The following is a 64,266-nucleotide window of genomic DNA, read 5'->3' as shown; positions in this document are numbered from 1 at the left end:
GTAAGATCCCATGCTCCAATCCTGCTGGATGCAGATACCTCACCCGTCTTCCTCAGGCTGAAATTCTGTTAAGAGTTTTGCTGTAGGTGGGGCTGTCTGAGTTATAAGATTTATAATCTCCTGCTTCAGGTAATTTCATCACTACTTGAACATAAAGCTTGTACACTGATACTTGGATAGCAGGCTTGTTTTTCCTCCTAATTTAAAACAGAAAATCCTGGTCCTTTTATATCTGAATGCATCTAGCATTTCCCCTCAGGCAACCCAAGTCCTTTGACTGGACCACTTACAGGCAAGTGTGCCCCTAAGATTTGCAGGGTCTGGGAAATAGTACAAATGGAAGTCCATATGTCTAAATATTTTAAAGCTACAAATCAAGCTAAACAATTGTTAACTTATGTTCGATCCTCCTACATTGAAAAATACACGTAGAGCTATAGTTTTCTTTTTGTTGTTGATCTTAGTTCCCCGACCAGGGATTGAACCTGTGCCCTTGGCAGTGAAAGCCCCAAGTTCTAACCACTGGACCGCCAGGGAATTCTCTATAGTTTTCATATGACTGAAAACTGGCAAAATATCAAAGATGACTGAATCCAATTATTATTACAAAATTGGAATATATTATCATGACAACATAAATTCAATTTTCAAATAAAATTGTCACTTTTTATGTTTTCAAGAATTATTTTTCTAAAATATTCAAAATCAAAAGTTAAAGGGAAGAAATATAATTTATAATTAACAAATGTTAAAAATTAAACCAAGTATTTAAATAAAGTTGAAACTTTTTACTTGACTTTTTGTTTCTTCTTTTTTTTTTTTTTTTTGGTACGCGGGCCTCTCACTGTTGTGGCCTCTTCCGTTGTGGAGCACAGGCTCCAGACGCGCAAGCTCAGCGGCATATGGGATCTTCCCGGACCGGGGCACAAACTCGTGTCTCCTGCATTGGCAGGCGGACTCTCAACCACTGCACCACCAGGAAAGCCCTTTACTTGACTTTTTGAAAATGCAATAAAATCTTATTAAATATTTTTATCAAAGGCTACTGATGATTCTAGTGTTCAGTGTCAAGTCAGTGTCACGTTTCACGTACGTTATGCCTAAACCTACATGTATACATTTAAGAGTAATATGAAGTGTTTAATTCTGCAAAATACTCATCAGCCTCCATGTGAACTGTTGCAAATACTGCATTAATTTGTGAGTACCTCTGGGATCTTAAATTAGAGCATGTAGAGAAACAAGAAAATGTATACTTGGTGCTACTGGGAGGTGGTGTATTCTTATACAAGAATCTATTGCATCCAAGGCATCTTAGTGGGGGGTTCTGACAAGTGCACTTGCCTTTTTTCTGTTACCTAAGCTCTTGTATTGTTTTGTATCCTACTGGCTCTGAAGCAGTCTCTGTGTGCACAGGCAGTGGCACAACCCACGAGTTTCACAGCATTCAGATGTTGTCACCTTTTGTGTCAAGGACATTGGGCAGGAAACATGAAGAAGCAGTTCCCTGGGGCCTGAGCAGTGTTATCCATGAGAGGGGGTGTCGCAGTGCTGAGCATCAGATCCCAAGTAACCAAAGAGTTGTGTATTCTTTAACGCATTTGTGTGTGTTTGTGATTTGCAGGCTCCCCTGCAAGCATGGGCCAAGAGCAGAGTCTATCCCTACCCAGCCCTAAGAGAAATACTGATTTTAGGCATGGGGTGAGATTACAGGTATGTGATCTTTCTGATCAAAATCTCATTTTCTGTGAGGAATGCAGAGTGGAGGTGGAGGTGGAGGGCGGCCCAGTGTTCTCACTTTGCTGACAAAAATAGGCTTTCCCAGCTGACTTGGGTAGCATAGTCATTTAAGTGTTGCCCTATCTGCCAATCTGGCTGTTACAATTCACTGAATTGCAAAAGACAGACAGTTTCTCATTCATTCATTCACTCACTCAATGTGGATTTTCTGAGCACCTGTTTTGTGGGTGTTTTTCTGGGTTCAGGGAGTAAAGAACTGAATGACACTGTGAGGGTCTCACAATGTAGAGGAGACAGACTTGACCATGAATAAAGGTAACACTGTGAGGTGAGTACTTACAGGTGTGTTTAAGGTGCTTTGGGAACACAGAGGAAAGAGCAACTGCAACGTCAGTGTGGGTTGGCTTAGAGAAGGCTTCAGAGGATATGGCAGAGTAATACTAGTTTCCATTAGTTGCTAACTGAATGCCTGCCATGTTCCAGGCTCTCTACATATACTGTCATGTTTACTTCCCACAATAACTTTCAGAGGTAGTCATTTATGTCCATTTTACAGATGAGAAAATTGAGGACCAGAAAGGTTAAGTAACTCAATACCACACATCTAGTATGTGGTGGTGTTAGAGTTGTAACTCCCAGATCTTCCTAACTCCACTATGGATGGACTTTCCACTCAGTGCTGATATTTCAAGAGTCTTGAAAGATGTGTAGGAATTTACTTGAGTGAGACAAGAGGGTAAAGAGCATCCAGGCAAGAGCACAGGCATTTGTTATTCAAGATTTCAGGTGTGAACTAAAATTATAAAGCATAGCATATTTGCCTTCCATAAAGATGAAATCACATAGGGGTGTAATTACAGCCATCTGACTGACTTGTATAGGGTCCTTTGCAAATCCCTTTGCTTGGTCGATTTCTAATACTATCAAGTTCTTGGTAACATCTAAATTCTCTCCATTCAGACACAGCATTCCTACTACTCTTTCATAAATATTCTCCTGTGCGCGCGCGCATGTGTGTATGTGTGTGTGTGTGTGTGTGTGTGTGTGTGTGTATGGGGTGCAGGAGGGTGCAGGAAGATTCTCTAGTGGTTGCTCCTGGTAACCTCTCTTGGATTTGTTTTTCCTAAACCTATTTAATCTCCAAGTTAGTTTTCCAGACATTCTCCAGCAAGCAGTTTGAGATGTGAGCCCACGTCCTGTCTCTGGCACCATCCTGGGGGTTACATGGATTCTCCAACATAGAATCATTAGCGCTGGAGTCCAGTTTGAGGTCAGTAAAACAAACCATCCAAGAAACACAAAACGATCTGGTATACCTTTCCCCACTCCCTCATCCAAGTTCTACCCGTTTCTCAAGTTTTTGCCCAAATCATTCCTCTCAATGCATTTTCAGTTGGAACTACAATAGTGTTTTTCTTGTTAACGTTTCCACAAAGCTTGTTATAGATTGAATTTGCTCCAGTTGGCCTCAAGTGATTTTTAAACAGTTGTTTCCAGTATAACTACAATCAGAACGCGGATTCCCCAAAGCATTTGTTTACAAGTCTGCAACCACACCAGAGGGAGTGTAGGGTACGGGGAGAGGAGGGTCCAGGCTTCACCGTCTTTGTTTCTGCAGTGCCTCGCATGTGCTAGGGACTCCGCGTTTGTCGACTGAACCTACGAGGGCCCCGGGAGGGAGGGGAGCCTGCTTGGGTGTGGAACGCGGCGCCCGACGCAGAATTGAGGTTTAGCCACGCTCGGTCGACCTTAAACCCACCTCTTCCTGCCCGCCCCTCCTTCCCGGACCAAAACCAGCCCTTAAACGCGGGCTGGGCGCAGGCTAGAGGCGGGCGCGGGGATCGCCAGGCGCCTGCGCAGGCAGCCGCCAGGTGGGCAGGTACCTGGGCGGGGCGCGCCGTGGTTGGCGGCGGCGGGGGCCGAGCACTCGGAAGAGCCAGCGACTCAGCCAGAGCAACAGGCGGCCGGCCGGGGGCTGGAGCCGGGGTGGACCGGGCCCGCCATGGACAAGCTGAAGAAGGTGCTGAGCGGGCAGGACACCGAGGACCGGGGCGGCCTGTCCGAGGTGAGTGCGCCGCGGCGCCCAGCCGCCTGGCTGCGCCCTCTCCGCCCCGAGGCTGCTGCGCCCCCGCCTCGGTGGAGGGTCTGCGGGGGGCCTGGGAGCGCGCCGGGTGACACCGGAGCCCCGCCCCCAGCTCCGCCGGCGCCTGTTGCTGGCTGGTAGGAAAGGCAAGCAGGACTTCCAGGATTTCATGGAAAGCAGTTCTGCCCCTGCTCCTTCCCCCTCCTCTCCAGAGCTCCGGACCCCCGCGCTCCCCCCACTCCCCCCACCCCAGGTACCAGGGCCCAGACACTGCACAGGGCAGTCGGCACCTGTTTACTTTTTTGTCCTGCACCCTTTAGCCTTCCGCGTCCCATCCCCCCACAAAGGGAGGGCCGAGCTGGAGCAAAACCTAGAAACATCTGCGAAGGGGAGGGCGGATATTCCCGCTCGGCCGCCCCATCCCTGCAGGCCAGGGAAAGGGCTTTAGGGCCGAGCTAGGCTGGGGCCTCTGAGAACTTGGCGGAGGGAGTCCTCGTAGGGTAGATCGTCTGCCGGGGGGCCTGGGTGACCGCACCTCCTCGCTGCCCACCGCGAGGCGGGGCTGGTGGCCGCGCCCGGGTGCTCCCCGCTGCGTTCCTGCCCAGTTTAGGTTGTCGGGTGTGACACTCGCACCCGACCTTGGGCGCACTGTTGCTGTAAACTACCCCCAGGAAAACCGTGGACTCCTGGACGTCTGGGACCACATCTTGTTTCTCTGTGCACACACTTCACGTAGACTCCGTAGACGCCCAGGACCTCATGAGGCCGCCTGCACTCTTGTTTGTTTTTTTAGAAAGGTTGGTCGAGCTGAAACTTGGGCATTAATGCCCTATGTTCTAGAGCCACACAGGATGTTTATTTCCTATTTCTAGTGCTTAGAGCTTTGTTATTTTTTTTCCCTCCGTGAATGATAAAATATTTCTCTTTATGTTTTGGCGTATTCCGTGGGCCTCAGTTTCCTCATCTGTAAAATGAAGCTCTTGCACAAGATAATATGGCTTCTTTCAAGTTGGATCCTAAGTTTTTCCTCTGATCAGTGTCTCAAGTGGCTATCTCAGCATGCTGCTTTCACTCGCTTTTGTGGTTGCTGATTTTATTCTGACTTTTTTTTTTTTTTTTTGCGGTACGCGGGCCTCTCACTGCTGTGGCCTCTCCCGTTGCGGAGCACAGGCTCCGGACGCGCAGGCTCAGCGGCCATGGCTCACAGGCCCAGCCGCTCCGCGGCATGTGGGATCTTCCCGGACCGGGGCACGAACCCGTGTCCCCTGCATCGGCAGGCGGACTCTCAACCACTGTGCCACCAGGGAAGCCCTATTCTGACTTTTGTGTGACCCTGATACCTCCACGCCCACCATGAAATCTCGGAACCCTAAAAGTTGCTCTCTGAATCTTCACCTTGAAGAAGCAACACTACAGACATTGAGTGTTATAGGAATTGGAGTTTTAACTTTTTTTGACATTTCAAAACAGCCTGTGGCTTCTTTTAAATCTCTTGCCTTTATTAATTGGTCAAGCCTCGGTAATAATTTCATGAGTTCCTCGTTTTTGATATCTGGCTTCTTCTATGAACTCACAAGCCAAACCTCACACTGGGCCTAAGAAAACTTATGTGGTTGACAGTCATGCTTATCTAAAGCTTTATGTTGCATGGACTGTCAATAAGGTTTTAGAGCAGCTGGGGTTCAAGAGGGCGATGTTTTCTCTTCCTGTGGACTCTTGTGGGGACAGCGGGGATGATGCAGATATTTTGATTTAGAAAATCATCATGAAGTGGTGGACAGACACTCAAGAGTGAATGATGTAGTACAGATTGAAAACATAAAATGCTGAGTTAGTTTTTACCTAAAATAGTGAATGCCTGTGTTGGACACAATGCAGGGCTTTAAATAGTTGTAAGCTCAGGCATGTAGAATCTATTTTAGAAAGACTAGGTGCTTCTGTCTTGTTCTAAAACACTGCTGTCAGTTTCCTCTCTCTGAGTATGAGATTCCTGTTTGTGTACATCATTGTGTGGCACTTCATGAGTCCCCAACTACCAGGAAGCATTTTGTGTCCAGCTGAATTCACTCTCAGGGTTGTTTTTGGCTCAGTTTTTACTTATTAGCTCAGGGCCTCCTTGAAAATGTTGGTACTGACTTGATTGTCTCGCATTTCCCATGGTTTTGAGGCTGGCAAGGCTGGAGGATGCTGGTGAAATTTCTGTTTTGTGTGGGATATTGGACTTGGTGGCCTTAAAGTCTCTTCACATTCAATTATAAAAACAGTCAGACGTCACCAGAAGTGAGTGCTTTAAAAAATTGTTATCCTTTTAGCTAGTGGGAAGCAGCTGCATAGCACAGGGAGATCAGCTCGGTGCTTTGCAACCACCTAGAGGGGTGGGATAGGGAGGGTGGGAGGGAGACGCAAGAGGGAGGGGATATGGGGATACACGTATGCATGTAGCTGATTCACTTTGTTATACAGCAGAAACTAACACAACACTGTAAAGATGTTTAAAAAATTGTTATCCTTGGGGCTTCCCTGGTGGCGCAGTGGTTGAGAGTCCGCCTGCCGGTGCAGGGGACACGGGTTCGTGCCCCAGTCCGGGAGCATCCCACATGCCGTGGAACGGCTGGGCCCATGAGCCATGGCCGCTGAGCCTGCACGTCCGTCCGCGATGGGAGAGGCCACAACAGTGAGAGGCCCGCGTACTGCAAAAACAAACAAACAAACAAACAAACAAAAATTGTTATCCTTTTAATGAAAAAAATAAAAATATGATTAGTTCTGTTTCTCCTACATATGAAACTGGGGAATTTTAAAACTTGCCTGGTGATGTCTAGTCACAGATGGCCTCTTGATGAGTTTTGTGATTGATACCTGGTCTTCATAAATCCACCTTCAATCTTCAATCAGTTTCTATGGGCTTCTTTCTGAAAGTACAGGATTTATGTTTTCTCTACAAGATTGCAGGGACAAGGAGGGTCTGAATTGTACCTGGTTTGAAAGCACAGGAATGAGGCAATGTTCCTTTCTCACTTTCTTCCTGTTACCAACCCTGTTTCCCCGAACAGTTCTCTGCTTTTCTTCTTTTGGCAAGAGCCCCTCTTCTCTCCACATCCCAGAGTCAAAGGGACCCTTGTGCATAACTGCCAGTCAGACAGCCTGTGAGCTCTTTGCCTACAGGTTCTATCCAGGTGCTATTCCAGCTACTCTAATTTCCAAAAAGTACGCTAGCACAGTTTCCAGAAACCATGAATTTAAGGAGTTATTTTACATCAGTGGAGTTGATTTTCACTAATTGGCACAAGAAGTGTTTAGCTTTCACTGGATCCAGTTGGAAGTGGAGCAACAGCTTCCTTTGGCCTGTGACTAAGCACGCTTGTGAAAGAACTTGCAACCACGTAGATGAAAAGTTATCGCCCCCTCCCTCATTTTGGCAAATAGGGTGACATTTGGATGGGAGTCAGCTTGAGAGACATGTAGAACCAACGTGTTACTTTCCTTTTTGAAGCAGAAACCACAACTGCTTCCTATCACGAGTGATTTTAATGTTTACAAGAGCTGGCATCTCACCTTCCTGTTGAGACTATTTTGTGCTCTAAATACCAAGGCCGTGTCAAATTGATACCTAACCTTGTGGCTTATCCTGTAAAAAAAAAAAAAAAAAAAAGGGGTGAGGGCTTCCCTGGTGGCGCAGTGGTTGAGGGTCTGCCTGCCGATGCAGGGGACACGGGTTCGTGCCCCGGTCCGGGAAGAGCCCACATGCCGCGGAGCGGCTGGGCCCGTGAGCCATGGCCGCTGAGCCTGCGCGTCCGGAGCCTGTGCTCCGCAATGGGAGAGGCCACAACAGTGAGAGGCCCGCGTACCGCAAACAAACAAACAAACAAACAAAACGGGTGAATCTTTTAAAATGTCTCTGTTGATGCCAAGTAATGCTCAGGCAAGCACTGGATTGAATCCAGTCCAATCCCACTACCACAATTTTCTTCTTCCACGTAGCTCTGTTCATTTTTCCACCTTGGCAGGGTAAGTTCTTTGGTGCTTGCATGAGTAGGAAGAGCGGTGGCTTTCGGTTTTCTCCTGTCCTTGTGGGAGGTTGAACAGGTGAGTCAGAAGTGGTCTAACCCGAGTGTCTGGGGTGCCAGTGAAGACTGGTAACAGAGCATCACAAGGCTCATTTTGGGGGAGAGGTGTTGCTAACGTGGGACCAGGTGGCCCCTCTGTCAGCTCCTAACACCCCACTCCCCCGGAGTGTCACCATTCCTGAGCGTGTCATTCTGTGTAGGGTCATATGTTGCCATATGTTTCTGCAAGTGCCGTGTGTGTGTGTGTGTGTGTGATGAGCCCCACTTTCAATATGTGTGAACATATGGGGCAGATAACCTGCCCTAAATACCTGTCTCCTGAGTGGGGAGGTAGCCATGCTGTAGTGAAGCCTGCCACGCCTGAGGAAGCCTCTGGTCTTCCAGCTTCTGATTTGACAGGAAGTTTAGAGACAGGGTTGAGAATAGGCCCCTGAGCTGGGAGCAGTCAAGGCTGAGGGAGTTGCCGGTTTAGTGACCCTGGGGACCTCTGCCACCACTGCCTTCCTCCATCAGCTGGGGGGATGTGTGGTCAGTAGCATGTGGAATATATATATATTAATATACATATTAATTATATATAATGGAATATTACCTAGCCATAAAAATGAATGAAATAATGCCATTTGCAGCAATATGGATGGATGTAGAGATTATCATATGAAGTGAAATAATCAAAGACAAATATATGATATCACTTATATGTGGAATCTAAAAAAGTGATACAAATGAACTTATTTACAAAACAGAAACAGACTCAGACATAGAAAACAAACTTATGGTTACCAAAGGGGAAAGGGGGAGAAGGGAGGGATAAAATTAGGAGTTTGGGATTAACAGATACACACTACTATATATAAAATAGATAAACAACAAGGACTTACTGTATAGGATAGGGAACTATAGTGAATATCTTATAACAACCTATAATGGAAAAGAATTTGAAAAAGAATACATACATGTATAACTGAATCACTTTGCTGTACAACTGAAACTAACACAACATTGTAAATCATCTACAGTTTTTAAAAAACTGAATCGTATGCTATGCTCAAAGATTGAGTAATTGTATCTACCTAAAATTTGAGGAAACAAGCTCATTTACAATGTAAGACTAATTAAATTAATTAAAGGGGAGTGGTGGTTATAATAAAGTACATCTTATTCTAAGGACAGTAAATGAAATAACATGGATGGGATCCACATAGCTGTACCTTAAGGAAGCACCAACCTACACTTCTAAATAGCTATGAAACCAGCAGAAAATTGGACGTAACAGTCTTTGACATATGCGTAGCCAAAAATTTCTTAAATATGGGTCCTGTTTATATTTCAGCGTTTCCAGGTTTCTGTATTTTCTTTCACATGTATGATTTCTGTCAGCTCTTTATGTTGGCCTGGATCCTTTAATTCTGCTTCTGTATTTGAATATCTACTTCATATATGGCAACAAATAGTACACATAATTTAATAAATGACCAAGAGAAAATGGCCATATTTGTACTCACACACCTAATATCTTTCCACATCAAAGAGAGTGGAAATGTTATCAAAAGATATTTTCCTTTTATTATTATTAAAACAGTAATAAGTGACCATTCTTCTCATGGAATTTGAATCATCTAAATTGAAATATAAGTGTCTCATGCTACATAATATCCCATACTAATATGTTTGTCCTTAATGTCAAAGATATTTGAAGATGATTTTACTTATAATAAACAGAACATGGTGGAGCATTTATGCATAGGATAATATTCTGGAACAATCTCTGAGGTCAGCCTTGGCATAATTTGACTTGTGGTTGTAACGGTATCTTATTCTAAGTACAGTGATTTCCTCATAAACATGGTCAAATCATTTTGTGGTAAAAACAGAGAAAGTACATATAGCATACATGACACAGTACAGTACTAGATAGATTTTTTATGATAAACACTCTTTAGGAAAAATGGAATGCATGTGTTTTTCAAATATAATTTTTCTAAGATCTAAATCTATTACAAAGGCATATGTCTTTAAAGCAATAAAACTTTAAAAATTTTGTAATATAAAGAACAGTGCACTCAAAAAAAAGAACCCAGTGATCATTCCATTCACTATTTTTCCACAGTTTTCTTGAACTCCTCTTTTGAACTCAATAGCATCTGTTGGATAATTTTATAATTCCCTATGGAGTAAGAAACCAGAAGTTATCTATAAATTTCCATGGACGATTTTACAGTTCATTATGGAGTAGGAAAGTAGATAATACCTATACATTGTCAAGGTAAAGTTAAGGGACTTCCGTGGTGGCACAGTTTGTGCCACAGGTTTTACCAAGGACCAAAAACGCTAAATTTCTCTATATGATTTCCAGTGATGGAAACAAGGCAGAGACAGTAAGCACCCAAAGTGGTGAGTTAGCGCTTTCCGGATGCCTGTCGTCCTCATGGAAGAGACCCTGGAACTATTTGTTGGCCCGTTTGTGTCTGTACATCTGCATCGTCCTCTGACGGAACACGTCAAATGTGTCTTTGTGCTCCTGCCTGTGGGCACCCAACCCCTCCCCTTCCGAGGCAGTTCCCACGCTGACGGGCTCCCTGATGCGCTTCCCAGAGGAGCCCAGGCCGTGGCCCTCCTTCCAGCCCATCTTCTGTAGCATCTGGAACCCCAGGCTCTTGTCGGTCAGTTTCTGCTGGGCGAAATCAAAGTCCTGGGGTTTCTTCTTCTTGGACATGGGATGACCCCGAGGCCTGTCATAGGCAATTCGAACCGGTTCGTGAACTTTGGCCTCCTGGATGAGACACAGCACAGCTGTGGGACACAGCTCGGGTCCCACCAGCCCATCTCTTCAATCCACTTCACTGTTTGTGAAGTGCATCGTGCTTGAGGCAGAGTTTCCACCTCTGGAGATGTCCAACCAGAGGCTCGGTAGCCTCTAATCAGCTGCTGGAGAAGAGATTCATGGCTGGATTCAGTGATCATGAGGGCTCCTGTAGCTGTGCACAACTGGGATTCTGTGTTGCTGCCTTCCTCTGTACAAATTCTAAATTTAAGTATGTGTCCTTTGTTTTTGGTGATTAAATATGCATATACATGTATGTAATTAGTTTTTTAAATATTTCAGGTTGTGGAGGCAACTTCATTAAGCTCGGGCACCAGAATAAAAGGCTTCATTGCCTGTTTTGCTGCAGGACTTCTCTGCTCGCTGCTGGTAAGACTGCCTTCCCCTCCTCCATCTTTTCCCCCTGCGTTCCTTCCCTCTACCTTTCCACTTTCATCTACCTCCTTTTCTCTTCTGCTCTTCACTGAAATGCGTGGATAAGAGGAGGGGAGGAAAGGGAGGTGGGGAGGGAGGTAAGGGGCGCGGGGAGGGGAAAAGGTTCCTCTGTGCGCTCCTGGTTCGGTGGCTGTGGTGGGGTGTTCCTCACGTGCGGATACTCTGTGCCTTATCTTCCAGGGAACTCTTCTGCTCTGGGTGCCCAGGAAGGGACTATACCTCTTCGCAGTGTTTTACACCTTTGGTAACATCGCATCTCTTGGGAGGTAACAGTGTTTTAAATCTAACCGTAGCCAATTATTAGATGGGAAAATGGATGTGCGTTGTGTTTGGAGGGAGGTGAAGGAGGATGCTTCCATAGTTTTAAGGATTTGGAGAGAAAAGAGGGAGTTAAAATACAGCACTTTCATATCCTGTCACTTCAACATATATATATATATACATATATATATATATATGTATATATATATATATATATATATATTTTTTAACTTCAGCATTTTGTTTGTTTGCGGTACGCGGGCCTCTCACTGCTGTGGCCTCTCCCGTTGCGGAGCGCAGGCTCCGGACGCGCAGGCTCAGCGGCCATGGCTCACGGGCCCAGCCGCTCCGCGGCATGTGGGATCTTCCCAGACCGGGGCACGAACCCGTGTCCCCTGCATTGGCAGGCGGACTCTCAACCACTGCGCCACCAGGGAAGCCCCTCAACATATTTTTATATCTTAGTTCATCCTTGAAGTTCCACTGGAGCAGGCAGGAACTGCACTACCATTGTGATGTTACATGGCGCGGAGCAGTTGAATGATTTCTTCCACGCTTACGACACTGCCCTCTCCATTGCTCTAGCCTTACTGCTGCTGCCCCTTGCTGATTGCCTCACATGCTCACACCCTGTGCTGGGCTCTGAGGATTCAAGGACGAGCAGGGTTTGGTTCCTGCTGTGATGGAGCTCACTGGGTGGCCAGGCAGACAGACATATAAACTGATACTATAATAGGGTATGGAGAGAGCAATGCTCAGGGGAGGGCAGGTGAGCTGATCTGACGTGACCTGGGGAGGCAGGAGGGCTTCCCGTAGAAGGGGATATGTGAGCTGCTTTTAGCTCTGGCCTCTATCCCTGCTCATCTGAAGACTACAGGAGTTCCTTGTTGGGCTTCTCTGCCTCTTTTATGGACCCTCGCCAGGCCATTTTCCACAGAGCTGTGGAGCCATTCATGTATAGCCTTGCTTAGCCCCTTAGTGGCTTCCCATTCCCTCTCAACGGGTGAAGTCCCAAACCCTCAGCACGCATACAGGACAGGCCCTTCGAGTCGTCCTCCTCAGCCAGGCTGAACTTGCATTTCTCCAAACGTCTTTGTGCTTTGCTTGGGCTGTTTTCTGTGCCTGGGGTGCTGCCCCGTCTGCACCCACCCTTTGATGGGTACTTGCTCATTTGTCAAGACCTGACTCAGAAGTCACCTCTTCCATGAAACTTCTCTTAATTCCCTTTTCCCCTCCAGAATCAATGACCTCCTCCTTTATATGGGCTCTGTCTATCCCTTATATGTTTATGTGACAACGCAGATAGCATTTTATTACACTGACTTGTTACAAGTCTACCACTTGACAAGGGCTGCACTTCTGCCTTACTTGTCCCTAATTGTCCCCAAACCTAGGTCTTTTTCTGCCTGGAAATGTTAACCAAATGATGAAGTGCAATGCACTGGCCACCTGCTTAAACTTAATGTATTAATTCTGTTTTTTTTCAAGTTGTTTTTTTTTAATTTAATTTTTATTTTATATTGGAGTATAGTTGGTTTACAGTGTTATGTTACTTTTAGGTGTACAGCTAAGTGATTCAGTTATACATATACGTATATCTGTTCTTTTTCAGACACTTTTCCCATATAGGTTATTACAGAATATTGAGTAGAGTTCCCTGTGCTATACAGTAGGTCCTTGTTGATTATCTATTTTACATATAGTGGTATGTATATGTTAATTCCGAACTCCTGATTTATCCCTCCCCACCATGTTTCCCCTTTGTTAACCATAAGTTTGTTTTCAAAGTCTGTGAGTCTGTTTCTGTTTTGTATGTTCATTTGTATCATTTTTTTCTTTAGATTCCACATATAAGTGATATCACATGATATTTGTCTTTCTTTGTCTGACTTACTTCACTTAGTATGATAATCTCTAAATTTATTAATTCTTATGATAGTATAATGCTGGCCCTTGGAGATGTCTAATCTTGCCTCCAAAGCTCTCTCAAATACTAACTTTTGGGGGGTTTTGCTTTGGGCAGACAACATAGGTTATAATGTAGAGTCTAGACTGAGCATAAATATCTGGGTGTGTTGGTTAGTCCAAAAGAACTATTTAGCAAATCCTAATGGGACCAACTTTTCGAAGCATTGCCCAGGGAGATAATAAAGGGAGCAAATTGTTATTCCAGGGTGTGTCTAGGAGTTTGTGGCTCTACCTGTAATCTTCTATATTTTTGTATATATGCTGCATTTAATTTTTAAGGCCACCCTTGGCTATTGCTTTTTGTTCAACGTAGGCTCAAGAGTGCACTCAGCACAAACACTTGACCTGGGAGTGCAGCTTTGAATTCAAATGGAAACTTAATGGCACTTGCAAGAGAGGTAGACATATTTAACAAATTTTTGTTTTTAGAACACTCAGTAGCTAATGTCATCTGCTGGTTGGCTTGTACTAAATGCTGGCTGTAAACCAGCTACGCCTGGGGTGATGCGACACGGGGCGTTTCTGTCAGGAGTCGGGAAGCATGACCTATACCTGGCCCTGGCACTTGCCGTGTTAGGCGTGAGTGTCTGCTTCATTTGTGTTTACTCTTTCTCACTAGCCACCTATCAAGTTCCATCCCTACAGAAGGCGTGCTGGGGCTGTCTTTTGGAGCTTGGGAATCCAATAGATGTGGGTTGGAATGCCAGCTCTTTTATGGGCTTAGCTGTGTGATCTTGGATAAGTAAATTAACCTTTCTGAGCTTTATTTTCTCAGCTCTAAAATAAGTGTCATAATACCTAATTCACAGAGTTGTTGAGGGGATGAAATGAGATCATGTACATGATATCTAGCAATTAGCAAGTGTTCCACACAGCACAGATGATATTCCTATCAGCATTAGAATTATCCTCTGGAGATTACAAAAGAAAATGAAATGCTCTACCTTTTAACATAAACTACCTAAGCCTGTAAGATGTGGTTTTTCTTTTTTACATTACCTGAGTCTCTTTGGTTTGTTTGTTTCCATGGGTAGGTTGTTAAGGAGGCAAGGTAGCACCTGGAAGGGAGGGGGTCCTCTAACCTAGTGGTTATGGACGTGGTTCCGGAGTCAGACCTACGTGCATCTACAACCTCACCGTATTCTAGTTGGGTGGCCTTAGATAAGTAACAAGGCCTTTCTGGACTTAAGCTTCTTTGTCTGCAAAATAAGGATGATGACTGTTCCTATAATCAACTTCATAAATTATTAATGGACTAAATAAGAATAAGGCACAAAAGGCCCTGAAGCACAGTGCCTAGCTCAGTCAGAGCTTTTCAAGTGTCAGCTACTATTACGGCTATTATTGCCACAGGTGAGCTGGGGGAGGTGATGGGGAGGCACCTTGGTTTACCTCGTGTGGTTCTGTTCTGGTCTGAACGGCTTGTGTGTGTTTGCCTCTTAGCACTGTCTTCCTCATGGGACCAGTGAAGCAGTTGAAGCGAATGACAGAGCCTACACGTTTGATTGCAACCATCATGGTGCTGGTAAGGTCTGTCTGTTACCTGGATGTCTAAAATAGGAGTGTTTGTTTCTGCTGTTTGCAATTTTTTTCCTCTTAAACCTAAAGACTTCTATCCTTTTCCCTTTCATCTTGACTTACTATCTGATGCCTGTAACCACTGTGGCAGAAGGGAGCATTCTTCATCTAATAATTTTTCCTCTCTTCTGCCGACTTGTGTTTCATTTGATGTTAAGGTACTGCCAGTTCTATAAAGCCCCTCCAGAAGGTGTTGCTTCTTAAATTTGGCAAACTCATGTGGTACTAAGAGAGCTCTGACACCCTCCTGGTGGTGGGTGATGCCACATACAAGGAGAGCTTAGAGGGAATGACTGGGGAACACAGGGTTCATTCTCTCAAGTGGGTGTCCAGTCTCCTAGCATGGGCTTTTTCCCCTTGTCATTCTCTGACTTTGGGATCCTGTTTGCTTTTGTCCGTTTTCCTGAAGCAGGTCTGGTTTCCTCATGGCCCAGCACCCCCGTTCCCTGCTCTCACCACAGTGTCTTCAGTCTTGTCCTATCTTCCTGTCCCATTAACCCAGAATGTCTCTCCCTTCCTTGGGCCCTTTCCTTCCATGGAACCATCCCATCATTCCAGACCACGTCCTCTGGACTGCTGTTACAGTTATCAGTATTGCAATGTCCAGATCTTGAGCAACATACTTTGTAGTTTCATTTGTGTACATCTCATTTGTTCAGATAGGTAAGTTCTCTAAGGCCGTGGCCACACTTGCTACTGTTTTGTGTCCTTTCAGAGCATCGGGCACCATGCTACACACCAAGAAATTATTTCGGTCGTGTTTATTGAGTAGTTACTGATACAGCAGGATGGAGAGGACAGGCATGACTGCCAGCTGGACTACTAATTGTTTTTGGCCACCCCTGGATGTAGATGGCCTGGATAAGTCTCTTGCAAAAAGAACTTACTACGAAAGGACTCAGGGACAGTGTTAGGTGACATGTAAACAAATAATTGACTCTCTGGCTGTGAGATTGACATCTAGTGTTAACCTTTGTCCTCACATGCCCTTTCTACTCCAGACACTAGTGGACCAGAAATGTGCTTCTGTTTGCTGGGCAGAGATTTTGGGAAAATTTGAAAGTAGAAGAGGATCCTTCTCTTTTTTTTTTTTTTTTGGTGGTATGCGGGCCTCTCACTGTTGTGGCCTCTCCCGTTGTGGAGCACAGGCTCCGGACACGCAGGCTCAGCGGCCACGGCTCACGGGCCCAGCTGCTCCGCGGCACGTGGGATCTTCCCGGACTGGGGCACGAACCCGTGTCCCCTGCATCAGCAGGCGGACTCTCAACCACTGTGCCACCAGGGAAGCCCGATCCTTATCTTTTTAATCTACATGAATCCTTATTGGCCAGTTTCATTTCACTGGGATTTGAACTCCTCTGCCAAAGATGGGTGCTCAGGTAGGTTCAGTGCTTTGAAATGAAGGATGCATTTGGTTGCTGTGATAACCACAGAATCGGATTGCTGCAGTTTGATGTGTTGTTGTAAGTTTGTCAAGAATGGTGTCTTTACAGTTTCTTCCCCTCCCTGTTATCATTGTCATTGTATTAATTAAATAATGTTTCCTTTCTGTCTCTAGTTGTGCATTGTGCTTACCCTGTGTTCTGCCTTTTGGGTAAGTGTGTATTTTAATTTTCGTTAACCTTTTTGGTGTGTGCCTCTTGTCACACACGTACCTATAACCATATCATTTGTCTTCCAGTGGCACAACAGAGGGCTTGCTCTCATCTTCTGCATTTTGCAGTCTCTGGCCCTGACGTGGTAAGTAACCTTTTCAACAGTCCCTTCCCACATCGATCTCTGACTCATGCAGCTGAAGGAGATAAAATCCCACATGGTGTGGGTAGGAGGATTAGGAAAACAGAAGCTTTTCAACTGAAGAATCCTTAATGGTGCAAATCAAATCACACCACAGAGCACCAAAGCCTGTCGACTCAGCCCACCGCCAGTAGGTGGCATCAGTGGCCTGGAGTGGTAGTGGGAGGCTCTTTGCCCACTGTGGCATTTTTGCTGGGCTCAGGGTTGATTTTGAGATGTTACAAACGTTATGCAACCACTCACGTCTGGTAAGGACAAGGACAATGAAGTTGTGTACGGGCTGGTAAAAAGAGGCTTGTGAGTCAAACAGGCATTAAAGAAAAAGGAAACTGGTAAGGAAAATCGCGAGTGTTACATTTGTGGTGGGATGAATCATTTAACAGAAGGACAAAGAGTGAATTGTCAGCAGTAGATGAGGAGCGGTGACTGATGAAATGGAAAACCGTGTGGCTGTGCGCCGTAGCAAAACCAGGGAGTTGTGCCCTAGGGGCCATGCATAGTGAAAGGACCACTGGAGACATCATCATTCAAAGCCATGGATGGGGCTGTAGCTTCATGGCCATTTCAAACTGTCCAACGTCAAAGTAAGGGGGTGCTGGCATGTATGGAATCAATAGCTTCTGAGACGTTTCTATAATATGTTCACAGTTTATCAAGGGGTGATATCTGCCAGAACAGTTTCATAAAAATGTGACTTGATCTACTTTGGGAAAAAATGTTGGCTCTAATGCGAAGAAAGAAAGACTGTGAAAGTTTTAAAGCATCCAAGGATCAAATGTTGTCTTATTTGATAGAAATGGATCTTGAGACTGCAAGCTTAACACCCATCCTTCCTTTTAGTAATTTTGGACTTTTGAATAAATGTACTTTCAAAATGCCCTTTGGAATTTATTCCAGGTAAGTCAGCTTTTATTGATTCCAAGTGGTGAGTGTCAGCTACGGAGGGGAATGATGGCCTGATTTTAATGTGACACATACAGTGAGGTAGTGGGTACTGAAAGGACCTGGTGTGATGGTTTATGTTTATATTTTGGTTTTCTTCTCGGGGCAGAAATTAGTCCCTACATACACATGCCTTTCTTCGCATGTAGACTGATTCTGAAGCCATTTTTTAAAGGTTCAGCGTTCATATGTGCACAGGCAGATGGCCCTATTCCAACCCTGATGTGTTCCAACTTTATGTGCCTTCTTAGAGTTGATTGGCTTCCAGCCCGCCTGACACCCAGGCCTGGTCTTTGGGGGCGTGGCCAGCTTCCTCCCCACTGTGGTTCCGATCTGGGCGAGGAGGCTGAGCTAACTGGGACCGCCAAGATATCTGTGGGCTTGGGTTCTTAAAGAATCATAGCTTGCTTATACTTTCATCCATAGGGCAGTTGGTAGTGCGTTTTTTTTTTTCTTCTCCTATTCTCTTTTCTCTTCTTTTAAAATTAATAGGCATAGAGCGGAAAATGTATCCCAATGGGGTAGAAGTTGTGTTCTGTTGCGAACTTGTAACGTATTAGAGGACAGCGGATCTGGATTTTCTCTGAGGTTCCTTTAGAATAGGGCTTCTAGGTCATCTGGATATCCGGAACCTGCCTGTCGTAGGTCATGCTGCTGGCTCATGTGGTTAAAGCAGTAACCCCGTGAGGCTGAGGTGACAGAGTTGTCCCCATACGGGCCTTCTGCCCTCCTACTTTGGCTACACATGACACCCCCTTCCCTGTTATACACATGGCACAGCACACGCGCGCGTGTGTGTGTGCGTGTGCGCACGCACCCTCCACACTGAGGAGGGAGGGGGTCTGGACACATCACCGCAGGTGGTCTTGCAGCTCAGACACCCAATCCACTGTGTAATCTTCCACTCCCTTCATTTGACTTGATCTTTTGTTTGTTTTTCATTGTAGGTATAGCCTTTCCTACATACCATTCGCAAGGTAAGACTGTCTTTAGGATTATAATGTCTGTCATTTGGGGGTGATGATAGTTTGCATGGGGCCTTTTAGTTTAGGGTGCTTTCAGAGAGTTCATGCTGTTTTATCTTTATGAAAATCCTTTGAGACGAAGAGGCAGATGTTATACACCTATTTTATAGATTAGTGAGCTAATGCCCCCCCCACCCCCCACCCATAATACAACCAGTGATGGGCATTGACCCAGGTCTGCCGATTCCTGGCGCTGGGAACATTCTGCTGTGATAGACAGTATGTATATGTACATTATCACTCTTTTCACCTGTAGGTTTGAGGAGATTTTCCTAAAGGTGAACATCCCCTTAATATCACTGAGCAAGGGATGGAGGGGGTCTACGTTCATGCTTGTTTTCTTATACTATCCCACTGATGGGAACATTTCAGAAAAGAATTCATAAAGGGAAAGTAAGCAGGGCCAGGACTCTGGAGGGCCAGGGTTTCCTAATTAGCAGTGTGACCTTGAGCAACTCACTTGACCCCCGCCCCCCCGCCCCTCCCCCCGCCCCCCCGCCCCTCCCCCCGCCCCGGCCTGAACGGACTCGTGATAACGGACTTGGGTTGGCCCCTTCTCACTCCGAGCTTCTGACCTCCAAACCTCCTTTAATGAGCACTTTCAGGGATCTTTGCCTCTGACTCTGTTCTCATGTCACCATTTAATTTCCATTCTTCTCTTTCCTGACCTGTTAACTAAAAAGAGGCTTTTCCTTAACAGTGTTGAGGCAATGAGAAATGTGCGAGAGCTGGGAAGGAGGTAGAACAGGCTTAGGCCTTCCAAGGCTGTTGCTGACAGCGATCAGGAGATGGTGGCGAGTGACTAATTAGATGAGAAGTTAACCAGCCCGTCACGTTAAAGGCGGCTGGGTGGCTTTGTGAGTAGGCTTTCCGGGTCCTTTACTATGTGTATTGTGAGCTGCCACAAGGGATCTTATTTGTCCCTAAAACCCTTTCTCGTGCAGAGCATCTGCTGGGACTTCAGTGCAGAGCGTATCTTAAGACATGCTGTCCTAGAATTACCTTGATAGTAAAATGCAGTGCCCACTCATGCAAATGCATTCTCTCATGCTCCCTCCCTCCTTCCCTCCCTCGTGTGACTCCAGTGTCCTTGGCCCAAATGCAGCTGAGAACACAGGAGTAGAACTGGGGGGAGAAGCCCTAGAACATGGCCGATATGGCGGTGGGATGGATGCGCCTGCTTGAATAGAAGAGTGATTTGCTGAGCCCTCACACTTTCCTTGCACGCTCTACACTGAATTCCAAGGAGCAGGTGCCTGGGATAGGGCTCATACATCAGGGTAGCAAGCGCTGGGTACCTATAGAGGGCTCCCTGTGCTAGGGAACTCCTGCAAGATGTCCCTTAACAAGTTTCTGCTGCTTGCTTAGAAAGGAGAAAGGCCCTAGCGCCTATTTGACTTAATGCTTTCGGTGCATTCTGTGATTCTGGTTGATACTGAAGTATACAGTCCTGACTAATTTCTTGGTTTTAGATAGTTTCCACTTTCTTTCTATCTAGCTATTCTTTATTAAATACCTACTCTGTTCCATGCACTAATTCCCAGACTGGTCTACAGGGTAAGTGGGGACGTGCCCTTTTACAGATGAGGAATTGGATACTCAAATAAGGCAAATCCCTAGTAGATGTTGAAGCTGAGGTTTGATGCCATGTAGACCTGACCCCATGGTCTGGGTGCTTTCTGCTCTGCAGCGTGCTACTCTGGGTGCCCAGAAAATCTCAGGGAAGGTCTTTACCACTTCCAGGAGCCTTTGGAGTGATGATCTCCCATTTATCTTTGTGTTTTTTCTTCCTAGGGATGCTGTGAAGAAGTGTTTTGCTGTATGTCTTGCATAACATACGGCCGGTTTTGCAAAGCTTTGGAAGGCATGGTGGATGGAAGCTCGTGGACCGTGTTGTAAATATCTTCTAAATCTCTGTCTCACAGACATGTGCCTTTGATCTTGCAGCGACATGCTGCTTGCATTCTGAACACCTGAGGGTTGCTTTTGGAGGCAACGGCGTGTTCCCAAACCCAAATGTCTGTAGCACAATATGAGAGGTGGGTTCTGTATCTGATGGAGTGGAATCTTCCTCAGGCGCCTTTGCATGGGGTTCCACTGAGTTCTCGTAAATAAAAACCTTGTTCAGCAGCAGCAGATAAGCTTTGGGAGCCAGTGATTCCCAGCTGGCAACAGGCCGCCCTGTTGGAGTCTCAGAGGTGCAACAGGAAGGGATAGAGTTTGGGGGTCTACAGGGACTTCGTAGATTCATTCCTCAGCGTGGCATCCGTCACCCCTGCCCCACACAGTGTGGACACGCTTCTACTCTGGTGTCTGGGAACAAGTGCTTCTGTCCACCTGACAGCAGCACACGAGCCCGTGGAGAGTCTGGCCGTGGACTGAAGTAGAAAAGGAGCACCTTTTGGTGATGTGTGTTGTTTTTAGACCTGAGCCGTGGCTCTTTTGCTGTCCTGATTCCACACCTGCCCATAGAATGCATTTTCTAACCTTCAGTGCACCCTTTTTTTCTCTTGGGTTTTTCTTTCTCCCCGCCACGTATCTTTACTCTTGACCTCTTGGAACGAGATTGAGAGAGAACAAAGCAGCAGCAGCAAACACTACTGCTTCCTTTTGGACGAGACCTGGTAGGAGGTGAAAAATCTTGCTGCTCTCTGCTGTATTTTTTCCCCCATTATTTATAAATGTTTGCTTTTAAACTGATGTTGTTTTCCATTCTCCCCTAGAACGGGGCCAGGGGAGAGTAGGTGGGAAGACAGACCCCCACTGTGGAGCCAGCAGGAAGTAGGCACGCCTGCCCAGTGACCTTTAAACAGTCCAGCGTTTGCAGTGGAGCCTGTGCTGGAAACAGGGGGAGAAGACACCAGGGGCTGTGGGGTGGCCGTATTGCAGCTTGATGTCTGGCCACAGACAAAGTGCTTTCATGTCCCTGATCTTGTCTAGTCCTCGTAAGGGCCTTGTGATGAAGCAGGGATTGTTATCCCACTAGGCAAGTCAAGGAAATCAAGGCTCAGAGAAGTTACGAGATCCGCCCAAAACCACAGTCGATGGCAGAACTGAGCCCCAAGCCTGGGTGCCCCAGCTTCGGTCCCCTTCATGACACCATGTTTTCCCGGTGTGGCTCTGGTGTTACCTCCTGTAACTGTTTTCCCTGTTTTCATCAGCCAAGCCTCTGCCTTTTCTGGTTGCAATCTCTCTACGTCATTGTATCTTCTCCTGCTCAGTCTCCCTTTGGGAAGCTTCCTCTTGGATCTGTAGGATCTCCATCAGGCCTTTTGTGCCCTTTAGCTCTTCCTTGCGGCCTGACCATCAGAATGCTCTATCTTGATCGTTGGAGTTCTTGGCATTACAGGACCTCCAAAGTTACCTCCAGAGGAGAAGTCTGTTTGGGTTTGCCTTTCTGTTCTTCTCCTAGGTTGGCCGGTCCGCTCAGGCTCTTGCTCTGGGAATCTCCAAACCAAAGGCAGTGGTCCACTGCTTGTCTCCTTGCTTGTGGCTGACTGCTGAATTCATTTTCCTGCTGCAGCCAAGACCTCAGACCGGTGAGGCTTTTCCTCTGAACTGGGGAGGTATGAACAGGCCTGATGGGGCCAGAGTGTGGAGCCAATGTTACTGGGTCCTTTTCTAGGCTGTTGAGGGCATCCTGTCTTCTGCTGAGGCCCCTAACCTACCTTCAGCCAGGAGTGGAAAATATACGCTACCGTCTGGCTTGTGTGGGGTTTCTTCACAGGCCAGGTGCTTCCAGGAGACAGCTCAGATCTCAGAAGGGCTCTGTGAAGGCTGTCAGAAGTCGTCTTCTCTTTAGAGCTGATGTGAGGCTAGCCTGGTCACTATGAGCTTCAAATAGCCTGGAGTAATACACCTAAAAGGCTGACCCCTTTGGGCCCTTTTCAGAGGCTGGACTTGACTTTGTGAGACATGAGGTTAAGATGTCACCAGGCCTGTATAATGTAGTGGTGGTGAATGTGGGCTATGAAACGGGTCTGGGTGTGAGTTGTGGTTCAATCCCCTGCTAGTGTCATGTTGAACAAGTTCCTTAACCTCTGGTCCTCACATCGCTCATCTGTTTAAAAATAATGGGGATAATGATTCCTGCCGGATCATCACAGGATGTCAATGAGAAACGTGTCAAGTGCTTAGCATGGGGCCCAGCATAGGTAAATGATACCTCCATAAAAGGTGGGTATTATTATTTCATCCCAGAAATAATGGATGACCATTGAAGGTGATAGGGTGACTATCTCTGGCCATTAATTTATCTAAAAAAGCTTATTTGGTAGTACGTGTCTGGAACTGTAGACATTGCCATGCACTATCTTGTTGAATATTCACAATCACTTTGCCAGGCTAGCAGTCTTGTGTCCATTATTAGAGAAGGAACAGCCTCAGAGCGGGTAAGCGGTCTGTACCCGATCTCACCAGCCGAGGGTGCTAGCTCTTGCATGAAAGCTCCTGCTTTGCCTTAACTCTGGAAGCCTGTGGCCAGTTTGTTCAGACAGCTCCAGTCCGGACACCTCGGCAGCTTGTGGGTGATCCCGCCTTCCAGGATCTTCCAGACTCCGAAATGTTTCCTTCTGCCGCCTTACCCGTTGGTTGCTTTTCCCTACTTGTTTTTGTCTGCCGGCCTGTAGGAGTCAGAAATGCATTTCAGATATGCTGAAGGCTGTTACCAAGCAACTGTGCTGGTTAAAAGCAGCCTCGTGGGTGAGATGAGGAGTGGAGAGTTAGGGTTTTAGGTCCTGTGGTTGGTCGTGGTCTCTGTTTCCCTGCTCCCCTGCCTCGTCTGCTACCCCGTTCACTGCTGGGTGAAGGAGAGATCCTTGCGTTTCGGAATGAAGGGAACCGCTGAGGCAGCTCTTTCGTAGACAAGGAACGTGTTCGTGCAAGGCTGTGCTTCCAACAGCTGGGTGGGAGCGCTGGCCTGAACGCTCTTCCCTGGCCGTGTTTGCCTGTGACCGCTGTGTTGGGAGCAGCACTGCTCTCCAGACTTGGAGAGCCGGCTTCCAGTGCTCTTGGCCCTCTCTGCCTTCTCCTCACCCCTTAGAGACTGGACGGGTCTGTTTACTAACTCGCTGCGTCCCATCTCCTCCTGTCTCACTGTCTAAGAGGTCTCCCCTTTTGCCCGATGTGCTCAAGGGAACCTCTGGCTCTCCAGCCCCTCTGCGTGGCTGTGCCTGTGGCCACTGCTGCTGAGACCCGGCCAAGGTTCCTGCTCTCCCTCCCTCCCACAGACGGGCTGTCTTGTCCTTGGGAAGGACCGACCACTCTCCGCAGCTGGGCATTCTCACCAGCTTCACTGTCTCAATGCTTGGAGCTCCTGTGCATCACACCTGTATGGTGACTGTGGGTTATCCACCTGAGTGCTACCTTCCACCCTAATCAGTACATGCTCAGGGAGCAGGAAATACAGTCATGAAATGCCTCTAAATAAAATTACCTTTGGATACTTCTGTTAGAAAAGATAATTAAGAAGTGGGTCATACCTTAAAAAAAAACCAAAAGGGGTGTGGGCATACCGGTTTGGCTGCTTCTGCTTTTGATAGCTCCCCGAGAGTGACGTGTTAGGACACGTGTGATGAGACTTGGTGGAATGAATTAGGGAATGGAGCTGCAGCCCTGTGGCTGTGGAGTCCGTTTTCTATGGGGCCGCCTACACCAGTCTTGCCTTCTTGTCTCTTTCCTTAGCTAACTTCTGACTAGAGTCTGCTGTAGGATTACAGATACTTCAAAATCCACAACCCATCCTTCAACTTCATGTTCAGCAAATCAACAACAACGACAGAAATCAGTGTTTAAGGTTTATAGAGCCATGTTGCTAGATTACAGGCATTGTTCTTTTGGTTTTAAAAATCTAAGGCTTTTTAAGATAAGTTTGAAGATGTGCAGTAGCTTCCTTGCAGATAGCATTTTAAAAGAAGCGAACAGACCTTCACCTGAAGTTAAATACTGATTGATACTGTGTAGCTCTAGGTAAGATTAACAAAAGAATTTATATTGAGAAGTCTAAATTTTTTAGCAATTTCTATTTAAAAAGCTGGGGGATTAAATCATGTGACTTTCAAGCACCTTCTAATTCATAATTTTATGCAATTCTGAGATCTGGAGGATTTTTTGTCAAGTGAAGAGGAGAGTGCCGTGCAGTGTTTTTGCCTCCAGTTTACTTGAGATAGGGCGTTTAGTCCCCCTTTTCGGTTATTTCTAGTTCTACCTTGAATGCATAGGTGACACTCCTAAGCCCCTGGTACACTTAAGCTTTGCTGTTGATGGCTCAGATTTCTGTCCCTTGACCTCACAAAGGGCCTCGCAAAGCACCGACAGAGGTCTCACCACAGAGCCTGTGAGCAGAGCCCATGGTCCGTCAGAGCCTTTGTTAATGTAAATTGACTGAATAAAATTATGTCCTTCTTAGCAGGAGCTGATAAACTGACGATGGGCTTGGAAATGTACAAAACATTTTCTATAGACGGGATGAGCTGAAAGCAGGCAAGAGTGTGTTCACTAGACAGGAGGAACACAGCTATTTGGAGTGAAAGGTCAGTCCACAGCATCATAATAAACAATTACTACTGATGTGGATATTCACAACAAAGTGATGACACTACACTTAATAAACAGCACCAAAAAATAGACATAGCATGGACAAAAGTTCCCCTATATAAATGGCTGCCTAGACTTAATATCCTTGTGGCTCCTTGGGAGGTATCCTTTGAGACCAAACTGAGACTTGTCAGAGAATGTTGCCCTCTGCCTGTTGAACTACCATACTGCAAGAAGAAATAATGAGCCTTAAGTACAGATGAACCTTGTGTAATGTCTTAAAGGAGAACCATAGTTTACATGCAATCTTGTGGTCTTTTTGCTATGAGAAGTGCTTATTTTGCCTTTTTCAGTATTTGTGCTTGACTTTGCCATTTGGAACAAGGAAAACAAAAAAATTAAAACCTCTGAACTCTGATCTTTCACTGCTTTTGTACATTCTGATTGTGCAGTTGAGGGTAAGGATGCTCAAAAGCCCATGGGGAATTTATATGCTTTCAGAACACTGTGCCTGTTTTAGTATGATGACCTTTTAAAACACTTTGTTAAAACGTCAGTTTTTGTAATTGTATAGATACTCAGCTAATTCTGAATGCTGCTGGTGGCATACCTAAATTTTCATATCGCAAAATATATTCTTGTGTGCAGCCTTTCCTACCTTGAGATGCTGTTTCATACAGTGAAGATTGTTTTCTTTTTACTAACTCATTTCAGAGAAAGAATTTTACTGTTAAGTAAGCTGTTTTTTTCCCCCACATGTCACAAAACAATTCTTTTTTTTTTTGCTTTTTTCCTCCAATAAATGATAACATTGTGATCTTTAATAAATCTAGTGTTGTCTTTTATTCATGTTTGTTTTTCCAGGAGTCACTGAGCCAAATGAAGATTGCAGGACTATGAGAAAAGACCATGTCTTTAATATGAATCCTTAATGGTAGTGTACGTCGTAGGCACTTAAAGATTTTTTTTTTTTTTCGGTACGCGGGCCTCTCACTGTTGTGGCCTCTCCCGTTGCGGAGCACAGGCTCCGGACGCGCAGGCTCAGCGGCCATGGCTCACGGGCCCAGCCGCTCCGCGGCATGTGGGATCTTCCCGAACCGGGGCATGAACCCACGTCCCCTGCATCGGCAAGCGGACTCTCAACCACTGTGCCACCAGGGAAACCCAAAGATGTTTTTTGAGATAAATTGATACGTTTAGCCTCTCTTTCAAATTGACTTCAGGATAAACACAGGTCTAAGGACAGTTCTGAAGGTTTTTGAAAGGTAAGACATTTCAAGTGTTTATTTTGGAATATTCCCACACACCTAGCTGGATAAGTCACTTTATGTAAACTAGGTTGTCAAATTAATAACGAAAAGGTTTTTAATAATATTTCCTTATTCTTTTAATGTCTGTAGCACTTGTAGCTATGCCAGTTCTTTCGTTGCTGATACTGGTTATTTGTATCTATCTTGATCAGTTTAGCTTGAGGTTTATCAATTGTATTGATAGTTTCAAAGATAACTCAGTTAAAAAAAATTGAACATTTAACTAAAGAAGATATGTGAATGGCAAGCAAACACATCTAATACATACTGTGTTATTATATGAAGTTTAATAAAAACAGGTAAAACTCAATTCTAGACTTCAGAGACACATTCTTAGGTGGTAAAACTATAATGAAAGCAAGGAAGTTATTTGCAAAAAAGTTTGCATAGAGATTAGTTTGAGAGGGATGGAGAGGTTAATGATTGGGAAGGGACAGGATGTGGAGGGAGACCCTGGGTATTGGTTGTGTTTTATTTCTTGATCAAGTGGTACTTACAAGGTGTTCACTGGTAAATCGTTGCACTGTGTGTTTTCTGTGTATGTGCACTTTTGTGATGTGTTATATTTTATAATAAAAGAACCAGCTTTGGTTTCATTGATTTTCACTATTGGTTGTCTGTTTTCTATTTAATTGATTTTTTTGGTATTTTTTTTTGGTCCAATAACTGTTTATTGTGCTTGCTTTTACAATAATTGATTTCTTTTATTATTTCTTTTCTTATATTTACTTTAGGTTTATCTTACTTTTCCAGCTTTTAAAAATTTATTTACATTTTTCCTGTTTATTCTTATACATCCAGCATTCAAGTTATAAACATTTAAAACTCAACATATTTAGTTAAAAAAATGGAGGCTTTGGGGATAAAACCCAATGGACTAAGGTTCAGTCTCTTATTTTTTATTTTCCTTGTTGGCTATTTATTTTAAATATAGCAGTGTGTACATGTCAATCGCAGACTCCCTAACTTTCCCTCCCCCCCACCCTTCCCCCTGGTAACCATAAGTTCATTCTCTAAGTCTGTGAGTCTGTTTCTGTTTTGTAAATAAGTTCATTTGTATCATTATTTTTTTAGATTCTGCATATAAGTGATATGATATTTCTCTTTGTCTGACTTACCTCACTCAGTATGACAATCTCTGGGTCCATCCATATTGCTGCAAATAGCGTTATTTCATTCTTTTTAGTGGCTGAGTAATATTCCATTGTATATATGTACTACAACTTCTTTATCCATTCCTCTGTAGATGGACATTTAGGTTGCTTCCATGTCTTGGCTACTGTAAACAGTTCTGCAATGAACATTGGGATGCATGTATCCTTTTGAACCATGTTTTTCTCCTATATATTCCACATATAAGTGAGATCATATGGTATTTGTCTTTCTCTGTCTGACTTACTTCACTTAGCATAATGTCCTCAAGGTCACCCATGTTGTCATAAATGGCAGGATTTCCTTCTTTTTTATGGCTGAATAGTATTCCTTTGTGTGTGCGTGTGTGTGTGTGTGTGTGTGTCAATATCATGCTGAGTTCAGTTTGCTGTTTTTTTCTTTTTGGGGGGGGATTTTTGCATCAATGTTCATAAGGGATATTGGCCTCTAGTTTTTTTTAATGGTGTCTTTGGCCTCATAGAATGAGTTAGGAAGTCTTCCCTCTTCAATTTTTGGGAAAAGTTTGTGAAGGATTAGTTTTTCTTTAAATGTTTGGTAGAATTCCAGTGAATCTATCATGTCCAGGGCTTTTCTTTGTGGAGATATTTTTGATTACTGATTCAACCTCCTTACTAGTTATAGGTCTATTCAGATTTTCTATTTCTTTGTAATTTAGTCTTGGTAAAGGACTACCAAGCGTTGTGTGTCTAGAAATTTGTCCATTTAAAACTAGGTTATCTGGGGGCTTCCCTGGTGGCGCAGTGGTTGAGAGTCCGCCTGCCGATGCAGGGGACGCGGGTTCGTGCCCCAGTCCGGGAGAATCCCACATGCCGCGGAGCGGCTGGGCCTGTGAGCCATGGCCGCTGAGCCTGTGCGTCTCCGCAGCGGGAGAGGCCACAGCAGTGACAGGCCCGCGTACCGCAAAAAAAAAAAAAAAACAAAAAAAACTAGGTTTTCTGGTTTTTTGGCATATAATTGTTCATAGAACTCTCTTGTCCCTTTTATTTCTGTAGGATTGGTAGTAATGCCCCCACTTTCATATCTGATTTCAGTAATTCCTGTTATCTCTTTTTTTCTTGGTTCATTTGGCTATAGTTTTGTTGATCTTATTGATCTTTTTTGTTGTTGATCTTTTTGTTGCTCTTTTGTAGATCTTGTTGATCTGTTTTGTTTAATTGATTTTTTTCTATTGTTTTCTATTCCCTATTTTATTTATCTCTGCTCTAACATTTATTATTATTATTTTTCTACTACTAGCTTTGGGTTTAGTTCTTTTTTTCCCTAGTTCCTTAAGTTGTAAAGTTAGGTTGTTGGTTTTAGATCTTTCTTTCTTCTTTCCTTCCTTCCTCCCTCCCTCCCTCCCTTTCATTTTTGTCTGCTTTGGGTCTTAGTTGAGACATGTGGGATCTTTCGTTGCTGCGTGTGGGCTCTTCATTGTGGCATGTGGGCTTCTCTCTAGTTGTGGCATGCAGGCTCTGTAGTTGTGGTGAGCGGACTCTGTAGTTGCAGCATGCGAGCTCCAGAGCACATGGGTTTAGTAGTTGTGGTGCACAGGCTCTCTCTAGTTGTGGCGTGCAGGCTCTGTAGTTATGGCACACAGGCTCCAGAGCATGTGGGCTCTGTAGTTGTGACACATGGGCTCTGTAGTTGTGGTGTGCAGGCTCAGTAGTTGTGGCATGCGGGCTTAGTTGCCCTGCGGCATGTGGGATCTTAGTTCCCCAACCAGGGATAGAACCCGTGTCCGTTGCATTGGAAGGCAGATTCTTAACCACTAGACCACCAGGGAAGTCCTGTTTCTTGTTTTTTAATGTAAGCATTTATAGCTGTAAATTTCCCCCAGGACTGCCTTTGCTGCATCTCATAAACTTTGGTATGTTGTGTTTTCATTTTCATTCATCTCTAAATATTTTCTAATTTCCCTTGTGATTTCTTCTTTAATTCATTGGTGGTTTAACAGTGTGTTGTTTAATTTCCATAATTTTGTGAATTTTCCAGTCTTCTTTATGTTATTCATTTCTAACTTAATTCCTTTGTGGTCAGAGAAGATGTTCTGTATGATATATGTATCTTTTAAAATCTACTGAGACTTAATTCATGGCCTAACATATGGGCTATCTTGGAAAATGTCTCATGTGCATTTGAGAAGAATGTTTATGCTGTTGTTGGTTGGAGTGTTCTGTATGTCTATTAAATCTCATTTGTTTATTGTGTTAAGTCCTCTATTTCCTTACTTTCTGTCTGGTTGTTCCGTTCATTATTGTAAGTGGGATATTAAAGTCTGCAACTATAACAGTAGAACTGCCTATTCCTCCCTTCAGTTCTGTCAGTTTTTGCTTCGTATATTTTGATGTTCTGTTGTGTGCATAAATGTTTATAATTGTTATATCTCTTGCTGTATTGAAACTTTCATTAATATATAATGTACTTCTTTGTCTTTTGTAAACTTTTTTGCTTAAAGTCTGTTTTGTCTGATATAAGTATAGCCATTCCTCCTCTCTTTTTACTACCATTTGCATGAAATATCTTTTTCCATCCTTTTACTTTCGACCTGTTTGTCTTTGGCTCTCAAGTGAGTCTCTTGTAGACAGCATGTAGTTGGACCATGTTTGTTTATCCATTCTGCCAATTTTTGTCTTTTGACTGGAGAGTTTAATCTATTTACATTTAAAGTAATTACTGAACAAGAGGAACTTATTTTTGTCATTGTGTTATTTGTTTTCTATATGCCCTACAACTTTTTTGCCCCTCATTTCCTGCATTTTTGTCTTTTGTGTTTAGTTGATTTTTTAGTAGTGAATTATTTAAAAACCTTCACAGTTTCCTTTGGTGCTTTTCTATAGCTATTTTCTTTGTGGTTACCATGGGAATTATGTTTAACATCCTAAGTTGAATGTATAGCAGCTTATCTTCAGTAACATGTAAAAACTATGTTCCTTTACAGCTCTTGTTGTCACCTCTTTTGGTTGTTGATGCCATAAAATTACACCTTTATACATTGTGTGCCTGAAAACATAAACTAACAATTCTTTTTTTTTTGCGGTATGCGGGCCTCTCACTGCTGTGGCCTCTCCCGTTGCGGAGCACAGGCTCTGAACCTGTGCTCTGGACGCACAGGCTCAGCGGCCATGGCTCATGGGCCCAGCTGCTCCGCGGCATGTGGGATCTTCCCGGACTGGGACACAAACCCGTGTCCCCTGCATCAGCAGGCGGACTCTCAACCACTGCGCCACCAGGGAAGCCTCTAACAATTCTTTTAAATGCATTAGTCTCCTAAGTTCTGTAGAAAACAAAATTTGGAGTTACAAACAAAAGTTATAATAATATAAGCTCTTATACTAATAATTGCTTTTTTTCTTTAAACGTATTACTGTCTAAAATCGTGTAGAAAACAAAAATACAATTATAAACCATTGTTACAATAAAAGTAGTTTCATAATTGCCTAGGTATTTACCTTTATTGAGATCTTTGTTTTTCCATAATGGCTTTGAGGTATTGTTTAGTATCTTTTCATGCCACCTTGTAGGACTCCCTTGAGCACTTTTTGTAGGGCAGGTCTAGTAGTCATGAACTCCCTCAGTCAGCTTTTGTTTATCTCTGGGTGTTTTGATTTATTTCTCACTTTTGAAGGACAGTTTTGCTGAATATGATTCTTGGCTGGCAGTTTTTTTCATTTAGCACTTTGAATATATTGGCCTACTGTCTTCTGGCCTTCAAAGTTTCTGATAAGAAATCTCATTGAGGGTATTATTGAGGATCCCCTGTGTGTGATGATTAGCTTCTCTCTTGCTGCTTTCAATATTTGCTCTTTGTTTTTGGCTTTTGAAAGTTTGGTGTGGGTTTCTTTTTTTTTGCGGTACATGGGCCTCTCACTGTTGTGGCCTCTCCCATTGTGGAGCACAGACTCCGGACACACAGGCTCAGCGGCCATGGCTCACGGGCCCAGCCGCTCCGTGGCATATGGGATCCTCCCAGACCGGGGCACGAACCTGCGTCCCCTGCATTGGCAGGCGGACTCTCCACCACTGCGCCACCAGGGAAGCCCCTGGTGTGGGTTTCTTTGAATTCACTTTACTTGGAGTTTGTTGGGCTTCTTGGATGTTTATAATCATGTATTTCATGAAATTTGGGAAGTTTTCAGCCATTATTTTTTCAAATATTTTCTCTTTCCCTTTCTCTCTTTTCCTTCTGGGATGCCCACAATGCATATGTTGGTGTATTTGCTGGCATCCGAAAGGTTCCTTAGACTGTGTTCACTTTTCTTCAATCTTTTTTTCTTTATTTCCCAGCATTGATAATTTCCATTGTCTTATATTTAAATCCACTGATTCTTTCTTCTGCCTGCTTAAATCCAACTTTGAATCCTTTTTACCACCCTAGCTCCCATAAGCTGTGTGCAGGCTGTTCCAGGAACACTGCATAGCTGCCTTCCAGGTGGCTGGAGATGGGTGATGGGTAGCCATTACTGTGTAAGAGCTGAAATTAACTAAAATCAACCACAATTTATTGTCCAAGCCTTCTCCTCAAAGTTGCAAGCCTTCAACAGACCCCAGAGTTCCAAAATAGTTATATCAGACAGATTCTGCCAGTCCAGTTATTGTCTAGGTGGGGAGACAGATTCCTGGTGCTTTCTACTCTGCCACTTTCTCAGAATTTTCATTATCTTGTACTTTCATTGTTTCTGTTAAAAAATCAGTTTTATGATAGTTGTTGCATCTTTGAAAGCAATCTATTTTTTCCCACCTGGCTCTTTGTACTCAGTATTTTACTGTGATGTAATTAAATTGTCCATTTCTTTTTATTATCTTTTTAGAATTCTTAGGGCTTCATGAACCTTCCCTCAGTTCCCTTCCCCCATTAGTTTTGGAAAGGTCTTAGCTGTTATCTCTTACATTATTTTTCTCCTCTCCTTCTGGGACTAATTAATATGATAGACAGTCTCACTTTATACTTTATATCTCTTACCCTATTTTCTGTGTGCTTTAGTTCTTTTATTTCTTTACATTTAATTCTAGGTATTATCTTCTGGCTTCTTCCATTTCATTTGCTCTTCAGCTGTGTCTTATATAATGTTGAACCTATCCACATTGAATTCTTAATTTCAGTTGTGTTTTTAGTTTTAGAGTTTTCATTTAGTACCTTAAAAAATAGTTTCCTGTTTTCTGCTGAAAAATCCCTATACTCTCTTTTATCTCCCTGAAAATGGTCAGCACGTGTCTGTTAAATCCATTTTCTGAAGGCCCCGATAGTTCTGTTTATAGTGTCTTTGTTTTTTCTGGTTTTCATTCATGGTGTCTTGTTCCCTTGTTTGCCTGCCTATTTTTTTAAAATAAATTTATTAATTTTATTTACTTATTTTTGGCTGCGTTGGGTTCGTTGCGGCACACGGGCTTTCTCTAGTTGTGGTGACCGGGGGCTACTCTTTGTTGCAGTGCATGGGCTTCTCATTGTGGTGGCTTCTCATGTTGCCAAGCATGGGTTGCAGGCATGCGGGCTTCAGTAGTTGTGGCACACGGGCTCTAGAGCACAGGCTCAATAGTTGTGGCGCACGGGCTTAGTTGCTCCGCGGCATGTGGGATCTTCCCGGACCAGGGCTCGAACCCGTGTCCCCTGCATTGGCAGGTGGATTCTTAACCACTGCCCCACCAGGGAAGCCCCTGCCTGACTGTTTTTATTTTGTGCTAGGTGTTGCATTTGCAGAAAGCTTTTGAAATAATTTGAAGCCTAGAATCTTCCATAGATAATTTATATTTACTTCTGGGAAGTGGTTGGGAGTACCAGCACTGAGGGTAATTTCAAGGTGATTGGTAGCTAAGTTACTCCTGGTTTACTCTATCTCCTGATGCACAGCTCTTCAAGGCCAAACCCAAAGATAAGGAGGATCCATCACTTGTTCCCCTCCTTATGTCCTAGTCTCCTTGCCCCTACCTAGATTCAGGAAGCCTTCAGAAGTGCTTGCCAAACCCTTAGTCTCTTCTTTTGGAATCAGCAAAACCTTCCCAGAAAAAGCATTCCAAACACCCAGATCACTTCCCCAGACTCTGTCTTCTTCCCTATCCTGACTATAATTCCTCGCCACTTTGTTGGATCTCTGATGCTTTCAAGTAGATAATTATATTTTGTCCAGATTTTCTGTTTGTCCTCAGGATGAGGGTTGGTTCAGATTATTTGGCTTGCTATTAATGGAAGCAAAAATGCCCTCCTATCAACTTTTGCGATGCCCTCTATCATAGTCACAAATGGCCTTTTCATGCTTTTTATGATGTTTAAGCTTTTGACTAATAAGAGTAATGACCTTATTTAGCCTCCTTCCCTGCCTTTTTAATTTTTTTTGCAATTTTTATTCAACTTTCACATTTTCTTTTTTTATTTGGCATCTTTTCTCGAGTTATATCAAAGCTGAATGCAAAAGAAAAAAAATTGTGTTGTGAATATGTCTATATATGCAGGGTAAAATTTGTTTTCATTCTTCCTGTCTTCCTCATAAAAAGAGTAGTTTGTTGGGCCTTAGAAATTTTTTGTTTGGGAATTTAGTATTAGAAGATACTATAATATTTAGTAATTTAGGTAAAATGCTTGAGCTGTACATTTTTAAAAAACTTGTCTTTTGGTTATTCATATATATAATTAAAAAATTCTTATTAGACATATATATTAATAGTGGGTAATTAATAAAAATCTACTTTCAATTTATTTTCACCTGAATTATTTCATGGAACTCATGATTCTGTTTTCTGGAGTTATGTTTATCCTAAAGGTAACTTAGGAAGAAGGGAAGAATGTTGGCCTCTAGGAAGAACATCAGAGAACTTGATTTAGGGTAGATAAGCCAATCAGCCAATGGGCAATATCTCCAAAAATCAGTAATAAGTTTCTACATAGAAATGTCTTATTTTCTAAACAAGCAAGTAAAACTTTACTCAATTATCATGGGATTGGGGGATTAAAGTAAGAAATAAAGGAATATGTCAAATCGTGAGGTCCATTGAGGATCTAACTTGAGGTTGCTTCTATTTCAACATTTTCATAAATATTCCTCCAGAGGAATTACAGGTGAAATTGAGAAATTTGTAGATAATGCACAATCCATCTGAAAAGTAAAAATTCTAAGCTGATGCAAAAATGCAGGAAAATCCAACCAAATCTTATGAATTGTCACAAAAGTGGTAGGTGACTAAGCATACAGTGAAAAGCAACCCAAATTGTGTTTATGATCATGGGCTCCAACTTGCCATTTGTCACCTAGAAACTCAGGGCCAAATTAATTTTTGAGTGAGGTTTCTGGTGAAAAATCACAGATATTTGGGGGTCTGACAAATAGATTGCCAGTGGCTTTGTAAAATCGAAACTTTCAGACATGGAAAAGGGATGAGCTGTTGGCATGGGAGGGTATCTTAAAAAGCTCTTGTGACGGTGATTTGGAACTGACCCTAGACACTAATGAAAGAGTAATCCTCCCTAAATCACCCCAAAGCTAGTAATCCCTAGGGCTGCATGTTGGTGATTAAAAAAGAAAGGTAGGAGCAGCTGTCTTTTTGTTCAGTTTAATTATGACCCAGTACCTGGGTGAGTGTTAATTTCCTGGTGGCACTGTAGGTGGGTGGAGAAAGGTGTTAGGTTTCTGCACGCTGCAAGGACTAAATGTGCAGACATGAATTCTGCCTTGTGTATGCCCAGGGATGTGGACACTGTTCAGGGGAGCTCAAGCTCATGAGCTCAGGTTGCGTGGCGTTCAATTTCTGCCCTTTAAGTCTGAGACATGGGCTGCCGTGTGCCAGAGGACATAGCAGTGCTATCAGGTATCAGCTAGACTGCACACCTTAATTAGTAGCCCCCCACCTCCAGCAGGGCAGCTGCTGGGCCTGTGGGGTATAACTCCATTAAGTCATCTGGAAGAAGAGGAACATTTAGCCCTCTTAATCCCTTTAGCAGCATTCAACACCAGAGGTCACAGAACTGGGCATCTGCTTTCTCAAGTTCCCAGTTCCGAATATTCAAGTTGGTGTCTAAGGGTGTGTTCACAGACAGCCTGTGAGCTACTGGCTGTTCTTGGAAATTAATGCCCCTGCTCATGGTGAATGTGGAACACCATTCCTCCCAACTCGTCTCCCCTGTGTTTTCTCTATTTGAGAATGGTCCTATCGTCTGCCCAGTCATCCAGCCAGATGCTTGATATCATTGCATATGCCTTCTACCTCCTAAATAGCTCTTGCATCTACTGCATCCTCTCTTCCATTGCACCTGCCTTGTTCTCCTTCACCATCCCTCTTGAGGGTTTCTGCAGCATTCTCCCTGCCTGCCTGCAATCCCATCACTTTCCTGTCCAGCTTCCACATTGCCACCAAAGCACTCTTCCTAAAGTGTCAATCTCATCAGGTTGTCTACTTGCTTAAAGTTACACAGTGGCTCCTAATCACCTATAGCTGCTTTTGCTAATCTTCAATCATCTTACCATCTTTGTGATGTTCAAATTTTACCTTCGCTATTGCTTTATTATTATTTTAATTTAAACCACATCTCTCCTTTTAGTTTTACTTTTTACTTGTCATTGGAAATACTATCCTTAAAGGCATGGGTTTCACATGCTAGTTCTCTGCTGTAACTACTATAATAATCAGTGTTAGGCTGCATGCCACCTAAAATTGTTGCCTTGTGGGAAATACTGAATATCCAAAGCCATTTATCATTTCCTCTCTAGTCTAATATTCCACAGGCTTGACTCCTTGATATTGTTTGAACATATACAACCTTCCAAAACTGAGTCAAGAAGAAACAGACAATTTGAACAGACCAATCACTAGTAGTAAAATTGAATTTGTAATAAAAGCTCCCAGCAAACAAAAGTCCAGGACTGGATGGTTTCACAGGGGAATAATACCAAACATATAAAGGAGAACTAATACCTGTCCTTCTCAAACTATTCCAAAAAATTGAAAAGGAGGGAACACTCCCAAATTCATTCTGTGAGACCACCAATACCATGATACCAAAACCAGACAAAGATGCTACAAAAAAAAGAAAATGATATCTTTGATGAATATAGGTGCAAAAATCCTCAACAAAATATTAGCAAACCAAATCCAGCAATATATAAAAAGGATCATATGCCATGATCAAGTTGAATTTATTCCAGGGACACAAGGATGGTTCAGCATTCACCAATCAATATGATACACCACATTAATAAAAGGAAGAATAAAAATCATGATCATTTCAATAGATGCAGAAAAAGCATGTGACAAGATTCAACATCCATGATAAAATCTTTCCAGAAAGTGAGTATGGAAGGAACATATCTTAACATAATAAAGGCCATTTATGACAAACCCACAGCTAACATCATTCTCAATGGTGAAAAGCTGAAAGCCTTTCCTCTAAATTCAGGAATGAGACAAGGATGCCTACTCTCACCAATTTAACATAGTATTGGAAGTCCTAGCTACAGCAGTCAGCCAAGAAATAAAAGCCATCCAAATTAGAAAGGAAGAAGTAAAACTGTCACTACTCACAGATGACTTGATACTTTATATAGAAAACCCTAAAGTCTCCACCCCAAAACTATTAGAATAAATGAATTCAGCAACGTTTCAGGATACAGGATTAATATACAGAAATCTGTTGCTTTTCTGTACACTAGTAATGAAATATCAGAAAGAGAATGTAAAGGAAAAAATCGCATTTAAAATCACATCAAAACAATAAAATGCCTAGGAATAATAAATTTAACCAAAAGACCTATATTCTAAAAACTATAAAAAATTGATGAAATTGAAGATGATGCAGAGAAATGAAAAGATGTCTCATGCTTTTTGATTGGAAGAATTAATATTGTTAAAATGGCTATACTACCCAAAGCAATTGCTATTAAAATACCCATGACATTTCTCACAGAAGTAGAACAAATAATCCTAAAATTCATACGAAACCACACACACAAAAAGGAGGTATAACCCTCTCACACTTCAGACTATACTACAAAGCTACAGTAATCAAAGCAGCATGGTACTGGAGCCAAAGCAGACACATAGATCAATGGAACAGAATAGAGAACCCAGAAATAAACCCATGTACCTATGGTCAATTAATCTCTGACAAAAGAGGCAAGAATGGAGAAAAGGCAGTCTCTTCAATAAATGGTGCTGGGAAAATTAGATACCTATATGTAAAACAATGAGATTAGAACATTTCCTCACACCATATGCAAAAATAAACTCAAAATGGATTAAAGACCTAAATGTAAGACCTGAAACCATAAAACTCCTAGAAGAGAACATAGAACAAACACTCTTTGACATAAATCATAGCAATATATTTTGCAATCTGTCTCCAAGGCAAAATAAATAAAAACAAAATAAACAAATGAGACCTAATTAAACTTAAAAGCTTTTGCATAGCAAAGAAAGCCATCAACAAAAGAAAAAGACAACCTGTGGAACGGGAGAAAATATTTGCAAATGATGTGACTGACAAGGGGTTAATATCCAAAATATATAAACAACTCATGTAATACAACATCAAAAAAATTAACTGCCCAATCAAAAAAAAATGGGTAGAAGATCTGAGTAGACATTTTTCCAAAGAAGACATACACATAGCTAATAGGCACATGAAAATATGCTCAAGATTGTGAATCATCAGAGTAAAGCAAATCAAAACAACAAGGAGAGATCACCTCACACCTGTCAGAATGGCTATTATGAAAAAGCCTCCAAATAAATGTTGGCAAGGATGTGGAGAAAAGGGAACCCTCATACACTATTGGTCGGAATATAAATTGGTGCAGCCGTTATGGAAAACAGTATGGGAGTTCCTCAAAAAACTGAAAATAGAACTACCATGTGATCCAGCAATCCCATCCTGGGATATATCCAGAAAAAAAGGAAATGCTAATTCGAAAAGATATATGCACCTCAACATTCATAGCATCACTATTTATAATTGCCAAGATATGGAAGCAACCCAAGTGTCCATCAACAGATGAATGGATAAAGAATATATATATATATATATATATATATATATATATATATATATATATATATACAATGGAATATTACTCAGACATAAAAAGAATGAAATTCTGACATTTGCAGCAATGTGGATGGACCTAGAGAATATTATACTAGTGAAATAAATCAGAGAAAGACAAATGCTGTATGATATCATTTGTATGTGGAATCTAAAAAATAATAGAAATGAATGTATATAGCAAAACAGAAACAGACTTACAGATATAAAAAACAAACTAGTGGTTACCAATGCGAAGAGGGAAAGGGGAGGGGCATGTTATGGGTATGGGATTAAGAAATACAAACTACTATGTATAAAATAGGTAAGCAACAAAGATACGTTGTATAGCATAGGGGAATGTAGCCATTATCTTGTGATAACTCTTAATGGAGTATAATCTGTAAAAATACTGAATCACTACGCTGTACACCTGAAACTAATATAATATTGTAAATCAACTATACTTTAATAAAAATGTTATGATGCCTCTAAAAGTATGTCATTAAATAAACAATGGTTTTTTCTTAATAAATATGAATTTTTACTTCATTGCATCTGACATATTAAACAATAAATCAAGCACTAATTATAGAGGACCTACTATATGCTAGCTACTTGACTTTATGGTTAAAAGTAGTAAGGACTTATGATACTGGAGGCAAAACAATTTAGTGATTTAATCCTAAGGTGTAGATATGAAGCTCTATTTTAAACTATTGAAGATATGATACCGAATCACATATTGTCTAAGATTTAACTCTACAGGAAGGCATTGTGCTGTAAAGACACCTGAAGAGAGAAAAAACCAAGTGGTTTGTTTTCTAAGAAGCTTGACCAGAACCCCTACTTATAAAATATGCCAGGGACCCAAATGTGAGGCTCTTAGAAAATAATTCAGAAAGTGGTAACTCACTGTCATGGAAAGCTGGAATAGCATATTATATCTGAGGAAGACGAGACTTCCAAGAGGGGTTTTGAGCTTTTTTTAATATGTAAAATAATTGGCTTGCTGCAACTAGAGAAAGCCCACGTGCAGCATGAAGACCCAATGCAGCCAAAAAAAAAAGGTCCTTTGCTAGTACGTAAAATAATAACAGTTATAGTAGTACCACCAATATATATCAGAGGGAATGCTAGATTGCTAGAGCTGGGAAACACCTTTGGCATCAATTTAGTCCAAGGATTTTGAAATGTATATTTAAAGTTTATATATCTATTCTTAAAATATGAGAACACATTCCCACCTTTTCTTTAAAAAACAAACAAACAAAAAGTTCCATGGCAGCCCATTATCTAATGTAGAAAAAATTTCTGTGATTGAAGGATGATCAGTGGAGCAAGGGGAAGGTGGGGTGAAGATTCCCACCTGCTAGTTTCCTGTTAACCATCCAGCCTAGCAAGGGGATAGAGGACCACCCATGAGGTTTTCCTTGATCCCTAAAAGTGCACTTATTTGTGCACTGGGATGCTCTGTACTCAGGTGGAGATTCACTGTGGGTGGGAGGGTCATTTCTTTTCTAACTCTCCCTCGTTCATGTCTTATTGGACAAATCATTTTTCCTTCTATTTTTTTTTTTTTTTTTTGCGTTAACGCGGGCCTCTCACTGTTGTGGCCTCTCCCGTTGCGGAGCACAGGTTTCGGACGCGCAGGCTCAGTGGCCATGGCTCACGGACCATTTCCTTTCTTGGACAACTTGTTTTTTCCCTTGTAGTTCATAATTGCTTCAGTTTATTTCATTTGTTTTCTTGCTTGTTTGTTTTTAATATACTCTGGTAGGCAGAATTCGAAGATGGCTCCCTGGTGGACATGCCCTGTATAATCCCCTCCCCTTGGGTGTTGGAAGGACCTCTAAATATGAGGAGACATCACTCCTGTGATTATGCTAATTATATGGCAAAAAGGACTTTGCATATGTAATTAGGATTCCTAATCAGTTTACTCTAAGTTAATATAAGGAAGATCATCTTAGGTGGGTCTGGCCTAATCAGGCGAACACTTAAAAGAAGTTACCTAGCAACTTCTGAGCAAAAGCACATGGGAAGTATTGTAAAATTTTTGATATCTTGTAAGTCTGAAAATGCATTTATTCTAGTCTCACACTGGATAGTTTGAATGGGTATAGAATTCTGAATGAATAATAATTTTCCATCACAATTCTGAAAGCATTAATTAATTTTCTTTCAGGTTGTTATTGAGAAGGCTGATGGCATTATAATTTATGATTTATTGTATATGACCTGTTTTTTTTTCTCTAAAAGGTTTTTATGGTTTTTTTCCTCTTTATCACCAGTGTTTAAAGTTTCATAATGATGCATGTGTTTTGGAGCAGATGTATTTTTAATTCATTGTGCTGGGCCCTCCATGGACTTTTCATTCTGGAAACCTATGGTCTTCAATTCTGGGAACTTTTCCTGTATTATTTATTGGAGAATTTCTGCCCCTTTGTCTTCTCTGTTCTTTCTTTTTGGAACTCATTGTCACTTTGTTTTACTTTCTTAGAGATTTCATCAACTCTATCTTCCAAGCTCTTATTGAATTTTAAATTCATGTTTTGATGTCTTTAATTTTCAAGAGCTCTATTTTGTCCTCCAGTTCTTCCTTCCCTTCCTTTCTGACCCCTTTTCTCTTCCTTCCTTCCTTCTCTCCTCTCCTCCACAATTCCTCCCTCCCTCCCTCCCTTCCTTCCTTCTTCCTTCCTTCCTTCCTCTGTCTTATTTCATGAATGCAAGATTTTCTTTTATGTTTAACTGGAAAATAGTTATAGTTTTCTTTTATTATATTTTGCTCCCTGCATGGTCTCTGTTTACTCAGAATTCCTTTTTAAATTTATTTATTTTTTGCTTTGGTCTCTGACTTCCACATCTGATGTCTGATGGTCTCTTACTGTCATATTTAAGGATGAGGCACATGCAGGCATACCTGCTTTATTGCACTTCACAGATACTGGGGTTTTTTTTTTTTTTACAAATCGAAGGTTTGTGGCAACCCTGTGTCGAGCAAGTCTATCAGTGCCATTTTTCCAAAAGCGTTTGCTCACTTCATGTTTCTGTGTTACATTTTGGTAATTCTCACAATATTTCAAGCTTTTTCATTATTATTATATTTGTTGTGATCTGTGTGATGTAACTATTGCAAAAAGATTATAACTTTCTGAAGGCTAACATTTTCTAAATTCACTCTTTCTAAAAATATATATATATATATTTATTTGGCTGCTCCAGGTCTTAGTTGCGGCATGCGGGATCTTTTAGTTGCGGCATGTGAACTCTTAGTTGTGGCATGTGGGATGTAGTTCCCTGACGAGGGATCAAACATGGGCCCCCTGCATTGGGAGCATGGAGTCTTAGCCACTGGACCACCAGGCAAGTCCGTGAAGACTAGCATTTTCTGATGGTTAGCATTTTTTAGTAATAAAGTATTTGTTTTAGCAATAAAGCATTTTTAAAATTTATTTATTTATTTATTTATTTATGGCTGTGTTGGGTCTTCGTTTCTGTGCGAGGGCTTTCTCTAGTTGTGGCAAGCGGGGGCCACTCTTCATCGCAGTGCGCGGGCCTCTCACCATCGCGGCCTCTCTTGTTGCGGAGCACAGGCTCCAGACGCGCAGGCTCAGCAATTGTGGCTCACGGGCCTTGTTGTTCCGCGGCATGTGGGATCTTCCCAGACCAGGGCTTGAACCCGTGTCCCCTGCATTGGCAGGCAGATTCTCAACCACTGCGCCACCAGGGAAGCCCAATAAAGCATTTTTAGCAATAAAGAATTTTTTAATTAAGTTATGTACATTGTTTTTTAGACATAATGCTATTTCACACTTAATAGACTGCAGTATAGTGTAAACATAACTTTTATATGCACTGGGAAACCAAAACAATTTATGTGACTCTCTTTATTGCAATATTCGCTTCGTTGTGGTGGTTTAGAACTGAACCCACAATATCTCTGAGGTGTGCCTGTAAATGTCAATGGAATACCTATGTGCATGGGCAGAGTTTTACAAAGGTTGGCTTTTCCCATTTGATTGGGGTTGGTGATAATTGGGGATGGGTCATTGCATTGAGGAATCACCAAGTCTATTACCTAAGGAGTGTGTCATAATACTCTGTTTTCAGTATGTTCCTCACCACTACCCCCACCAGCGACTGCTGTCTTTGAGTACAAATCCTCTCAAATCCCCTCTCTTCTGAAAGTCATTCTCTTGTTTTCTGCTGCAATGGGTAGGCATAATTGCCTGGCTGAGGGGTAAAGATCTCAAAAGTTAACTGTTTCTTAAATAAAATTTCAAGAAATTTTCCTATTTGGTCCTAGCCAGAACTACCTGCCCACTCTTCCTTTCAGAGGTATATGATGCATCAAATCCCTGAGATATTTCAGTTTTGTGGCACAATTGGCTTGCTTCTTATTGGCTTCTTCACCTTGAAACTTAGATTTCAACTTTCTCTGATCTGCCTCATCAGTTACCACTCAACCATTTGTTTTGTCAGTTTCCAAACTTTTGTTGGCATATCTTATCTGCTGTTGTTTCCTCTCTTGTACTCCTCAACTTTGTGGGTTTACATTTCATTTTACCTTAGTACCATTTTAGAGCTGTTTGGAGAGCAGATATAAAAGAATGTGTTCAATCTGCCATGTCTACTCAGAAGCATTTAAAAATTCCATTTTTAAAGGAAAAAGTATGCATATATTATAAATAAAAAATATCTACACCAAACTTGTTAGCAGAGATCATCTCTGGGTGTTGCGATTATGGGTAGTTTTTCTTTACTTGCTTATATTTTTCAAAATTATCTATAGCAAGATACTTAGTAACTAGAAAACAATGATCTAAGTAAAATGATATTATTATATAGCTGTCTCAGTCAAAGCATTTTATATTAGTTTCAAATCTAATGGTTAGTTGAACCATATGAAATTGCTATTTTTTCGAATAAAACAAAGGTTGAATAACAGTAATTTCATATGGTTCAATCTAAGCTATCTAATATAGTACAGACCTTAGAGATGACATAGCTTGGAAAGTGAAGCCATTGTCTACGCAGGACAGATTAAAAGTCAAGAGAATGTAAACCATTTTTTATTGCTAGGTGACTCTTGGGGTTCACCCCAGAGCCATTGCCTGTGCTATTCTCCAAGGGCCATTCTTTACTGGGCCCTCTGGTTGAAGATATTCATGTGCTAACCTAGTTTTCAGCAGCTCACTGATTTGGATATAACTGATAAGAAAAATAGTATTATTTCCTTCTTTTCTCCCTTATTTGTATGTTTCACACATATCTGTATTGGAATTCCCTGGGCATATGCCTTTTTCTCTCTTCCAGATTGTGACAGTCTTTGAAGGTAGGGATCCTCATCTTACTGGTATTTATGGATTGTTTGAGGAAACACTGTTCAGTGTATCACACAGTGTTTTCCTCTAAAGATTCATAGGAGAAATTTCTCTTGGGCAAATAGCTTGTTTTTAGTTTAGGAGCACAATGTAATGTATGCCAGATTGTATTTCCCCCACTTTGCACGGGCTGCTAGGAAGCTCAGAGCCACAATTGTGCCATAGTTCTAAGCAGTTCCTTCTTGAAATCTCTGCTTAGATGTCTTGTGGTTTTTCTATTAGTTTCTTATTGCTGCTGTAACAATTACCATAAACTTAGTGGCTTAAAGCAACACAAAGTTATCATCTTACAGTTCTGGAGCTCAGGAATCTTAAATCAGTTTCACTGGACTAAAATCCAGGTGTTGGCAGGTGTTTCTTCTGGAGACTGTAGGGGAGAATCCATTTCCTTAACTTTTACAACTTCCTGGGCTTGTTACCCCTTCCTCCATTTTCAAAGCCAGCAGCACATTATCTTCTCTCTGACTTCTGCTTCTGTGCCTACATCTTTTCTGACTCTGATCCTTTTTCCTCCTTCTTATAAAGACCCTTGTGATTACCTTGAGGCTACCCTGATAATCCAGGATAAAATCTCCCTATCTTAAATTTTTAACTTAGTCATACCTGCAAAGCCTCCTCTCCCCGCCCCTTTAATAGATTTTAGTTTTTAGAACAGTTTTAGGTTCACAGGAAAATTGAGCAGAAAGCACAGAGATTTCCCGTATACTTTCTACCCCCATACATGCATAGCCTCCTCCACTATCAATATCCTGCCCCAGAGTGGTACATTTGTCACACTGATGAACCTACACTGACATGTCATCATCAACCAAAGTCCATTGTTTACGTTCTTGGTGTTGTACCCTTTTGGTGTTGTACATTCTATGGGTTTGGACAAATGTATAATGACGTATTCATTATTATGACATCATACAGAGTATTTTCACTGCCCTAAAACTCCTCTGTGCTCTGCCTGTTCATCTCTTTCTCCCAACCCCTGGCAACCACTGTTCTTTTCATTGTCTCCATAGTTTTGCCTTTTCCAGAGGGTCATATAGTTGGAATTATACAGTATGTAGCCTTTTTGGATTGGCTTTTTTTCACTTAGCAATATACATTTAAATTTCCTCCAAGTATTTTCACGGCTTGATAGCTCATTTCTTTTTAGCACTGAATAATATTCCATTGTTGGGATGTGCCACAGTTTATTAATTCATTCACCTACTGAAGAACTTCTTGGTTACTTCCAAGTTTTGGCAGTTATAAATAAAGCTGCTGTTAACATGTGTGCAGGTTTTTGTGTGGACATAAGTTTTCAACTTATTTGAGTAAATACCATGGAGTGTGATTGTTGGATCGTGTGGTAAGAGTATGTTTAGTTTCGTAAGAAACCACCAAAGTGTCTTTCGAAGTGGGTGTACCATTTCGCATTCCCACCAGTGGTGAATGAGAATTCCTATTGTGCTGCATCCTCATCAGCATTTGGTGTTGTCAGTGTTTGGGGTTTCGGTCATTCTAATAGTCACGTAGTGTTAACTCGTTGTTGGTTTAACCTGCATTTTCCTGACGACATATGATGTCGAGCAGCAGAGTTCCTTTTTATCACATGAGGTAACATATTCACGGGTTCTGGGGATTAGGGCATGGTCATCTTATTCAGACTGTCACAATCTTCTCAATATTAATTCCGTGAAAATGAAAATTTTTCTTTTCCTAACTAAAGCAGTACCTCTGTAAACCCCTCTCCCTGCATCCTTCCCCATCTCAGTAAATGGCCCTCCCATCTACTAATCATTCACCGCAGACACCCCCTCCCTCCCCCGACATCCAGTCCCTCATGTGGTTCTGCCATATCCACTTCTAAGATGTATCTAGAGTCCAATCACGTGTCTTTGTGGCCACGGCCACCACCCTAGGCTAAGCCACCACCATCTCTCGCCTGAACCACCATAACAGCCCTCTAATTTTTCTCTTCAACCCTTGCCTTTTACTATATTCTCTAGAAATCATCCAGATGAAAAAAAAAAAAAAAACCACAAAGCAAAACATGCCATCTTCCTATTTTAATACACACTAATACAGTAGTTTCCTTTCTCACATGGAGTAAAATCCAAACTCCTTCCTATAGCTCATAAGGCCCCTCTTAAAGCACATCTCACTCTGCTCTCTTCACCACTATATTCTTGCCATGCCAGACCCCTCATTGTTCTCTAAATGGCCCAAGCCATGCTTCTTGCATATGGTTCCTCTGCCTGAACTCTTCCCCCAACTCTTTCCTGAATCCTTGTCATCTTTTTGGTCTCAGCTGAAATGTCTCCTCCTCAGAGATGACTGTCCATACAACCCCACATGGCTTTGCACCCATTTTTCTCCACCACCTCACCCCTTTACATAGTCTTCATAGACTTACTGCTATTGGTAATTACTCAGTTGTTGTTTACTTTATGTCATTCATCTTCTCCCTCAGGTTGTTAATTTCATGAAGGCAGGGCCATTTCTGTTTCATTCATCATTGGATACTTCATTGGTATTTGGCACTTAGGAGGCAATGAATGCATTTTGTATATTATCCTTACCCTGACTTTATCTTACCTTTTTTGCTTTTATTTTCCTTTTTTAAAGGAAAATAATTTTTAAAAAAATGTCCTTTGTTGGAGTATAGTTGATTTACAATGTTGTGTTAGTTTCTGCTGTACAGCAAAGTGAGTCAGTTAGACTATTTTCCTTTTGTTTGGATCTTCTACAGCTTTCTGCTTTAGCAGGAGAAAAACTCCCAAGTCCCAGGATCTACTCAGAGTTGAGGAGGTCTCTGCCCCTCCCCAGTTGTACTATGTGTCATGGGTAAAATAAATGTTTTCTACTAGTATTATCTCCCAAGGGAAAGTGGGGATTCACCCCAGAATGTCAGATAGGCCATGGACCATCTAAGGGGAAAGCCAGAATGCCTTTCTGGACTTGGGATTCAAATTGCTCTGCATAATAATGTAAAAAGCTTATTTTCACTCACTGGGGGCAGAGTGCTTCCTTAGATTCATAGGATGCTAAATGATTTTTTCCCCCCACTGGCTAGGTTTGGCGATAAGAAATACTTAGGCTGTGGATCCTAGGGAGGAGGAACAAGGTTCAGAGCTCGTATGCTTGTAGAGGCCATGAGGACACTTGAGATGAGCAGGGTGTGAGTGTGTAGGATTCATCAGGAGAGCGATGACCAGTAGGGGATACCCTGGGAGAAAGAGGTCCTTAGCGCTTTTCTCCTGATCTCTGACCCTCGAGCAGGTGGCACACAGAGCACCTTCCTTCATTCTGTGACACAGTTGTTATATTCCTTGGCACAGTGCCCTTGGCCTTCCATATATGCTGTTCTATTCAGAGCTAGCGAATAGCTTATGGATTTAGGTTCTCGACTGGGTCAGGAAAGCCTGTATTGGCATCAAGTTTGTCGATCCTCCCCAAGACCTCTTTCCCTATAGGTGCCACATGCCATGATTTATACACAAACATGATTTGCCTGATTGTTGCAGTCTGGGCCCAGAACAATTTTAATTAACAGGAAAATGGTCCACAATACACCGATTAGACCTCTTCAGGTACAGCAAGATAAAAGCCTGATAATTTGGATGGAGTACTCTTCTTAAATGTCTACTCTATACACAGCAGCCAATGGGAAAGCCAGGCTGTCTCCCACCTGATCCAATGAGTAATTAAGAGAGGGCTTTTTCTTCCCCATCTCTCCCCTCCCTCCACCCCCCACCCCAACTAAAGCTTAACAGGTTGGTGGTATAATTTGGAGACTTTCAGGGGTGTCATGCTAGGAGCTTAGGCAAGAGACAGGGCGTCTCTTCCCCAGCTCCCCAGGCGTGTCCAGCTGGATTTGAAAAGCAGGCAAGTGACAGGAGGAAAGAGGTGGAAGCAGGCAAAGTAGGTAACGTTTCTCAGCAAAGTTTGAGAGGGGCCTGTGGCCATGAGTGAGCTGGGCACACAGAAGGCCAGCGATGGCACCGTCTCGCGCCTGCTCAATGTGGTGGAAAGTGAGCTTCAGGCAGGGAGGGAAAAAGGCGACCCTACGGAGAAGCAACTTCAGATCATTCTGGAGGATGCCCCTCTCTGGCAGAGGTTCAAGGAAGTGACTAATGAAATGATCGTGACCAAGAACGGCAGGTGAGTTTATCTACGGCCCTGCTTGGGCTGGCGGGGCTTGGCAAGGGAAGCGAAGCCCCTTGAATATTGCAGAGGCTGCCGCTCTTAACTCAGAGGCAGCGGGGTCTGATTAAACATGCTCCCGAGAAGGACAGTCTCTCACGGCTTTCCCCCAGCCAACTTAATTAATTTCTCTGAGATCATCAGAGAAGTGGAGGGTGAAGCCACCTGTCCTGCGTGCATTTTAAATGAAGAAATTCTGGGAAATTATTATAAAGGGGGCCATGTCCCATGGGTTTGGGAAATGCACTCAAATGTCAGAAAATAATGTTAATTTTTGACTGACTGTATATCCTGGAGCAGATTATTATTCTTTGAGCCCCAACTCTGTTCAGATCAGGTAAAAGGCAACTTTATTTGGAAGCTGGATGGTTTCCTCTGAAGTATAGCGCACTTGCCAGACATTTCTGACTAGTTGAAGATTCAGAGGCAAAAAGGCAAATTTAATCTCACTGCCTATCCCTGCATCTGCTTCTTCCTGTGTGTTTGAGGTGAGTGTTCATTTGAGATTGTGTGTGTTTATGACGATGTGAGAACTGTTGCAGTAACAGTTAATGAAACCATAATATACTGACCTGAGAAAAGAGAAGATGCCTTCCTTTTTTTTTTCATTGCAACAAATTAGGGATGAACTGAAATGGATCTCTGTTGGCATTTCTTGGGTTCTATTAAATCTAGCCCTGCCAAGTGACGTCTAGGTAATATTAGGAGCTTCTATTTAGTAGAGGAGATAAAAATATTTAGAAAGAAAAGCTCAGTGCTCCCAGCCTGACCAAACAGGTCCCAACATTCAGTTGACACTGATCTTTCTGTTCACGTGGTCACAAAAGTAAAAAACGTGGAAACGCATTTTCAATATGGTTAGTTTCAGCAGAACTTTGATTGTGACCCTTGAGAGAAATTCTATTCTCCAATGACAGAAAAGTCCAAGCTAGCTGAACTTCTGGCAGGCTTTTGTCCTTGTGAAAAATGCTTCCATTCCTGATGTCTCACTTTTCCATTTCTGCATAAAATGCACGGTATAGAGAATGAACCATTCCCATCTATCCGGGAAAATTATGAACCTGAGTGTTGTTGTGTGACATTAAAGTGCTTGGTAAGTAAAACGTGTTCCAGAAATAAGGGTGTTTCAATAAATTGTGATTATTAATAGTAGCAGGAATATCAACCTTGCTTGATGCTTCTATTTTCTCTCTCTAAGTGGGTCCCATATTTATTTCATATATAGAATTTATTATTTTTAATATTTGTAATTATAATTACACCTGTTCCTACTCTTGATCTGTATTGACACATTATTTTTGGTAGAAAGAAATAGAAAACATTCTTCTAATTTCAAAGAATCATCCCCAATTCCTAACTGGATTTACTTTCTTCCCTTTCAAAGATGAGCGATAACACAATGGTAAAAATGTTATGATGTCTGATGACAGGTAGAGCTCTCTGTTCATTATTCTTTGTAGTTACACTAATACTTAGCCTCATACTATCTGTTTGGCTGTCAAAGCAGTCATATATGGAAGTAAAATAAGTACAACCATCAAGAAAAAATATAGTTAATCTATTTCAATGAGGAATAAATAAAAGTTTCTAAAACCATTATAAAATTCAATTTAATAATATGTCATATTAGTATGTACTTTTATAATTTCAGAAGAGCTTTCTCTTGCCTTTTTGCACCCATAAATTTTTTCTTCATATTTAAAACTGAAAAGTCTTCGCATGTTTAAAGTCATTAACTATGTGAAAATTATTCTTTGTAGAAAGAGTCTAATTATGGTCAACATGGTTATTCTTATTTTCTGTGGAAGTCCTGGTGACATTTCACCTCCTTAGTGAACTGAATCTTTTCTTAGGTTTCCTGAACCCCTTAGCCTCAAGATTTTGCCAGAAGACAGAAAGTTCCCTTTGTACTTCAGATAAAGAAGGGAGGACAATCTCTAAGAAACTGATGTGATTGATAATGAATGAGCGTGGTCTGGAATTCCTCTCAATCTCTTAGTTTCTCAGAATAAATTGTTAACAACACGTTCCTGCTCTGGATAGAGACACATCTTTCTTGCTTTGTTGTCTTCTTTACTCTCGTCTTCATCTCTTTCCCCCCACTTTTTTTCTCCTCACCAACTATTCCTGTATCTCTCCATTTTACCCATTTTCCTCTGGCTGTAGAATGATGTCTACTCTAGATGCAGCATCCCTGCCTTTCACACAAACTCCTGAGCCTGAGGTAGATGGATTTGTGGCCCTTCTCTGGGGAGAAAAACATTCCTGGTTGTTAACACCCAGTCCTCGCCCTTTTCATTCGTGTTACTCGCCTGCCCCTGCAGGCAGTTGACTTTCTGACTTTTCTAAAGCTTCAGTGAAGGTAATCAGAGAGCTCTTGCACACTTGAGTGTAATTGTTCTGTGTGATAGCAAGTTTTCAAACAGCATAGGATGGGCTGATGAATTAAAAGAGTCATTTTCAAATGGAGACTTATGTGTATAAATAGGAGGCTTGCTTCTGACATTGATCAGAAGTAGTAAACAGAGATTTTCCCTGAAAATCATTGAATTATCCCCAGAAACTGGGATTATGATGGTTCTTCATTCCTCCCCCTCCTGTCCCTTCACAGCCCCCCGTTTTACTATTTATTTTCCCTTTCCTCTTTCTTTTTTCTTCCCTTTTTTTCTTTTTTTTTTTTTTTGCGGTACGCGGGCCTCTCACTGTTGTGGCCTCTTTTGTTGCGGAGCACAGGCTCCAGACGCACAGGCTCAGCGGCCATGGCTCACGGGCCCAGCCGCTCTGCGGCATGTGGGATCTTCCTGGACCGGGGCACGAATCCATGTCCCCTGCATCGGCAGGCGGACTCCCAACCACTGCGCCACCAGGGAAGCCCTGTATACAAGTTTTTATGGGTGTATGTTTTCATTTCTCTTGCATATACACCTAGGAATGGAATTGCTGGGTCATATGGCAACTCTGTTTTTTTTTTTTTTTTTTGCATTATGTGGGCCTCTCACTGTTGTGGCCTCTCCTGTTGCGGAGCACAGGCTCCGGACGCGCAGGCTCAGCGGCCATGGCTCATGGGCCCAGCCGCTCTGCGGCATGTGGGATCTTCCCAGACCGGGGCATGAACCCGTGTCCCCTGCATTGGCAGGTGGACTCTCAACCACTGCGCCACCAGGGAAGCCCAACTCTGTGTTTTAACAGAGGAAACTGCAAGACTTTTTTCCAAAGTGGCTGGACCATTTTATATTCCCACCAGCAATGTATGAGGGTTCCAATTTCTCCACATCCTTACCTATGCTTGCTCTTGTTCACCTTTTTTATTATAGCCATCTTAGTGAGTGTGAAGAATGGTTTCAAGGGTAGGTTCTGGTTCAGTTTGCTTGGTTTCAACTCCCACCCTTCCTGAATATATGGACTTAAGCTAGTTTACTTAAACTCACCAAGCTTCAATTTCATTATCTCAGTCACCCACCCTCTAGTACTCAAAGGTACTATCTATTAAATGATTGCTAAGTGCCATACCAGGGGTATGAAATTGGTTGGTATAAAATCCTCCAGGCTGTTGGTATTCTGCCATGAGATTAGACGTGGTCTCTAAGGTAGGACATTTAGAAAAGAGGGGGTGCTGAAAACAGATCCCCATTACGCATCCACAACTGGAGGACTAAGTTGGAAGAGGTTCCAGCAAAGGAGTTGGAAAGGAAGTGTTGATGAGGTGGGCGAACCAAAGGGAAAGAAATCCTTTCTGTCCAGAGAGCTCAGGGAGCCCATGTAATTTGAACTCAGGAGACTGAGAAGCCTGGATGGGTCGAGTCCATCTCTAGATCCATCCTTTGTCATCTGTTGGTCAATTTCTTCACTTAACATATGTACCAATTCCCATTGTACCTCAGCTCAAAACCAGGAACCTCTGGACACAGGAGGTGCTCTTTGTGACCCTCCAGTTCCTCATCTGTGCCCATTCTGCTTCTAACACTTCCGTTCCTGGCAACCCCTTCTCTTAGCAGTGGACACATTCCAGTTTCCCCCTTTTCATTCTCCTCCCAGCCTCACCAGAAGCACAAATCCTCAGAGTGACTCCCCCTTATTCTCCTGGATATCTCCTTAGTTATTGTCTTAAAAGCTAAAGATTCCCTAGCCCAGTACATTTTAAGCTCTAATGTTCCAATGACTCACCTGGGGATTTTGTAAAAGCACAGATTCTGACTGAGTAGGTCTGGAGTGCTACCTGAGGTTCTGCATTTCTGATAAATTTCCAGCTGATACTGATGCTGCTGATTCATGGACCACTCTGAGTAGCACATGTCTAGACCCTAGACTGTTAGCTTCTCAACTTGGGGATTCAGATTTTAAACGATGTATTGACACATAAGACAGCCTCCGGGGCAATTGTGTGGTGGTGAGGGTCTGTCTGGAAACTAGGTCTTTTGAGGAGATTGGAGCAACTTAGAAAGTTTGGTGAAGGGAAAGGAAACTAAAGAGAATCAGAAGCCAGGTGAGATAGCTTCTCCAAACATTTGTGAGAGTAAGCTTGCTGGTGTTGCCCTAGAGGGTGGGAGAAGGACCAGCAAATCCAGATCAGCCTGTCTCAAAGTGTATTTCTTGAACGCAAATTCCCACAAGATGATCGGTGAGAAGAAGGTAGCACTGGTACATAAGTGCAGAGTGTGCACAACCCCTCACCTCCTTTCCAAAGGTTCACGGTGCACACTGGTACATTAAAGCCTCTGACAAGTCCTGCAGGGAAGGAAGTGCTCTAGATTGATGTATAGTCAAGTGCTCCCTTCACTCACTTTACCACAAAACCATGTTTTCATGACTTTTTTTTTCTTAAATTCCATATATATATGTAAGCATACGGTATTTGTCTTTGTCTTTCTGACTTACTTCACTCTGTAGGACAGACTCTAGGTCCATCCACCTCACTACAAATAACTCAATTTTGTTTCTTTTTATGGCTGAGTAATATTCCATTGTATATATGTGCCACATCTTCTTTTTTTTTTCTATTTTTTTATTAGTTTCTGCTTTATAACAAAGTGAATCAGTCATACATATACATCTGTTCCCACATCCCCTCCCTCATGCATCTCCCTCCCTCCCACCCTCCCCATCCCTCCCCTCCAGGCGGTCACAAAGCACCGAGCTGATCTCCCTGTGCTCTGCGGCTGCTTCCCACTATCTATCAACCCTACGTTTGGTAGTGTATATATGTCCATGCCTCTCTCTCGCTTTGTCACAGCTTACCCTTCCCCCTCCCCATATCCTCAAGTCCATTCTCAAGTAGGTCTGTGTCTTTATTCCCGTTTTACCCCTAGGTTCTTCATGACATTTTTTTTCTTATATTCCATATATATGTGTTAGCATACGGTATTTGTCTTTCTCTTTCTGACTTACTTCACTCTGTATGACAGACTCTAGGTCTATCCACCTCATTACAAATAGCTCAGTTTCGTTTCTTTTTATGGCTGAGTAATATTCCATTGTATATATGTGCCACATCTTCTTTATCCATTCATCCGATGATGGACACTTAGGTTGTTTCCATCTCCTGGCTATTGTAAAGAGAGCTGCAACGAACATTGTGGTACATGACTCTTTTTGAATGATGGTTTTCTCAGGGTACATGCCCAGGAGTGGGATTGCTGTGTCATATGGTAATTCTATTTGTAGTTATTTAAGGAACCTCCATACTGTTCTCCATAGTGGCTGGACAGGAATAAAGACACAGACCTACTAGAGAATGGACTTGAGGATATGGGGAGGGGGAAGGGTAGGCTGTGACAAAGTGAGAGAGTGACATGGACATATATACACTACCAAACGTAAAATAGATAGCTAGTGGGAAGCAGCCGCATAGCACAGGGAGATCAGCTCAGTGCTTTGTGACCACCTAGAGGGGTGGGATGGGAGGGTGGGAGGGAGGGAGATGCAAAAGGGATGAGATATGGGAACATATGTATATGTATAACTGATTCACTTTGTTATAAAGCAGAAACTAACACACCATTGTAAAGCAATTATACTCCAATAAAGATGTTAAAAAAAAAACAAACCCAAAAAACAAAAAAAACCCCCATGTTTTCCCTATAACGCTATTACTATTATTCAGAGCTGGTGTTCTTTGTGAGACGGAAAAGGGCTGCTTTGTGTCGTTAGCATGAGAATCTGACGTAGGCTGGGAGGAAACCTCTGGAGAACGCTCTGCGAGAACCTGGCATCTGACTATATACCTTAAGCTTCAGGAGGTACTTCATTCTAGTCAAATGACTAGATCAGTGGTTTTCAGACTTTAAAATGGAGCACAACATTTAAAAGTAAAACCCCAATATAAAATACATTGGTAAAAAGAGGCTCAGCTGGGCTTGGGGCCGCTGGCCTGGCTCCTCTTTGTTTGGCCTCTCCCGGGGCATTTTCTGCACCCCTGGGGCAGAAAATGGAAGGTCTCCTCTGAGTGGAGAGAGGGCTGGACAAGCAGGGAGATGTCCCTAACACTCTAACATCCTTCTTGTGGCTCAGTTTCTGCCTTTTCTTTTAGACGGATGTTCCCGGTCCTAAAGATTAGCGTCACGGGGCTGGACCCCAATGCCATGTACTCGATCTTGCTGGACTTTGTCCCGACGGACAGTCACCGCTGGAAGTACGTCAATGGGGAATGGGTGCCCGCGGGCAAGCCAGAGGTCTCGAGCCACAGCTGTGTCTACATCCACCCGGACTCCCCCAACTTCGGGGCCCACTGGATGAAGGCACCCATCTCCTTCAGCAAAGTGAAGCTGACCAACAAGCTCAATGGAGGCGGGCAGGTACGACTGTTGCCCGGCCACCCTAACCCCACCACACCAATCAAGAAATATCAAGGGTGCATTTAGGCAATTAGGGGGTCCTCACCGACCTCTTCTCTCACGGAAGCCAATTATTCCCCGGAGTCCAAATGTGAACAGGAATAAACAGCTCTTAATTGGTGCTTTCAGTTTTTAATGGACTTCCTGATATTAAGAGAGGGTGAGGGAGCGCAGTAGTTTACTTAATCATCGGGGGCCTTTCAGAGTTTTGTCTTGTGTGTCTGGTGCTTTTTACCCAGCTGGGGAGGAGGGAGATGTTTGTGGGTACCAGGGTTTTGTTATTCCCTTTCCCCTCTTTTTGGTGTAAGTGGCATGTTGGCAATAGACAACGACCTTAATAAAAAGCTGCTCCTAAATGAAATAATGGCTCTCTCCACTTGGGCCTTGTGATAATTATCAATAGAATATTGAATCAGCTTTGGGTTTTCAGAAAAAAATAGCCAAACAAACCTTAAATAAGGAAGGTTTTATTTAAGGTCTCCAATGAGAGTAAACACGATTTTGAGGCTTTTTATTCTTTTGTTTTCTCTGGTAGGATGGTGAACACTAGTGTACTGTGCATGGTTGTTATTTGGTTTATAAAATGTTGACTGTTTGGGGGGATTAGAGATACAGCTGGGAGGAAGAGGTCTTGTTCCCCCAGATTTCCCTTTTGTCAGCCTCTTAGCCCTCAGAGTTTTCACTCCTTCTCTGATCTCTGTTCTTACCTAGCTGGGACATAGGGGTTCTTGTTTTAAGAGCAGAAGTCATCCACCTAAGTCTCTACAATATTCAGAAGGTTCCAGTTATTTATTAAAACAGGAAATTGAAGAGTAAACTATTATTCCCTCCCAGACTTCACAGCATGAGATTTTCAATAAACCCCTGGTTTGAATCACAAAGGGTGGATTTTATGTAGCCAGCAGATGTCAGCTGTCATTACACTTTAGGTAATGCAGCCCTTGTCAGGATTTTGAGATATTAGGATTCTTTATAGGAAGAAAAACAGTATGTTTTAACAGAGCAAAATCCACATCATTGCGCTGAAAATGGGAGAGAAAAAAAAGGAAGCCAGGATTTTGGTAGAAAACTGAACACTCTTTAGACCAGCTCTTCCCTGGCAGCCCACCCCTCACCCTCCTATAAGCAGCTCCAAAGTTATGCTCCCTGAGAGCTTCTAAAAAATATCCCCTCAGTAATTTCTCAGAGAGGTGGAGGCAGCTCAGGCGACCGGGGATTCGGTGTGTGTAGCCTTAACCGAGGTGGGTGCTGAGCTTGGGACTAACCAAAGGCGCTAGGTCGTCTGTCCCTTGTGCTGCCCCAGGCTTTGCATGTTCCCTCTCTCCTTCCACCTCAACAGATAATGTTGAATTCTCTGCATAAATATGAACCCCAGGTTCACATAGTGCGTGTTGGAGGTGCACATCGAATGGTGATGAACTGCTCCTTCCCTGAAACCCAGTTCATAGCTGTGACTGCCTATCAGAATGAGGAGGTGAGTGTGTGTGTGTGTGTGTGTGTGTGTGTGTGTGTGTAGATGTCACCTGGGAGAATGTGGTAGGACTGGGTGGTGGTGCTTTTATTGCCATGACCAAGCTTGGATGAAAGGTAGATTTTCCAGGACTCAGATACACTCAGAAGAGATGAAGTTAAACAGTGCGGTAGTCGCTTTCCATACACTCCTCCTTGTTTGCCAAAGGCCCGCCAGTGCTTCTTCTCCTGGTGCCAATAAGGCACAGCTGTGCATTGTAATACAATTAGCAGAAACGCAGAAGTCTTTGTTTCCAGGCCCTTGGCCTACAAATAGCTGCGTGTCTCTCCTATTATTGTTATTATTTGCAGTACGTGGCCTCTCACTGCTGTGGCCTCTCCCATTGCAGAGCACAGGCTTTGGACGTGCAGGCTCAGTGGCCATGGTTCACGGGCCCAGCCGCTCCGCGGCATGTGGGATCTTCCCGGACCGGGGCACGAACCTGTGTCCCCTGCATCAGCAGGCGGACTCTCAACCACTGTGCCACCAGGGAAGCCCATCTCTCCTATTTTAAAGCAAGTCTGTGGGAATTGATCCAATTGTGCACCTTCTTTGGGTTTGTGTTATGCTATATGTCCCACTTGTTAGCTTTTTTGGGGCACACGTAGGTCTTTTCCTGCTTAACTTGAGCCACTCTGGTGGTTAGAGCAGAGCAGCCAGACTCTGGTCTCCGTGAACTCTGGGAGCAGGATTTCTTGGTCCCTCCACATACTTCAGGAGTTTCCAGGCCTGCTGCTCACCAGGACACCTGATGGGTTGGATTTTTTTTGATTAAACTTAAATTTTTTTTTTCACTGGAGTATAGTTGATTTACAGTGTTGTTAATTTCTGCTCTACAGCAAAGTGATTCAGTTATACATTCTTTTTTATATTCTTTTCCATTATGGTTTATCTCAGCATATTGAATATAGTTCCCTGTGCTATACAGTAGGACCTTGTTGTTTATCCATTCTATATGTAATAGTTTGCATCTAACCCCAAACTCCCAGTCCATCCCTCCCCCACCCCTAAAAATTTTTTTAATGGTAATACATGTTTATTAAAAAAAACCCACATGATAAACAAATAGTACAGAAGTATGTACAATGAAATAAAAAAATAAAAGGTAAAAATGTACTCTTTCCTTCCTGCTTTATCAGTCCTACTCCCCCAGGGCACTACAAATAATAGCTTGCAGTGTGGTTTTTTTTTTCCCCACACATATTCTGTGCATTTATAAATATATGTGAGTGTATAGATTTCCTCACACAAATTGGTTCATGTTCATATTACTCTGCAATTACTTTTCTCCCTGTATTTAACAGTGTATTATGAATATCTTTCTGTGTAATTAGATTTAGGCTTATCTCCTTTTCTGAAATGCCTGCAACGGATATACCATATTTCAGGCAATCAGTTCCCCACCAATGGACATTTAGGTCTTTCCAGTTGTTTTATTTTCTATGATGAATAATACTGCAGAGAATATTAAGCACCCAGAAATGGAATTGTTCTGTTGAGGAGAGTGTGTGTTTAGAACTGTGATAGACAAAGCCCCATCACCTCCCTCCAAAGGGCATATCCATTTACAATCCCCACACCATTCTCAACATTCGTGATTACCTACTTTTTCAGCTTTGATAATTCGATAGGGCAGAAAAAAATGGTATCTTATTGTTGCTTTAATTTGCATTTCTTTATTTGGAAGCTTTAAAAGATTTTTGGCATCCCACCCAGCCAACTGAGTCAGAATCTCCAGTGATGGTGCCCAGAATCTGTAGTTTTAAGTCTCCTTAAAGGATTCTGATGATCATCCAGGTTTGGAAACTGCTGCCGTAGTGCCTACAGGTGAAATTAGTTGCAGATTTAACTCACATTACAGATGTGCAGGGAAATGTAATTTCTCTTCTATAGGTAATCTGGCTTCTTGGCTGAGCCCCTCTAGCAGGTCAGTGGGAAGAGAAATTAACTAAATATCTGATAATTTAAATAGGCCCTCAAGTACTGTTCAGTTTTTATAGGCTGAACCACTTTGTTCATCAGATTGCCCTCCCCCCTCTGCTACTCTCTGTAGGATGGAGTCTGGGTCTATGAGGGGAGGATGGGCTTTTGCGATTTTCAAAAGTAGGGAGGAGTTGGGGACCACATCCTGGCCTCCTCTGGTCTCCGGGCAATGCCCCTTATCCACTTACATGCTGCCTGCTCTCTTAGTGTGTGGCTGGTGGAACCTGTTGTCTTGTTGCCCTCTGGGTAAGTGCTCAGAAGCTTTTCCTGGACATGGGCTGGACAGTTCCCTCTGAACTACAAGCAGGGCTAAGGCCACACCTCCAGCAAGCTACCGGCCTGATGCTGTAATTCTGGTCTTGAACATGCCTCAGGGGAATCAAGCTTAGGAAAATCTAACCTCGGAGCCTCCGTCTCCTAATGACGTATCCCTGCCAATTCGATGTAGATGCACCCTGAGAGGAGAGTGACCACAGGGGTGGATAAGGGAGCCAAAATCTTCCTTTATTCAGCAAATATTTGCTGAGTATTAGTACATGCTGGTAATACTGCACTGTCCTTAAGGCACTTAAATCCCAGTGGGGAGAGATGAAAACCAAATATATATATATATTTGGTCAGATGGCTCTGAAGAAAAATGAAGTAGGCTAAGGCTAGGGGGGATAAAGAGTGACAGTGGTTGGAAGTGATAGTTTTTTTTGTGTGTTAACATGGCCCAAAGGGTAAGTGATTATTTGAGTTAGGGAGTTGATACTAGTCTGTACTCAAGACTCTAGAGGCAGGTTCTCACCTGTATAACTCTCCTCTGTGTCTCAGTGACTGGAAAACTAACTGACTGACAGATGGTAGGTGTTCAATTGTTGTTGAAAAGAATGAATGAGTAATGGAATGAATGCTGGGTTTGGCACATAAGGCTTGTGCATTTCTAATGCTTTGTCCTTTCTTTGCTCACTTTATACTATATTTGGCATTTTTACCACATGTGACAATAAAACGTTTCTTGTTGGACAGTGCAATGTGATTTTGTGCAGAAGTAAGCAAAGAAACATGGAGAGGGAGAAAAAAAGAGAAAGGAGAATTATTCTGATTTTACAGAAATTCACAGGTGAAGATAAAGGGTTCTGTCTGCCCATGCATGTTCTACTTTCACTAACACTTCTTGTCTTTGTAAACACAAGATAACAGCTCTCAAAATCAAGTACAACCCTTTTGCCAAAGCCTTCTTGGATGCTAAGGAAAGGTGAGTAGAGAAATTTCAGTGAAATCTTATGATTTCTGCAAATGTGAAATTTATAATCATCTTGAAAGGAACTAACTAGTAGCACTTGCATTACCTTTGATAGAAGCATGTTTTTAATATTCAATTCAATGTCCAACAAAATCAGCAAAATAGAACAAACTCATAATTACCTGTCCCTTATAGTATGGGTCCAGGAGATCCCGGAACTGGCCATGTTTCACTAGCCCTGTTTTACTACAGATTCTTAAAAGTAGTACAATCCCATTAAAAAAAAATAAGTGGTTTAAATTTTTAATAATTCACTCTGTCTTTCCTACAATTATCTGAATAATATGATTTCAATAGTTTTTTTAAAAAAAACTAGATTTCACCTAGGAAAGGTGAGTAATTCATATGAGTTATGCATAAAGGTGAGAGGCTCATGTCTTTCAGGTCTGAGAGAAGAGAAGTCAGAGACTTTTGGGGGTGTGAATGATTTCCTTTGCAGTGTTCAGATTTTATTGTCTGTTTTCAAATCTTTACACTAACTCCTATAACTGTCTAATTTTTCCTTTTCATCTTAAAGTCTCTAGATTAATAGACAGATATTTACAGTGATGTGTCACAGGGGTCTGTCCTGTCAATACTTGATTTAATTTTGATGATGTAGAAGAAATAACTTTTTCAGATAAGAAAAGTAGTATAATAAAAAAAATTTTAGGACTTTGAGTGAGAGATCCTAGCTTTGAGTCCTGGCTTTGCCATTTCCTGGCTTGCATAAGTCAGTTTACTTTTCTGGGACTCAGTTTTTAAATCTGCAAAATGGGCGTAGTAATACTCTCTCACAGGATCATTGGTGGATCTAGCATATCACAGATGTGATTGTGCCCTGAAGTCCTATGCAAATCTTAGCTATTGTTATTGTTGCTTGAATTTTGTCAGCAGGAGCACTGACCACAAATCAGTAAGATCAAGCTAAATAGGGATAGGTGTAAATAAGGTAAACTGGAGTGACTATAAAATTGCAATTCAAATAGCAATTGCACAAGTAGATAAAGTAGGAGAAGGATATTGTGTGAAAGATAATAGCTTTGAGGGAAAAAAAGGTGTTTGATTTTCTTATTCCAAGAAATGTATTGCTTTCCAAAGAGAATCTTGGGTGTACTTGATACTAGACTTGTATAATAAGCTGGACAGCCATGGTGCACTCTCATTACTCTTTCAGGAACCACCTCAAAGATGTTCCAGAAGCTGTGTCTGAGAGCCAGCATGTGGCCTATTCTCACTGTGAGTTGGGTGAACACTGGCTGGGAGGGGCCTGGGGCTACACAAGGAGCATCTCCACCGCACTCAGACTTTTTACCTGTCATGACTGCTTCAGGCTTGTCCCAAATCTTCTATCAAGACCCAACAGGTTATTTCTTCCACTCAAGACAAGTATATTCCCTTGCAAGAATTCCCAGAAAGAACCAGTGCTCCTGGGCGGCTTACTCAAATCCTAGGCAGGAGAGAAGAATGGAAATAGTAAATTTCTTAGACTCTCATTTTTGTGTCAGTGAGGCTAAAGAGCTCATAAAATTGCATTCTGGGTGTACTTCCTGCCCTCACACTCCGCTCTCGCCTCTCTGTTTTGGATTTCCCTTCTTCTTAGTACTTGCTAGTTTTTGAGTTGGTCACTGTTGCAATGCCTCCGGAAGGCCATCGCTTTGCATATGAGGAAGCTTCTGCATTTGTTGACTGGAAAGCTGCAGTATTAGTGGAGTAATGTACCGGGGATTCTGCAGGTAGGTTGGATGTTCCTGACAGGGTGCCACTCTCTCCATGTCTCAGATCAGAGAGAAGGTCCCATGGTGGAGCTGGTCCTCTAAACCTGCAACAGTAACACAAAGTCAGTGGCATCAGTGTCTGAGATACTCTTTAATTTAGATGATAGTGGCTTGCTAGGATTCCTTCTGCAGTTTTCCAGCTATGGTATTCCTTACTCTCTCCTTCCCCTAAACCTCAGTTCATTTTTCATTGCAGAAGTGGCAGTATAGACACATGAAGAGAAGCAGCTCTCAGAAAAGCATTTAAAAAAACTTTTCTCAGGAGTCTTTTTTGTGTGTGTGTCTAGTTACCATCTGTCACCATAGAAAATTATTACAATATTATTGACTATATTCCCTATGCTGTACATTTCATCCTCATGACTCATTTGTGACTGGAAGTTTGTACCTCTTAATCTCCCTCACCTATTTATTTCCTCCCCACCCTCCTCTTCTCTGGGAACCACCTGTTTGTTCTCTGTATCTATGAGTCTGTTCTGCTTTGTTGTGTTTGCTCATTTATTTTGTTTTTTAGATTCCACGTATAAGTGAAATCATATGGTATTTAACTTGTTTAATCTGACTTATTTCACTTAGCATAATACCCTCTAGGTCCTTTCATGTTGTTGCAAGATTTCATTCTTTTTTATGGCTGAGTAATATTCCATTATATCTCTATCTATCTATCTATATAGATATAGATATAGATAGATCTAGATAGATCTATATCTGTATCTCTTCTTTATCCATTCATCTCTTGATGGTCACTTAAGTTGCTTCCATATCTTAGCTATTGTAAATAATACTGCAATGAACATAAGGGTGCATATATCTTTTCCAATTTGTGTTTTTGTTTTCCTTGGAAAAATACTGAGAAGTGGAATTGCTGGATTGTACAGTAGTTCTATTTTTAATTTTTTAAATTTAATTTAAAAAATTTATTTATTTGGCTGTGTCAGGTCTTAGTTGAGGCACTCAGGATCTTCTCTGCAGCATGCAGGATCTTTCATTGTGGCACAAGGCTTCTCTCTAGCTGTGACGTGAGGGCTCTAGGGTGTGTGGGCTCAGTAGTTATGGTGCATGGGCTTAGTTGCCCTGCGACATGTGAGATCTTAGTTCCCCAACCAGGGATTGAACCCACGTCCCCTGCATTGGAAGGTGGCTTCTTAACCACTGGACCACCAGGGAAGTCCCTATTTTTAATTTTTTGAGGAAACTCCATACTGTTTTCCATAGTGGCTATACCAGTTTACATTCCTGCCAACTGCTCACAAGGGTTCCATTTTCTCCACATCCTCACAAAAGCTTATTATTTTTTTGATAATAGCCATTCTGACAGGTGTGAGGTAATATATCATTGTGTTTTTTATTTGCATTAATCTGATAATTAATGATGTTGAGCATCTTTTCATATGTCTGTTGCCCATCTGTAGGTCTCCTTTGGAAAAATGTTTCTTCAGTTCCTCTTCCCATTTTTCAGTTGGCTTGTTTGCTTTTTTGATGATAAGTTGTATGAGTTCTTTGTATATTTTGGATATTAACCAGATATATCCTTTGCAAATATCTTCTCTCATTCAGTAGGTGGCCTTTTTGTTTTTTCTCTGTGCAAAATCTTTTTAGTTTGATGTAGTCTCATTTGTTTATTTTTGCTTTTGTTTCCCTTTCCTGAGAAGAAAGATCCAAAAAAAAATATTGCTAAGACTGATGTCAAAATAGTGTACTGCCTATGTTTTTTCCTAGGAGTTTTATGCTTTCAGGCCTTCCATTTAAGTCTTTAATCCATTTTGAGTTTAGTTTTGTATATGACATGAGAAAGTAGTCCAGTTTGATTCTTTTTCATGTAGCTGTCTAGTTTTCCCAACACCACTTTTTGAAAAGGCTATCTTTTCCCCATTGTATATTCTTGCCTCCTTTGTCATAGATTAATTGATCATGTAAGTGTAGGTTTATTTCTGGGCTCTCTATTCTGTTTCATTGATGTATGTGTCTGTTTTTGTGCCAGTACCATACTGTTTTGATTATTGTAGATTTGCAGTTTAGTTTGAAATCAGGGAGCATGATACCTACAGCTTTTTTCTTCTTTCTTAAGATTGCTTTGGCTATTCAAGGTCTTTTGTGTTTCCATACAAATTTTAGAATTATTTGTTTTAGTTCTGTGAAAATTATCTTTGGTATTTTGACAGGGATTGAACTGAATCTGTAGATTGCCTTGGGTTGCATGGTCATTTTAACAATATTAATTACTTCAATCCATGAACATGGTGTGTCTTTCCATTTGTTTGTGTTATCTTCACTATCTTTCATCAGTGTCTTACAGTTTTCCAAGTACAGGTCTTTTACCTCCTCGGTTAGATTTATTCCTAGATATTTTATTCTTTTTTCTACAATTATAAATGGGATTGTTTTCTTTATTTCTCTTTCTGATAGTTCATTGTTAGTGTATAGAAATAAAAGATTTCAGTATATTATTTTTGTATCTGGCAACTGTACTGAATTCATTTATTAGTTCTAGTAATTTTTTGGTGGTGTCTTTAGGATTTTCATTATATAGTATCATCTGCAAACAGTGACAGTTTTACTTCTTCTTTTCAAATTTGGATTCCTTTTATTTCTTTTTCTGGTCTGATGGCTG

At 42.2% G+C, this 64,266-nt stretch overlaps 2 protein-coding genes across 2 annotated transcripts in view; both read left to right on the top strand.

Moving 5' to 3' along the window:
- The first annotated feature begins 3,540 nt into the window (after positions 1-3,540).
- Positions 3,541-21,766, top strand: SFT2D2 (SFT2 domain containing 2). The gene is made up of 8 exons (XM_060091297.1): positions 3,541-3,805; positions 10,997-11,083; positions 11,330-11,415; positions 14,822-14,903; positions 16,515-16,550; positions 16,638-16,696; positions 18,643-18,672; positions 20,515-21,766. The coding sequence occupies exons 1-8, from the start codon at positions 3,743-3,745 to the stop codon at positions 20,552-20,554; spliced, it is 483 nt and encodes a 160-aa protein (XP_059947280.1). The 5' UTR covers positions 3,541-3,742; the 3' UTR covers positions 20,555-21,766.
- A 26,282-nt stretch (positions 21,767-48,048) lies between these two features.
- The window catches only part of TBX19 (T-box transcription factor 19), a 27,037-nt gene continuing 10,819 nt past the window's right edge, over positions 48,049-64,266 (top strand). The window contains exons 1-5 of the mRNA XM_060088598.1: positions 48,049-48,245; positions 54,814-55,078; positions 56,457-56,591; positions 59,789-59,850; positions 61,055-61,116. Coding sequence (XP_059944581.1) covers positions 48,049-48,245; positions 54,814-55,078; positions 56,457-56,591; positions 59,789-59,850; positions 61,055-61,116 — 721 coding nt within the window. The remainder of the gene's footprint in view (positions 48,246-54,813; positions 55,079-56,456; positions 56,592-59,788; positions 59,851-61,054; positions 61,117-64,266) is intronic.

Source organism: Mesoplodon densirostris, chromosome 2, assembly GCF_025265405.1.
Source record: "Mesoplodon densirostris isolate mMesDen1 chromosome 2, mMesDen1 primary haplotype, whole genome shotgun sequence".
NCBI classification, from domain to species: domain Eukaryota; kingdom Metazoa; phylum Chordata; class Mammalia; order Artiodactyla; family Ziphiidae; genus Mesoplodon; species Mesoplodon densirostris.
The sequence above is the reverse complement of the archived record's forward strand: the minus strand, read 5'-3'. Positions and strand labels throughout refer to the sequence as shown.

Excerpts from the sequence above, each read along its gene's own strand:
- SFT2D2 (XM_060091297.1), top strand. The coding sequence starts at position 3,743 with ATGGACAAGCTGAAGAAGGTGCTGAGCGGGCAGGACACCGAGGACCGG. Across the intron at positions 3,806-10,996 it reads ACCGGGGCGGCCTGTCCGAG|GTTGTGGAGGCAACTTCATT; the intron begins GTGAGTGCGCCG and ends TAAATATTTCAG. Across the intron at positions 18,673-20,514 it reads TCCTACATACCATTCGCAAG|GGATGCTGTGAAGAAGTGTT; the intron begins GTAAGACTGTCT and ends TTTTCTTCCTAG.